Source organism: Cupressus sempervirens, chromosome 6 (assembly GCF_028749045.1).
Source record: "Cupressus sempervirens isolate cs-2001-9-10 chromosome 6, ASM2874904v1, whole genome shotgun sequence".
Classification (NCBI taxonomy): domain Eukaryota; kingdom Viridiplantae; phylum Streptophyta; class Pinopsida; order Cupressales; family Cupressaceae; genus Cupressus; species Cupressus sempervirens.
The window spans coordinates 406,037,016-406,109,104 of NC_143123.1; the positions used below are offsets into that span (position 1 = coordinate 406,037,016).

Genomic DNA, 72,089 nt, shown 5'->3' on the forward strand with positions numbered 1-72,089 from the left:
GATGTTCCAGTATACCCAAAGCTCCCAATGTAGAAACTCGGGCTCTAATACCTTATGTAACGCCCCACCAGGGAACCCAAAATAAATTAACCTAAAGTTTCACTAAGTTTGCCAAACATTTTTTTTATAAAGATAATAACATCAATAGATAATATAGTGGAAGCAATAACTCACATACATACAAACAAACCAAAAGCATATTACATCTCTTAAGGGTTCCATAACATTGAATCACATTCATAAGTTTTATTATTACCAAATCTAATACATAACAATTCCATATCATAGAATATCTACAAGTACAATTACATAAAATACCACTTGGCAAAATCAGAATGCATAATCATCCACTGTACAAGTCACAGGATATGAAAAGCCCAAAGAATATGCATCAAGAATATAATACATCATCTCATGAGATCTCTAATAATCAAATACAGTACAATAAAATATAACCATCCATCAAAACACGTGATCAAAATGAAAGGAATAACTAGACAAGGACGTCCAACATTGGTATCTAGTTGTTGGATCTTAATGGTATAAGAAACACTATCACTCAACTTTGTGGAACCTAAATGGCCCACTCCCACCATGTTGAGGAGATAGTCTCAAGTCCCAGATGAGAATTCAATCCCAAAAGTCATAACCAACATCTAGGTCAAGGAAAACCTGATAGCAATCTATCTCAAAGCTACTAAGAGACAAATGACATCTAAACCCAGAAGCAACAAAGACATGTAGCAAATCTACTATGTAAGTGGACAAGTGTCATCACATGAGTCAACGCTAAGGTTACCCTAGTAGCCTCTCTAGACTTCAACCCCCTGGTGCATTAATGTGACATCAATATCCTTTAGTACAAACAAGGCATACTAACGAAGCAAGGTTGCAACCAAACATACTCTCTACTCCCATCCTAGTCTGTACTAGCACTCAAGACATGGGCGAGGAGAACACTAACTCTTTTTAATTCATTTTAAACACATTTAATGAAATGTTATCACTTATTAAAACAACCTACAATGGGTTACCCAAGCAACCTCTTTAGGGCTCTAGCTTCCATTGCAAGCCACTTCCCAACAAACATAAAAACAACCTACCCTAAGCTCAAAAATAGAAAAAGGTCTCATAAGATCACAATAACACACTTCAGTTCTTATACAAGCAACTGGAAAGCACCAAAAGATAACTGATTGAAACTCATAGATTTCACCCATAAAATCACCAAATAAATACTAATCCATAACTCACAGATCACATCACAAAACCATGACATCACATGATATTATAAAATAATAACTCCCAGTCCTCTGGTAGACATCCAAAACTGGTCAACACACAAAGTTAACCCCAAACCCAACACAAAGTAAAATGTACATCATAACAAGTGTAGTTTCATAATTCATCTAGTTTTGAAAGAAACACAAAGGTTCAATTTTCACAATTGAGTTTCAAGTTTTCATACTTCATTTAAAAATATACACCTAAAAGTCCATTTATAGATGTTTACAAGTTTTACCCCTTACAAATAAATGATCCCTGATATTATACTTAAAATTAATAATTCAAATACGCCTTATTGAATTTAAACAAAAATCAATTTCCAAATCTTGTAATTATTTAAATTAAGTATGTTTTTAATAAATATTAAAATTAAATAACTATTATTAATCATTAAAATAATAACTATTAATTATTAATAGAATAATATTAATTTGTTAACAACAATAATTACAATTTAATAATAACGATGGCGTGGAAGCGGGAAATGGCGAGCTATGGTGAATGGGGGCAACGGTCACCTAGTTTTGGTGCAGGAATCCAATGGAGAAGGGGCAGTTTGAAGTCAGGCTTCCACCAGCATGAGGATCGAAGCTATGGACAGGATAGAGGATCTAAATGGCCTTTCAATTGATATGCTGGAAACCAAAGATCGATGCCATACGATCAAAATAATAATAGGCAGTTTCAGCCTCCTCAATGGTGTTCAAGAAGATGGAATGAGTGGAAATGAGGAAATCAACCCCAAGGAAATGAGACGATGTATAGGAAATTTGATAAGTTTGATTTCACAAGGATTGCTCATAAGTTTTATAAACCTAAAATGTAGCAAGGGTAGGGCGAGAATCTGAAGAATATCACCAGAGACCCACTTCAACCCACAAAGGCAAACATTGCCTATGAGGTAATGTCCACGGTGAGCTTTGAAAATGTAAGATGGCTTGAATCTGTTGAGATTTTAAAAGAGAAGGCTTTCTCTTTTAAGTGGCTTGGACCGTGGCCCTCTGTAAGAACTATTAGATTAGGGTGTAGATCTTTATGGGGGGTTGAATGCAGACTGAAAATCCTATCGAATGGTTTTTATATGGGTATAGCTCCAAGCAAGACAGAGAAAAGGAATATTCTAAATAATGGCCCATATTTATTAGAAGGTAAAGGTTTTTTCCTAAAAGACTGGGAACCAAACTTTGATCCTAATAATGAGAAACTACAGGTTTTCCCCTTATGGATCAATCTAAAGAATCTTCTAGTTGAATATTGGGAGGAGGAAGCTCTGACAGAGATTGGTAACACTATAGGATCCTTTGTAAAATCAGAAGAGGTTTTGAACACAATAGACTCCTCCTCACACCCAAGATTGTTAGTTAATATAAAAGAAAGGAATCCATGCCCAAACTTCATCACCATTAGCACAACACATGGAGTTTGGAAACAAACGATAGAGGTCTGGGATGGTGGGGAGGGTTCTAAACAGAATGAAATGATGAAAGACAACTTATTTACAAAAGGGAAAGGGCTAATGGATGACAAGCTTCTTGAAATATTGGAATGGCAGGAAGATCAAAAGGTAACAAAAGACAACTCTCCTCTAATCTCTATTCATATGGATCCATTGGCAAATCATGAAATGCTGCAAAATGGGTTAAAAATTCATAAGGTTTTAAATGTTGGTAGAGATGTAAGCTCTCAAAAGATTAAAGATCTTTCAACCCAAGAGGTGCTGGAAACCCCTTTAGAACAATGGGGGACAAACAAGGGTGAGTGTGCGAGAGTGGAGTCTGAGAGGTTGAGCTCTAATCCAAAAGAAAATCTATCCTCTCCAATGATTGTTTTAGATAAATACCATAGAGAGAATGCTCAACAAAAGTCTTGTGAAAGATATGAAGATGCCACCAAATGCTCTTCACTGGAGGAGCAAACACAGTTCTGAATGTCCCCAGTGGAAAAGGTGAAAGAAAATTTCAAGGATATAGAGATGTCCCCTACTAGGAACTTAAATGACTCTTTTGAAGGCACAGTGAACAACAACAGTCTGAAGGAAGATGAAGGGTCAACACAAGAATCCCTAGATTATGAAGACACTTTGAATGATCTAGGCCTATTTGAAAGTAAAGGGATCCAAGATGAGAGAACATTAGAACAGACCAACTCTCAGATGTTGAAACCAAATGTGGGAAGTAGAAAGAAAAGAGGGCCTAAACCTATCAAATTGAAGCTGGAGGCAGCAAGGAATGATGCAAATCAATCCAAAATCCTAAGATCGGGAAAAGGTTTAGCCTTTTCCTAGGCATTATGAAAACCTTATCACGGAATGTCAAGGATTGCAATGCCCCTGACAAGATTCGTTTGATCAAAAGATGCTTTGATCAATTGAAACTAGACCTGGTGCTTTTGCAAGAAACTAAGATTAAGGAGGAGGACTTTTCGACTTTCAAGAACAAATTTAGAAGATGGGAGTGCTTACTGTCGGGTGCCCATGGAGCATCTAGAGGCATGACAATCCTTTGGAAGTGGAAGATTTTAGAGATAACTAATTTCTTCTTAGATAGTAATTGGCAGTAGTTTAGAATATATGTAAAACAACTTTACTACTTCTTTTTGGTTTTCAATATCTATGGACCAAATAATAACATTTGTTCAGAAGAGACTTTTATGGCAATCATTATCTAAAAAATTGGAAGGATTAGGGAAAGAAGTTGCTATTCTTGGAGGGGATTTTAATGTTATTCTGAACCTTGGAGATAAAAAAAGGGGGAAAAGGGTGGATCTTAGAAAGCCACTAAGACTTCAGTAACTTTGTCATTGAAAATGGTTTAGTTGATGTTCAGTTTTAAAAAGGTGACTATACTTGGAAAAATAGAAGAGAGGGCTTTGTGAACATTGCAGAAAAGCTGGATAAATATCTTGTGGCTAGAAATTGGGCAGAGACAAACTGGTCATGTTCAGCCGAAATCCTCCCTTACCAAGGCTCAGATCATTTCCCCATTTGTTTACGATTTCAAGATGAAAACTCCCCAAAGAGGTGTCCCTTCAAATTTGAAGTGATGTGGATGAAATTTGAAGGTTTTGTGGACCTTATAGCTGAATGGTGGGAAAATTCTCCTTTGAGAAAAGGAAATAAAGCTTTTATTTTTTTTCAAAAAATTGCAATATCGGAAGGAGCAACTGAAAATATGGAACAGGGAACATTTCGGAAATATCTTCAGTAAGAAGGGGGAGATTGAAGAGAAACTAAAAAATCTGAGTCTTAAAGTAATTGAAAATGGAATGTTTGAGGATGATTTTAAGGAGGAGAAGTTGTTGAAAAAGGATCTAGAGGAATGTTTAAGCAAAGAGGAAATTTATTGGAAGCAAAAATCCAGAGAGGTGTGGTTACGTGAGGGGGATAGTAAGACAAAAAAATTCCATAACTCGATCAAAATTCGAAGGGCAAGCAATAAAATATTTGAGATTCAAAAGGGTGATGGTTCTACTTTACAAGATAAAGATGATATCAATGCAGGAGCAGTTAATTTCTTCTCACATAGGGGCCAGCAAAGGGATAAGATTCAAGCTGAAGTGGAGGAGGTGCTGAGTGTAATCCCAGAAACTATAACAGATGCACAAAATAAAGCTTTGATGGACCTTATTCGTGAATGTGAAGTGGAGGAAGCTTTAAATGGATTGGGGGGGGGGGGGGAGAAAGCCCTAGGCCCAGATGGCTTTCTAGCAATGGTTTTCAAAAAATTAAACTCCATTTTTCTAAAAGATATATGGGCAGTCGTGCAGGAATCAAGGCAAGGTGGTTTTATCCTAAAAGATTTCAATAATACTTTCATAACCTTAGTGCCGAAAAAGGAAAATCCAACAACCTTTGAAGACTTCAGATCAATCTCCTTGTGTAACACAGTGTATAAAATCATTTCAAAGGTAATGGCTAATAGGTTGAAAATGGTTATGGGTTCTATTATATTAGAGGAACATAGTGGTTTCCTTCCGAGAATATCCATATTTGAAGGTGTTGTGGTGGCACATGAGGCAATGCATTCAATCAGAACTTCTAAATCACAAAATATGATGGTGAAACTTGACATCAAAAGGGCCTATGATGAGGTTGATAGAAGTTTTCTTTTGAGTGTTCTTAGGCAGTTTGGTTTCGCTCAGGAATGGTTGCAATGGGTAGAGAGTTGTTTAGTCACACCCCGCTTCTCAGTGCTCGTTAATGGAAGTCCCCATGGTTTCTTCGAACAAGAAAAAGGAATAAGACAAGGAGACCCTTTATCCCCTTATTCATTATTATGGCAGAATTTCTAGGGAGACTCGTTCTAAAGCAAAAGGAACTAGGCTTTTGGAAAGGCATACAAATTACAAAAGTGGTGGAGGCTTTAACCCATCTACAATTTGTGGACGACACCTTTTTAGTTGGAGTAGCAAGTATAGAAGAGGCTAGAGTTATGAAGGAAACTCTAGAAATCTATTGCAGAATCTTAGGGCAGTTTATAAATTGGAACAATTCGAAGATTTTCTTCTTTAATACCCCTCACATTCTCCGTGTTAGGATATGTAGATTGTTGCAAATGAGAGCGGGTCTGTTGCTAAATAAATATCTAGGAATTCCTCTCTTTGAAGGTGAAAATAAATCTAAGTTTTGGGATAGCTTGATAGAGAAATGCCACAAAAAATGGAAGGATGGAAGGGGAGATGGTTATCTTCAGTTGGCAGAATTTTAATGCTTCAAACGGTCATCTCAGCAATGCCCGTTTTCTCTATGATGTGTATGGGTATCCCCAAAAAGGTTATTCGTATTGTTGAACAAAAAATGAGAAAGTTTTTTTGGAATGACACTAATGATGGAGATAAAATCCCCCTCTTGGCATGGGAAAAGATATGTAAACCAAAAGAGGAAGGAGGGGCAAGCATCCGAATCTGGGAAGTAATGAATAAAGCTCTAGGAGCTAAACTTGTTTGGTCCATATATGAGCATCCACTGCAATACTCGGTAAGGATCTTGAAAGGAAAATACCTAGACTCAGATGATACTCATAGAATTTTAACCATCCGAAATCCCCCTAAAGGGTCAGCAATTTGGAACTTTTTACTCTCATGCAGGGAGACTATAGTGAAACATATTTCATGGAGGATAGGAAATGGGTTAACTTCAAAGTTTTGGGAGGACTCATGGAATGGGTATAAAGTTTTGGATGTGGAGGAGGCAAATGCAGATTTAAAGGCTTTCTTCAAAAGGAAATGGGGCAATTAGGTAGTAGACTACATGGTAAAAAAAAATGGCCCATTGGGTATGTAATGGAGCTGGAAAGATGTGCATGAAGAGGAGTTAACAGAGGCACAGACCCTACGAATGCAAGACATTTTTTTACATAGAAAAATAGTGGTTAGATCTACACAAGACAAAATAATTTGGTGTGGATCCAAATCTGGAAACTACTCGGTTAAGCTTGGTTATGTAATGTTGGCCGAAAAAAGTGAGGATAAATTCACTTCTAAAGATTTATGTTGGAACAAAGATAATCTACCTAAAGCGGGGCTTTTTCGTGGCTAGCATATAAAGGCGGGATTTTAACAGCAGAAAGACTAAATAAATTTGGAATTAATGGTCCATCAAGATGTCCTTTGTGTGAAAAGCATGAACAAACCATTGATCATATCCTGGTTCAGTGTCACTATGCTAGAAAGTGTTGGGATTATGTGCAACTCAAGTTAGGATGGCAGGGACCAAGAGAAAATACTGTTAAAGGGGTGATGGATAGTTGGCCTACAGTGCAAAGAAAATTGACACTATCAAGTATTTGGATAGTTACTCCATCTCTTATTTTATGGGAACTCTAGAAAGAATGCAATAGGAGAATATTCAGAGGGGAGAAAGAGACATTGAGAAGATGTTTAAATAGAGTGATAAATGCAATTGAAGAAATAGTTAGCACTTTAGCTACACATAGACAAGCTATGAATATTCCCTACACAATGATAATAGAAATCTACAGGCATCTTGGCTAGGAATTAGATTTAAATCCCCATCAGGAGCTTTAGTTATCAAAAAAAAGAAATGATGAGAAGTTAGTTGAATGGAAAGTTCCAAATGAAGGATGGGTGAAGGCAAATTTTGATGGGGCAACCAATAGCAACTCGGGATTGTCAAGAATCGGGGTCATCTTTAGAGATAGCAGAGGAAGAGTCCTTTTACAGGGTGTAAAAAAATTACCCAAGGGAACCAATAATATTGCTGAATGTAAAGCAGCATTATTAGCAGTCAAAATAGCATAAAGAGAAGGAATCAAAAAACTTCATTTGGAAGGTGATTCTCTTCTGGTGGTGCAAGCAGTAACAAAACTGCAGGTAAATGCATGGCATTTGGAAATGGTGATAAACCAGATTATTGATGAAATTACCATTTTGAAGAATATAAAATTTTGCATATAAAAAGGGAAGGAAACATAGATGTAGATTTCTTATCCAAATGGGCTATTTCATTAAATGATGATAAATTGAGAATTAAGCATATAAATAGCACGAGGAATATGCATTTAAGTTGTGAAGAGGAAGTGTATTTATTTACCAATGAAAGGACCAGTGAAAGGACGAGATTAGCTACATCTATGATTGGAAATGCGGAAAAATTCATTGAAAATCCTAAAATTAATGAATGAGTAATTCAAACTCATGTTGTCAAAGGACGGTTTCATAAAGATGAAGGTAGTGGTTTTTGAGAACATTAATTATCCTTGCGCGCAAGACTAGTACTCTTTTATATATATATATATGTGTTTCTGCAGGTTTATGTTGTTAATGTTTTTGGGGGCAATTAAGGAGCGAGCAAACAAATTCAAATGGAGCCATAATTCACTTTTAGAACTTCAAAACAACAAAAAGCGTTGTTTGGAAACGTTGCAGACTACTAGATTAAGAAATTGGTTAAATGCCCAATAGAGGCAATCATCCAAGCTGTTCAAGCAACGCTGGGGTCATTATTCCAAGGAGCCAATCACAGGTGGAAGTTTCAAGTAGATATTGCAACCATGATAATGGCTTGGGGCTTGCAGAGTGGGGAACACGAACAAGTGGTTGGGTGGGTGATGAGAGAGCTCTTTGAGAAGGATTTAATCCTAAATATGGATGCCCTTTTGGAATGGGCTCACCCAGGGTGGGCATTCAATTTTAGTGAAGGATATGTAAATTGGCCAAGAGGTTTTAAGAACTAAGAAGGCTACACAAATGAGAGGTGACAGGCTTGGAAAGCTTTAAAATTAGCCATTATGGATTTTAAGGAGGAGCAGAATAGGAAGATAGTGCCAAAAGACTATCCAAAAGGAAAGCACTCAGCTAGGAGCAAGCGCAAGTTTTGAAGTGGTAAGTTTTAACCAAGCTGAATGTGTTGTGAGATGTGAAGCTCAAAAGGAGTGAAACCTTTTTTGGAGAATGCTGCAACAACCAAGAAGGGGCAGGATGAATTTTGACAGTTTTTGGAGGTTGCAGAGGCTTGTGCACACTCAATTTGCAAAAAGAGAACATGGAATGTGGCAAATGATTGGGCGACATCAAGATGGAGAAGAAGCAGCCATGCGACAAAGATGTTTTTGTATTTTTTGATGTTTTGACAGTCATATATCCACTTTTAAGTGAAAGTTTTCTTTTCATCTTGTGTTTCTATGTAAAATGTTGTAACTGGCCTATAAAGAGGTCATGGAGGTTTTAATGTTTTAAAGCCATGTTTTTGAAAAATGTTCCAAAGTAGTAGGACCTGTATATCAATGTAATCTTTTTATGATATTAATAAAACTATCTCTATTACTGACCAAAAATAAATAAATTACAATTTAATAATATAATACAAATTATTTAATATTAATTATATTTTTATAATAAAAATAACCTGTATTAAAAAATTTAATTAACAATAAAATAATTTTAAAAAATCCCAAACATAAAACATTTATGACCTATCGACCTTGCTGCAACAACTCTGACTACTTAGGTAGCCTTGGCTATTGCAGCAGCTGCGACTGTTGTCGACAGCCTTGGCTGCCTTTGCAGCCAAGCTGCGTAAGCAACATGGGGAAATGGAGATGACCTCGATCCCCAATTATATATATATATATATATATATATATATAATATAAAACAAAAATGCCTCCCCTCTGTACAAAATGAAAATCATTTTTTATTATAAAATGGTCATTGACAACAAAATTTAGTAAAATATCAAAATACAATTACCACAGTAATTTTTACTGTGGTAATTAGTATTATATATATATATATATATATATATATATATATATATATATATATATATATATATATATATATAATTTATTTAAAAAAAAAGGTTCTCGCTCATAGATCTAGTAGGAGAAATGCATACAACAATCAAATTTTTAAATTTTAATTTCTGGTATTCTTTCCCAAACCCCAACCCAAATCCATAGTTTATCCAAAACAATCTAATTACAAATAACAAGATTCTCAAACAAGGGTTTCCAATTTTAAATTTGTTCATAGACATTCTCAAGAAAGATAAATTTCAACACAAGGGTTTCAACCCAAATTAAGTTATGAAAATAGATCCATTCAAACATGGAGAAGACATAAAGATTTTAAAGAGGAAATTACTACGCAAAACTCAATAAGATCCTACGTTGATATGATACTAACCGATCAGATGTTCAGAGTTTGCAGAAAAATTCCCTTCCTTTTGAAAACCCTTTTTCTCAAAAATTGGCTCCTCCAAACTTTAATGTGGAGAAATGAGCTCTAATTTCTTAATAAATAGATTTCTCCCTTTAGGGTTTGGGTTTTTCAATCACGCAAAACCTTTTTCTTTATTAACTTATTTTATTTTAATTTTATGTGCGAACTTTTCACTTTTTTTTTTTTTGAAAAAGGGGGGTAAAAACTTTATTGAAGATCAGAGAACAACATTACAAAAATAGCAGGGGACATATGTCCCAAGTAAAAGCAAAAGACCAACAACATCAATTGTTGCCATTCTCAGCCTTATCTTCATCAAGAATATTCACTAAATCTAGGCGGATCTCCTAAGGAATCAATTCCCACTCCTCAACTCTCCACCCCTTAGCATGCTCTGAAGCCCATTTTGCCAAACAATCAGTTGCCCTATTCCATTCTCTGGGGATATGAACAAATGTCACCATTTCCATCAAAGAACTAACCCGTAAAATTTGTTGCACCACACTGGCCAATTGCCAACTCACATCAGCAACTTTCTACTCAATAAGCAAATTGATCAAAACCTGTGAATCAGATTCACAAACAACTCTCTGCCACCCCAATGCATGAGCTCTCTCAAGAGCGACCAAGATAGCCAACCCTTCCACCAGGTTGATGGTATGTATTCCTTCATATATCAAAAAGAGGAAGATCACTGAGCCCAGGGAATCCCTACCTATCCCACCAGTACCAATCGGACCCGGATTGCCCTTAGAAGAACCATCAGTATTTATCTTTAAAATGCCATAGGGAGGAAGTTGCCATTTACCATTCCTATCAATTTTTTGTTTCTCCTGACCCCTTCACTTAGCACTAGACAAGGCCAAGGAAGAGCCCATAATCCCCAATCTCTCCACCAACTCTGTGTCCCTTTTCCTCAAAGGGAGTTCCACTTCACATCTGGCTCCCACAATCTCTTGAACCATACCTAATAACCTCTGCCAAATTTGCTGCACTAGTCTTTGTTCTCCTTGAAAAATCCTTCGGTTACGTTCTAGCCAAATCTGCCACAATAGGAAAATAGGACCCACAAACCAAACTTCCTGCAAAAAAGTTGCCACAGTAGGAGGTCGGCCCATCCCCTGCCAAAACTCGATCAATGAAGAAGCATGAACACAAGGCACTATCCAGACTTCCCACCAAAAATACCAAAGTTGTAGGGCAAAGGAGCATCAGAAGAACAAATGAGAGGAATCCTCCTCACTAGCACCACACATGACACAAACAGAAGGCCCGAGAAATCCTCTCTTCCGAATATTATCCCAAGTCAAGCACTTATTCCAAGTCAGCATCCAAGCAAAACAATTACATTTTGGCCAAGAAAGCTTGTTCCATACCTTCTTCCACCACTGAATTTTAGGCCCAACCAACTTCTGAGATAATAACCTATCATAGCCTGATGTTACAGTATAGATCCCCTTGGGATTGGATGACCAGGCAAGCACATCATCTTCTATGAGAGAGCAACATCTTATACTGGAAAGGATGTTCTGTAACATAGCACATTCCTCCTGCAAACCTACAACTGGCCACTCATCTCGGGACTTCCAACTAGCCAACACCAGTTGACCATAGAGGGCAAAAGATTTAAAGTCACTCACCCATGACCAACCAGCCTCCAGGAATCTCTGATAAAGAACCACTAAGTTGGGAAACTGAGAAATAATGGGAGGAAAACCATCCCAAGAATCAGACCAAAATTGGGCCTCTGATCCCCTCTTACAAATCCAGAATAATCCATCCTTAATAAGCATAGCCCCTTTCTTAAGGGTATCCCATATCACATATCCCTTACGTACAAGGGGGTACCTAGAAATTTCAAGTTGAGGGATCCCTAGGAGATACTTCTAGGAGAGAATCTTGGACCAACTCTTATCCCACTTAGTACACCACCTCCAGTATAGTTTGCTAGCTAAGGCCTCCCCAGTCACAGCTAATTTCTTCAGACCTAATCCACCATATTGTTTCGAGCTACATGCCACTTCCCATCTTACCAAGCTCCATTTCGAAGATTCCAAGCAACCCGCCCATAAAAATTATCTCACCACAGAATCAAGATCTTTTAGGAATCCTACAGGGGCAACCTGAAGCATGCATCTATAAATGGGCAAAGCCTGCACAACTGACTTAATCAACTGGACCCGACCAACAAAGGATAGCCAATGATGAGTCCAATGATTAACTTTAGCCTGAAACTTATCTAAAATTATCTACCAAGACTTCTTGGGAGGTCTCCGCACCAAGATGGGAATACCAAGGTAAGTCAAAGGGAGGTTGTTGATCTGAAATCTTAGAGTACAAGCAATCCTTTGCTGAATGCAACCCGAAGTATTAAAAAAGAAAATGGAAGATTTTCCTTCATTAACCTACTGCCCAGAAGCAACCAAGTAAACATCCAAGACCCTTCGTAGATTAAAGGCCTCCCACACAGTAGCCATCCCCATCAAAGCAGTATCATCTACAAATTGTAGATGAGTTTGGGCAGGTAAGGTGCCACCCCATCTCCAACCTTGAATGAAACCATCCTCCACATTTTGCTTAATCCATCTCCCCAAGCCTTCTGCCAAAAGAATGAACAAATAAGGGGAAAGAGGATCTCCCTGACGAAGCCCTCTAGAAGCTCCAAAAAGTACCGAGAAGGACACTGAAGTTACACAACTCCAAACCCACTGAATCCATTGCTCTGCAAAGCCAAAAGCACTTAGAATCCGCCGAAGGAAGGACCACCTCACCCTGTCATATGCCTTAGCCATGTCAAGCTTGATAAACATCACTTTTTCATTTGAATTAGCCATAGAATGGATAACCTCAATTGTAATAACAATTCCATCCAAATTTTGCCTACCCGCAACAAACCACCTTGCTCTTCAAAGATCAATTCCACAAGCCCCTTCTTTAACTTGTCTGCAATAATTTCAGCAATAATTTTATAGATGACATTGCATAAAGAGATGGGTCAAAATTTGCTTAACTTGTCCACCCCCTTATTCTTGGGAATAAGGGCAAGAAATGTAGCATTCAGAGCCCTTAACATCTGCCTATTATGTTGAGACTCCTGAACCACTGCCAGAAGATCAAGTTTGATTATATCCCAGAATTCCTGAAAAAACTCTATTGGGAAACCATCTGGCCCTGGCGCTTTCCCTTTCTTCATATTAAACACTACCCCTTCAAGCTCTTCCAACGAGATATCTCTCATGAGCTACCGATTCAAATCTCCAGACACAAGAGATGGAATACAAGAAAGAATCTGCGCTTCCTCAGGAGACCCCCCTTGCGAATCCTCTTGAAAGAGGGATACAAAGTATTGCACTGCCTCCCTAGACATATCCAAAAAGGAAGAAAGATGATCTCCCCTATCATTCACCAATCCAGAGATAGAGTTACCATGGCGCCTAGCTTTCACCGAGTTGAAGAAGAAAGATGTGTTCTTGTCCCCCTCCTGAAGCCATTCAATACACGCCTTCTATTTCTAATACAATTCCTCTCGTAGCTCCCACTCTTCCAACAATTTGTTAGCCTTAGCCTCATCTTGAAGCAAATCAACTGTTACACCTTCCTCCGTTATCCTTCTTGTGACACCATCTAGCTCAGCCTGAGCCGATGCCTTTTCATGAAAGATATTCCCAAAATGCAAACGATTCCACTGTTTGAGCTCAAATTTAACATATTAAAGTAGCTTAGCAAAGACGTACATTGAGGTATCGTAGCCTGGTCTACCTTTCTTCCACCACTCAAAGACCAAGTCGTACAAAGATGAGTCCCGTAACCACATAATTTGGAACCTAAAAGAAGGTTTCCGAAGCATCCGAGTTGACTCTGTAACGAATTTAATAGGCCAATGGTCTAATCCTCTCCAATCCAAGATTTCAGAGTTAGAAGTCCACATTCCTCCAACCCAGTAACAAGAGACTAAAAAGTGATGTAACCTTTTTGCAACACAAAACTCTCCAACCCGACGATTGTTCTAGGTAAACTGACCATTGCTGGGTTTGACATCCACAAGATTCAGGGCATTGATATTATCTTGGAACAATAGTGCAGAAGGATCCAACCTCCTAGTTCCACCGCGCTTCTCAGCTAACTCACAAATAGCATTGAAATCTCTAGCCAAAATCCAAGGATGAAAAGGCAACATGCTACGAATCAACCTGATGTGAGACCACAAAACTTGTTTACCTTGAAGATTAGTAGGAGCATAAATATTGGAAAATAATATGATGTCCCTTGACTCTAGGCAAGTAGCAATCATAGACATAGAAGCTTTAGAGGAAAACCATCAAAGAGGCTGGATTTTTCGAGGATTCCATAAGCATGCTAGCCCCCCCGAAGCTCCTAGAGCTCTAATGCATTGACACTCCCCACTTCTCCACAACCTAGGCATCACACCTTGCATACTTTCAACAAATAACTTAGTTTCCTATAAGAATACAACATCAATTACTTGCCTTCTAATTAACTCATGAACCACTTTTTGTTTAGGGCCGTTGTTCAAACCCCGTACATTCCATGATATAACAATCATTTCAAGGGGGCTGAAAAAATAGAATCCAGAGGTTTGACTGCCCCTGACTCCACAAAATTTTCACCAGCCAATTTGATCTTTTCCATATCCTTTTTCCTGCCAGGTTTAACAAATTTCTCTGCCCCACCCTTCTTGATATCTTTCTGCAAAATGCCCAATTTGGGAGGAGGCTTAAGCTTTGCTGCCAAATTTGATCCACTATTCCGCCAATAGCCGAGGAATCGACTCCAACTGTAGAAACAATGGCTAAGGTTTCCTGTACATCAAAAATCCCCTTTTGTTGATATGCTACTAGTTGCTTACAATCCTCCCCCAAGGGTTCCATAGAGGAATCAAGAACATGATCCTCTTGGGTTAAGCCCACCAGCCCTTGATCCAAATTAACCAAAGTTGGGTTAACTTCTTGTTGGTTGAGCTCATCAAAAATCTAAAATCTATTGAAGGTATTGTCCTCCTACCTTTCTTTAAATGGCCTCTTTTGACCCCTGTTCCTATTGCGAGCCCTAAACGGAGCAAATCCATTAGAAGTACTTGCCTCATCCTGAGAAATATGCTTCCCTTTATCTGTCTCAGGAGGGTTTCTCACAAGCTGTGAAGGCTGGGATTCCCGAGGCAAATTTCTTGGGCATCGCCTCTGCAGATGACCATATTCTTGACACAATTGACAGCGAAAAGGAAGAGATTCATAGTCTAAATGTTGCACCCAAGAATAAGAACTCACACACATCTCTATTGCATCTGGTAAAGGCCTACTTAGGTCAATTTCAACACAAATGCGTGCAAAAGTCATTACCTTTTTACCCAAGGTCTGGGATGAAGTCCCGACAAGTTTTCCAAGCACTGAGGTCAAAAGGTGTAGCACATCCTCTTGATAGCACTCCACCGAAAATCTTGGCAAGCAAACCCACACTGGGACATGATTTGGAAGCTCCTCTGCGGGATTGAAACCAGCATGCCATGGCTCAATGGACAACCCAACCTTATTATGAAAATAAGGGCCTCCCTCAAATACCTAGTTGTGATCTACTGTGCAATTAAAAGTAACCATGAATAGCTATCAGCCAACAAAATTATCTCCATTTCCCCTTCTGGCTCCCAAGTCGTTCGAGCCCAAACCTCCAAAAATTGCAGAGAGACTCTCATCCCCAAAAACTTACAATATAAGGAGTGTTGTGAGTAATACTCCACATCTTCAACAATCATTTTAGTTGGAATAACCAGCTTTGGCCTCTCTTCGCACCTCTCGAGGCATCCATTAGTCTTTGTAATCCTTGAAGCATTCGATACTCCAAAATCAATAGTACCAAATTGTGAAACAAACAGATTGCTGTCAAAGGTCTTCATCCCTTGATTTGAAGCCTTAGGGCCTACAGCCGCCCGAAAAATCCAATTGAGAGCTTCTCCCAGCCGCCTCAGCCTTGGCATCCACCATTCTTACAAACAAAGAATGGGGAAAGGGCCTTCATCCACCTTAAATCCACCCACACCAGCAAATCTTCGCAAAGGAAAGTAGAGCGGAGCCTCGGCCTAGCAAATCACCACACCACAGGCCACCCTTTCTGCACACAGCACAGATTAAGCAAAAAAATGCACTCACAAAACTCCACCTGCATCAAACTAAATGCTTGACCACCGAAGAACAAACCCAATCTGCCTCCCAATAGCAAAGCCACCCACTTCGCACCCTGCAACCACCAATCGCCCACTACTACAGTGCGAGAAAAGAATAGACAGAGCTAGGGCATGGGTGCCCTAGCTCGAGAAGCATCTCAGACACCCGTTGCAAGCCATCTCCTCCATAATGTATTATATTATCAATTTGATTTATATTCAACTTTTCACATTTTAATTAAAATAAACTTTATTAAATTTATTATTTCTCTCTTTTATTAAATCACAAGACATCTTTAATAAAACATTTATTAATTTAACTAATAATAATATTTAGAGTTTATTATAAAAATGGAACTCCTAAATAAATTATTATTAAAGTAAATAATATAATTATGTCAAAATTAGAACTTTAATTAAATATTTTAAATTTAATTCTTTTATTTAATTAATTTCTCAATTAATTAAATATTGAATTTTCTTTATAAAATATTCATTAAATTAAATCATTTAATAATCTTTTATTTGATTTAATTACATCTAAAAATTACAATAGACTCATAAATCTAAATAAGAAAACCCATAATAAAGGACAAAGTACTAAGTCAAACTCAAGGATCAAAATCTTGAATTTGGTGTAGGAGGACATATGAAATAGGAAGATAGCATGCAACATTATTAATGTAGAATTATATTGTGACAAGATGTCTAGTGGCGACATGAAGACAACATGCAATATGACTTAAAAATGCAGGGGCACAAAGCAAATATCAGGTACATTTGAGTTTAAAATATGAAATCTAAAATGTTAGTGTGTGTGTGAGTTTAGAGTTTTATAATTTAAAATAAAAGTCCTTTTTTCATGTGGTGGAAATGTTTAGGTGGCATTCTTATAAGCCTACCCAACATTATCCACTTAAGACGTAGCATGCGTTTATTTTAGTTTGTTTTGGGTGTGTTAAAAGTTTCTAATTTTTGAAAATGTTTTATGGGAAAAATCAAAAGGAAGAATATGATGAATATTCCTAAAGCATCATGTATTGGCATTCAAAATGTAACTGCCACAAGAAAGCTATGATGGTTTCTTGGGAGTTACATTATAAGGTTTTTCAAAAAGAGAAAGGGTGCATCTTGTAAGAGAGATTTTTTGGAGAGAGATTTTTGGGAGAGATTTTTTTGGGAGAAAGTGAATAGAATGAAGTCCTTGAGTTTTCCTGCAATTTTCTTGAGTTTCTAGTGTTGTACGGATGTGATTGTGCAATAATCTACATAAAATTTTTTGTTTGTATTTAGACCTTCATTTTGGGAGAAATATGAAAATCAGATTTAATAATTAAACATTTTTTTAAACTTTTCATTTCCTATCAGTCGAATCTCTCTATTGTTTTGAGAGTGGCCTTTGCATTGAGGTTTTCTAAAGATCCTCCAATGGTCTTTGTCGATCATTAGAGGATTCACTTTATTTTCATGCATTTATTTGTTGTCGTATTGTTATCTCATATCATGTTACAACAAAACCCAGTTGTAGTTCAGATTTGAATGGGCAACATCATTATGTGTTGACCCTTGTTGAGATAAATTTATGAAAAACTGCATGCTTGCATGTGCAACCTGATTTTGAAAGGTATTAAAATCCCTCTGCATCATTTTTGGTATTAGAGCCCAGCAAAAGATCTGGGCTAGGAAAATGTTTTGTGATTGTGTGAATATTTTGAACATTGCATGCATGATTCTATATTGTGTGGAGAATATCAATTCATAGAGTTGAATATTATTGTCGAGTTTGGGAAAGATAATAAAAAAAATCGCATGCTTTTGTGTTGCCATATTACGGAGAGAAGGAAGGCAATTTTATCTAACAAAAATTGACATATTAATGGGAATTTGGCATGGAACACATAAACTTCCCTTTTGAATATCAAGTTGTTTATCCTCCATTTATTTTTGGGAATCATACCAAGTGCATGTCAACACTTCTCAAGTCTGAAATTTTCAATCTTAATTTCTTGATGTGTGGGTACCGTTTTGAAATGTTTTCTTCTGTGATTTGCATGAAGTTTGAATTGGGAAGTATTTGATAGATGCTCATGTTCATGAAAGATTGGTTTGGAGTAAAAGAATGGGAAGGGAAAAAAGAATAATTTATGGGTCTAAATTTGGCCCATTTTCTCTAATTTATGCGTAAAGTATTGAAAGTTCCCTCATTTGGGCATCGTCTTGGTCTATATTTAATTTGGAATTTAGAGTGAGATTTTGTTAAGCCCAACTGGAACACCATTCATTCTATGGAAAAGTCAATGCATGCAAATCATTTTCAATCTAAGCTATGGTTTTGTGAGTGCCAAGTTGGATAGGTTTTGTTGGTGTTAGAAATATTAGTTTCTTTGTAATGAAGTCATGTTGCGTGGGTCATATCTTTCCAACCAAATGTTGGATCTTGCTGAAATTTGAATATGTTGGAGGAAATCAAATTATGCAGAATGTCATCAGAGCGATCTTTGAAATATTGTTAGGTCCAAAAGTTATAAGTGACTAAATGCTAGTCTATCAAAAAGAATAACATCAACTTATTTTGACAGATTTTTAAAAGACTTTTAGAGGAAATAAATTTTGAATTCTAAAATTAGTAGCATCAAGTTGGACAATTTGTTTTAGTCATGGTTAAAGTATGGTCAACTTTCTTTAGTTGAGGGGATAAATGCTTGAAAATTTTCCTATTACTATGAATACATAATCACTACTACTTAAAGGCAATAAGTGAAAGAACAAGATTGCAGATTTTTGTGGGAAAAGATTTATCCTCTTTTAATGTCCTATGTTATGAAGCATTCTATGTTCATGTAGCAGAAAGAAGATAGAAACTTAAAGTATTTTTGTTTATGTAGCAGAAAGAAGACATAAACTTAAAGTGTTTTTTACTGCAAAAATAAAAGAAGAGTGTTTCCTTTGTGCATGGTATGCTATGTTTGGTGACAAAACAACAAGTAGATACTGTTTTGATTATTGACAGTAAATGGAAGAAAAAAATTATAGTTTTTGAGAAGCAGATTGGTTCTTTGTTCTTGAAGCATTCGATCTTCATGTACCAGAGTTTGAAGTGAAAATTGTAATAGAGTATGTTTCTGTCATATGTTCATGTAGCATATTATGTTACTATAGTAGAATACAATGTGCAGATTGTGAAGGTTTCCAGATTGATGAGTGTGAGACTTTGAAGCAACCCTTCAAGTTGAGTATATCCACGAAAGGTTTCCAGAGTGTAGCTCTATATCATTATGGAAGAAGAAGTAGAAAGACAAAACTACAACCAAAGACATTCTATATCTTGAACAAAGTGCAAGTGCAAAAACAAGGTATGCAAAGTTATAGTTGACAGTGGTTCCTTTGAAAATATAATCTCAATAGAAATGGTTGAGAAACTGAATCTTCCAAGAGTACCTCATGATTTACCTTACAAAGAATATGGGTTAGGAGATGAACAATGGATTGATGTGTTTGAAAAGTCTTATGTTTCTTTTAATATTGAACCATATTATGATACCATTGAATGTGATATTATGCCTTTAAAAGATTTTCATTTGATTTTGGGAAGAGTGTGGCAATATGACAGGTCAACCATGTATGATTATAGAGAGAACACATATAACATCAACAAGGATGGAAAGAAGGTAGTGTTGTTTCCATTGAAGGATGATGCAACATGGAAGGAATCAATAAGTTTAGGTCTTATTGATAGGATAACATTCCCAATGCATGATGAAGTGAAAGAGGAAGTGAAAGAAGTTTTGGTAGATGATAATGAAACTATAGAGAAGGCAGCCATAAACAATATAGATGTATGTGAAGTTGGGAGAGAAATCTCAACAATGATAGATGTAAGTTTTCCTTTGGAAGGGAAAGAACACAAAGTGCAAAAAGAATATAAATTGCAGCAAGAAGAAGTGCCACAAGTAAATGTTGATGAGAGGAGTAAAGAGGTAAGTCCTATGGGATTTGAGTTACATTAGAAGGTTTTTCAAAAAGAGAAAGGGTGCATCTTGTAAAAGAGTTTTTTTGGGAGAAAGTGAATAGAATGAAGTCCTTAGTTTTTTTGTAATTTTCTTGAGTTTCTAGTGTTATACGGATGTGATTGTGTAGTATTCTACATACATTTTTTTGTTTGTATTTAGACCTTCATTTTGGGAGAAATCTAAAAATAAGATTTTAATTGTTTAGCATTTTTTTTACTTTTCATTTCCTATCAGTCAGATCTCTCTATTGTTTTGAGAGTGGCCTTTGCATGAAGGTTTTGTAAAGATCCTCCAATGGTCTTTGTTGGTCATTGGAGGATCCTCTTTATTTTCATGCATTTATTTGTTGTTGCATTGTTATCTCATATCATGTTACAAGAAAACCTAGTTGTAATTCAAATTTGAATGGGCAACATCATTATGTGTTGACCCTTTGTTGAGAAAAAAATTATGAAAATTTGGATGCTTGCATGTGCAACTTAATTTCTAAAGGTATTAAAATCCCTTTGCATCAGAATTCACGTCACTTGACAAATTCGGAAGGGTGAACAACTCAGATACTTGTCCTACTTTCTAGGACAATTGACTTAAAGTTAGGATTTGGACTCAAGAATTTTCTCCCCTCTTTTACTATTGATATACTGCAATAGGGCACACTCATCTTGGAAATTCAGGGAAGTTGATACCTGGTACCTATAATCTACATAAAATTCAAATATGTACATATACATATAATCTAAATTAAACAAACAATGGCAGGGAGTGGTGCATCATGTAGATCCCAACTAGCAGGTGCCTATGACTCCCTCCCTCAACCACATTAGAAACGTCAATCATAAGATAAAACATACATGTACACCATACACATGCAAGTATGGGGTAAGTATCCATAGAAATTGCATATAAATCATCATCTAACTATCATCATGAAATAACTGAAATTACTATATACAAACATCATCATTGAAAGAATAATCATGTACACATGAAATAACCGAGTATTAAGTAGCTCATCATATAAATCAAATGAGTATGAAATAACATCCAAACAATCTGGTAATCAAGTACCACTACTCATCAAACATAACCATAAAGCTGGCCTAAAAGAATTCGACAAGATAATATGAAAAGTAAACTAGGGGTAGACACTACGGAAAGACACAAAGATTATTTGATATAAGATATAGATTACCTGATTCAAGATTTGCACACCCCAAGAGAAAGAGAAACAAAGTAGAATTAAGAAGTCTGCATTCATCAGCAACCCAACATGAAGCACAACGAATCATTTAAAACTCCTCATAAGCGCAATTCATGAAGAACATCGAATGCTGACAACTTAACATGGTCAGTTGGTAGGTGAAAGCATTCATAGAAACATTAAGTGGCATAAGACCAAATGCATTCCCTTCACAATTTTCTCAAAAGCGTGTGCTCATTTTTCAACACATAAAATGACGGGCAAAATTATGAGGATTTTGGGTAGACATTGTCGGTATCACCGACAATGTCTTACCCTTTAAAGTTGATTAGACTAAAAGCCAAAATAATTTCCATGACCAAAATTAGTGAACATAACAATGGGCAATAATTGTACGCTCATCCACAAAGATAAATAATGAAAACTACAAACTGACTAATATGTCTTTGTAAGATATTGAAATTATTAAATAACTGCACCTACATGTCAAGAATGAGGAAAAAGTAGAATTTAATTTAATAAAGTATTCATAAGCTTTATGGTATAAAAAGGCTTGGAAACCTTAGTACACTATGAGGTCCAATTAGAATCAAATAAAAAATATTGTTATTTTAAACAATAAATAAAAAGCAAAAACATATTGGTAGTCAATATCAGTATTTAACTGTGTGATATTGGAAGTCACCAATTTTTTTTATCAGGATTTAACTGTGTGATATTGGAAGTCACCAATTTTTTTTTCCAATTGGCCACAATTAATAGACAAAAGAAATCAGCGTGGATGCTATAGTTACCATGCGGCGGGAACTTATAAATATTTTCTCAATTGCATTCATCGAACTTAACATTGTCTTCCGCATTCCATGTGCATGGAAGCCCAGCATTCCTAAAGTTTCATCTAAATTTACCCTAACCCTAGAGTGTATCCAAGGTAAGCTGGCATTTCTCCATCTGTCGGTTTGCTTTGGAAGCTCTTCGATTTTCCTTTAAACGTCAATTCTTCTGTGTTTATTAGGGAGGGCTTCTCTTTCGACATTTGATTTAGGTATTTCAGGGATCTTAGCCATGTCGGACAGGTACTATTAAATTTGTATCTTATAAATGAATATTTTATCTCTGGCGATTGATGTGTAATTCATGGGTTTTGCTTTACTTTACGAAACAAACTGTTGCAATCATTTGTTTTATCACCTTTCATGGATTTATCCACTACTGTTGTCAGATTCAGAATCGTTTCCAGTAAGACCTCAAGTTTTCTGCGGGGGAACAGCTTTGCGAAAACTGGAATTTCTTCACATGCTATACAATTGTCTATACAAGCATCTCTTTTGTGTGTATTGGGTTCCTACAAATCGCGCACAATTGCATTTTAGCTAGTAAATTTGATCTCTACTAGATGTGCGCCCTGACATAATGATGGAAGTTAAGTAGTGTTAAATTTTGACTTTTCTCTGTTGTATATTTGAGATCAGGGCGACAATAAAAGTTCATGCACAGGAACTGACCTATCAGTTCCTTAAAGTTCACTTGAGATAGGTCATTTAAGAAATCTTATATCATTAAATACTTCACAAAGGTGACTCGAGAAAATGATATTATTAGAGAACTTTGGAAAAATTTGAATGCGTAAATATTGGTCTCAGATCACAATTACATGTATTGATTGGGTTTGAATAGGCAGATAGGTCAAGGCAAAAGTCTGGTTGGCACAGTGCTATTATTTCCGTTTAATATTAAACTTAATTTAGTTAATCCACGATCAGTTAGCCCATCTTATGTAAAGGGACAATGATTTTACATTATGGCATTGAAAATTCACCATCAAAGCTACAGCTATCTTGTAGATTGATAATGTAGCATCTGGGTAGATGAGATATGCAGATGTAGGAGAGATTCTAGAGCTGCATGTATGGTTTAGTTTGCTATTGTTACTAAGATGGATGCTTTCCAATATCTATTCATGCAAAGAAATAGTACCACAAGTGTACTTTGAAACGAGATTTGATCAGATTATCAGAAAGATTGGGAGAGCTGTTTCATGTTGAAGTAAACAAAAAAGAAAAAGTTAAAACAAAAAGATGTATGCTAACGTACTACATCCCTGTTGGCAATATACATATAGGAATCCTACTGCTATAGGTAGAAGCAGGTACATCATCTCTTTACCCATTATTAGATTTGAATGATTATTAAAATATGTTTTGCGGCCTAGCTACCACAATAATAATTACTGAGTCTAATGCAATACAGAGGCATTATGGATTGCTGCTTATTGATAATTAGCTCTGAAGAGCCTCAGGAATGTTATTATATTCCTTGCCGAGTTATGAATGGACTAGAGGAGCACGATCCTTGTTACAGGACAACAGAGTACAATAGCATACAAAACCTGCCTACTTTATCGAGTTTTTTAAGAATTGTATTTGATAGCGTAGCATTGCATTCCATTAAATTGATTTCTAATCTAGGGTCAATTCACAATATTAATTCTGATATGATTTATTTATTGTATTTATGTGGTATCACCTTCTTTACAATGACATTGAATATTATGACAAGTCTGTTACCCAGTTCTCTGTTGGTTCCCATTGACCCACCTTAAGAACCCTGAAAATAGTACTAGGAAGATTACTCTGTTGCTTGGTAAGACTGTAAAGTAGTGCTTTACTCTATTTTAATTTTACATCTGTAACAATCTGTGTTATCCTTGCATGATATTCATATTTCTTAAATAATTTCTTTATAAATTTTCTAATTTTACAAGTATGCACTATAATAGATTGGTGACAGAAATTTTTTTTTTAAAAGATGTTTTGTAAGTCAGTTCTTTACCCTGAAATTGCAGATGGATGTACTCTTCAATGTTAGTATGGTCTTTAAGTAGAGCCTATGTTACACATTTTTCTTTTTGCATTGCTAAAATGTTCCCTCCTTGGAAGCCACTGTTTTGTTTACCAAAACATGTTCCTAATACTCCTGCTCTCTTTTTCAGGGATACACATTTGCTATGCTTGTTTTCTTATTGCAGTTATTAATAGTTTTGGCAATGATTTTTAATTCAATATAGAGATGGCAAACATCAACACAAAGGTAAATATTCCAAGCAATATAGAATCTGACCTCAAACTGTAAGAATAGATTGCACCAGATTATAATGATTTTCAGGTTACAGTTGATATGGAATCCTTTAATGCTGGCTATTAAATAAAAGAGAGTTTCCAGAGCTTACACAGTGCATATATATTATTCCGCAGCTACAAATCTTTTATCGTTCAATGTCAAACCAGAAGTGACTACTGTTCAGATAGAAAACTATGCTGATAATATAAGACCCTTTGTAGATAATCTGCCACAGTGAAGGCCCCAATGTAACAAGAAGCTTGTATGGTAGCCACAGAGAAAGATTGTTCACATGGATGGAATATATAGTCCAGTATTAAATAAAGAGCCTGCAACTTTGAACCAAAGGAAGTCTGTTTTCAGCCACGACCAGAAGTGGAATCATGATCCTGGACCTTCTGTGGATTCTAGGAACTCTGATACTTGGAGGATTGACAGTGCTATCATAGCAGCTTCAAGTGAACAACCATGATGATGACTTAATAAAAAATTTAAATGCTAAACTTGAAGAGCTAGCCAAATTTTCTCTCAGGCCCAAATAAATATTTTGGTTGCATAAATATCAAAGCTTATTACATCTGACAAACTTCTAATTGCCCAAATTCCTAATGTCCGTATTGATGCAGATGATATTATTCTCTATTATAGAGTCAGGTCGAATAATTATTTCACAAAGCTTAAATAAGCGGCTAATATAATATTCAGAACAAATATCTTTGCTCTTCTCAGATGACTACAAACTACCTATGATTTGTAATTAACCTTGGCATTGATGTAGACTGTCACATATCCACCCCTCTAGAAGAACTAGGTTTTCGTCTAGCCCCTCTGTCAAAGCTCCTGAAGGTTTTTGTCCCCAGAAATCATCAAGCATTTATCAAATCTCAAAAAGCACGAACAATCCATCAGTAGGAGAACTTGGAGATGTTAAGTTTGTAATTACAGTTTTGTCTCCAGAAATCATCAAGCATTTATCAAATCTCAAAAAGCACGAACAATCTATCAGTAGGAGAACTTGGAGATGTTAAGTTTGTAATTACAGTCAGATTGATATGATCGTGAGTTTCATTATTGATTGTAAATCATTAGATAAATATTCTTTTATATGCATATATATATATATAAATATTATATATATAATAATAATGTATATATTATACATATGGTTTATTTATATTATTAATATAACAACTAATGATGTTTAAACTTTGGAGAAGAGACATGTCTCCTCTCATACTTATATGAGATCTGGAACATATCTATAACAACGGCAATATAATTACATTTGCAGAACCGATCCATGTTATTTAACATGGTATCAGAGCCAAGTTGCAAATGTAAAACTCAGACTAAGAAGAGCAGAAACAACGATAACTTATTAATTGAATACATTCATCTCAACATCCTATTCAGTGAATGGGACATGATATAGAAGCATTCTATCTCATTTGGATAGGAGAAAGGAGATTGAGAATATTTTTACGATTACTAAACAAAGCGATGAAAAATAAGTTAAAATTGAGGATAAAAGGAACATGCAATCAGTATGAGCTTGCATGGTGACAACTTTGTACATATAGATATCGGTGTGTTCTTATCAGTGTGAGCACCTCAGTCATAGATGTCATGTTTTTGCTGCAAGTCATTAGTGGGAGATGCAAGGATTATCAATAACTCTATATATATGGTATCAAACTATTGTCTTTAGAAAAGATGAATGATTCATAATTAACGAGACTTACAATACTGATAAGCATACCCAACGGTGTGAAAGGTTCCCATACTAACAAATTTGAGGAGGAGCAATACGGGAGTACGATGTTAGGCAGAAAGGAAGGGAAAACTACAACCACTGAAATAATCCAACCGGCATATAATATCTAATATAGTCAAGAAACCATGTCAAATGAGACAAATCAGAACTCGATATTATTTGCAGATTTAAATTTCAGTAACCTGCGGTTATTAGATAGAATTATTATTGTCACATGTCATAGATAATTGAGCTAGAGGAAGTCTAGTGTTTTTTTTTTTTTTTTTTGGGATATACAACCAATAAATGATGATTTGGATGAAAGCTAAGCAACATAGCAAGTCGTTTGGAGGAGTTATGCTTCATCCATCCCAAAATCAAATGAATAGTTTCAAGGTATAGGAGAATGATCAAACTACCATATAAGGAGGAGGCTATGAGAACATCATAGGGACTCTCCAACACTGAACATTAGAGTTGGATGCTTAATTCTGGACATCTCTTCATACTCATTATAAGGAAATTGATGTTGGAAATTGCATGTTACAATACATATATTCCATATGCATCATAATGATAACACATGAAATTAGAACACATAAAGATTGTAGACTCTCAAACTTGGCAGGAATTTGTAGTCCATATATATATGTCGAAAGAGCTGCTCGAGTCACACCTTGGAAATAGTGACATCTGTTTTGTCATATCTCAATAAAGTTGAGCACATTGCTAGAAAATAGGAAATCAAAATATTCCCAACGTCTCTTCAGGGGAGACTCTTATTAGCATTAATTGAAGAGGGATTCAGTCAGCAACATAGGGCCATGATTGTGGATTGTATTTCTATATGATCTACATAGCGAATCAAAGATAATCTACATCTTTAGCAAATATACTATTCAAACTTGAGAATCATACCAGATTTTTTATTTGACAATATAATAATTTTAAAGTTGTTTTCAATAATATCAAAATAGAAGGAAATTTATTCCAATCATCAGCTTCAAATTCTAGAGAACTAAGTGAATCATACAAGGTGAGATTATCTTTCTATTTGTGGTTGAAGTTACATGATAAATCATATACAATGAAAGGAAAATTGATAGTAACTTCACCATTTCTATGTTGTATCTATGAGCTTAGAGGTTGGAGCATTATATGCCATTTGGATACATTATATCCCTGTTGTTCATCTTTGGTTAATCCTCCACCTATATTTGGAGATTTATCATTTCACTACAAGAAGCTCTAAATTGATTTATCAATTCGAGAACTTGGAGGTTCATTAATTTGAAAGACCCATTGAATATTTGGCGAGAGTAAGAATCAACTCATTTTTAGTGAATCTAATTTTCATAAACTTAGTTCTCTCATGATATTGGTTGGAGATATTCCTCATACAATGAATATTGGCAAGAGTGATTAGAGGCAAGGCTAATCCATAAGAGAACTGCCTTGTTGTTAGTTTCCCACTTGTACTCAATGCTTTGTGTGAAAGAAATGTGGAGTTCCCTGAAGAGCAAGTGTGAGTACTTCCATACACTGAAAGATAATTTGGGAAAGGGCTGATAAAGTTAAGTTCACTCCACCTATCATCTTTCAATCAGAGCATATCAAAGAAGAAAAATAAGTTTACAATATTTGATGTGATGCAGAATTATTCAATGATATAAGAGTGGGAACTTCACATTGTAGGGGGAAATAGTAATCAATGTTTCATTCCCACTATTTTACAAAATGCTTATATAAAGGAAATTGGACTATTATATGTGGACGAGTTTGATAAAATGGAATGACATGTTTGCTTCTATTGTTAAACTAAATGAATATTTGGTTCTTCAATAGACGAAAAGAGCAAGTTGGAACTTAGAAATGAGTTGTCATTTTTTTAATACAAAATTGTTCAACGATATAAGAATGAGTGAACATTTTACATTGTGGGGGGGAATAATAGTCAATGTTCCATTCCCACTTGAACCTTATTTAGAGGGGAGATGTTCCATTCTCAAATAATCTAAAAAAAGACAATTTCTGAATCTTCATGTGCAAAGAAGTATTTTTTATCTTTTACATTTATCTACTCTTTGTAGTTTCTCTCTTATTTGTAATTCCATACATACTATAAGGGTTATTTGCCTTGATCTTTTCCTTTATGTTTGAGGAGATGGTTGGTATTTTACACATGCTACCAAATATTGTGCAGACTCAATCTAATTACAGTAGCTCCAAAGACTTTGATGATCAAGATGGATGAAGTGGGGCTCTTGAAGCAAACATCTTTTTATGATTGAAATTATGAGATCCTTCTACATTAAGAGGGAGTATGACACTTCTTCTAAGGCAATGCAGGAGCTTAGAAGATTGATACTCAGAGGTAGTCTAGAAATGCATGTGGGTGACTGTATGATGTTGATGGGCCTACTCCTACTTATATCATGAGGAAGTGATGACTTATCACCAGAAAATCAAAAAATTGATATCAGATTCAGAGTGAGTTCGACAGGCATCCTTGGGTGAAGAGAGTTTCTGAGGAAGTAACTAGAGGACTTGACTTCCAAGGATCGATGTTCAGAGGGAGAAATTTTGAGATGCAATCCTTTTTGGATGATATCTTCTCTATGTGGAGAACTAAGAGAAATTCTTTGTAATGCGCTCTCATCTATGAGAGAGAAGTCTGAGCTGAAAACCCTTGTTCCACACTCTAGTAGCAGCTATGGTGGGTCCAACCTCTGATTTGGTTCATGGCGGATATCATGTGAGTTACTACATGATCCCGTTGTGATTATGTCATGAAAGGTGACGATTTTTCATTGATGTATATATTTAGAGGGGAGCTATTGAAAGGTGACGATCTTATCTATAGCTAGACCTATTATCATAACATGCTACATTAAGTTGTTGTCCCAGAGTGCTGGACGTTATGATAACGAACATAAGGTAACTATTGAAAGGTGATGATCATATCAATAGTAGACCTATTTTCTAACACTAAAATGTGTTGGAGCAAGTGTTATCATGGTTCTTCAGGCTGAATTTTGCCAGACACCATGAAATTAAATTGTTATGGTTCTTTGGGCCGGACTTTGCCGGACATTATAACATAAATTTATCATAGACCACACTTAAGGTGGTGTTTAAACATATATTAAAGTTATAGAATTTGCTTCAATTCCCTCTTTGCTAAAGAAGAAGTGTTGAGAAATTTAACCTCATTGTGAATCGAAGCTAATTCTATATGTAATATATGTTATTATATATATGTGTGTGTTGATAGATTTATGTTGATATCCTTAAATATACCATTCTAGGAATATTAGACTGAGATGATATCTCTTCATATACTCAAGAACATAAATGTTCTATACCAATCCTTCTTAACTAAGAGGGAGTGTTAAGTTTGTAATTATAGTCAGATTGATATGATCACTAGTTTTATCATTGATGGTAAATCATCATTAGATAAATATTCTTTTATATACATATGTTCTATATTATATATATAATATATATTACATATATTATATTAAATATAATAATAATAATATATATATTATACATATAGTTTATTTATATTATTAATATACTAATTAATGATGTTTAAACCTTGGAGAAGAGACATGTCTCCTCTCATACTTATATGAGATCCGAATCTGCATAATATATCTATAACAATGACAATATAATAACATTTGTAGAACCGATGTTATTTAACAGGAGAAATATAATGATTAAAGTAACATAATAATATTTTATTAGTTTATTGTTTTAAATATATTTTTTTTTATCGGCAAAAGGCTGAAGGCATTTATATTATATTATAATGCTGTTTATTGTTATTAAATTACTCTATAATAATAAATATTTTTTTTCATTGTTATTTTTTTCTGATAGGCAATGGGCTGAAATTTATTATTATTTGTTGAAATTAATTATGGTTATGTGTTAAGCTCGAGTAGACTTGAAGCCAAGACTTCCCAGATGAAAAACTCACAAATTACTGTTGTGTTGTGGGCTCTTGCCTTGTTATTGTTATTTTAGAATTTGAATATTTTATTTGTTTTTGACAACTAAATAAAAATTAACTTAATAAATTGTCAATTTAAAAATTGGGGACATCTGTGTCCTCCTGGCCCAGACATTGCTTGTCCTCAAGCAATTCTCTGCCATACTCCTAGCATCCCAAACTAGCGATACGAAAATAGTGCTGCTCCACTCTGATGTAACCCGCAGACCTGAAACCTGCAACCCTGTTATTCGAAAACCTTCCGACCATTAACCTGATTGGTGGATTCCAGATCATCACTCTGTCCCACGATTCTGTCCCATTCATATAAAATGAGGAGATAGAAGCTATCAACAATAAATAACTCTCCAACTCCAGGTGATCTTCCAAGGATGTGCAAAATAGAAGCTATCAACAACAAATAACTCTCCCAACTCCAGATGATCTTTCAAGGATGTGCAAAGTACCCCATCATTGGTGCATGGGAAAACATCTCAACCTATCCTGGGCTGCTGTTGCCGATCTGAACATCACCCATAAATCTGAAAATCAGACATCATGATGATGTAAGAAGCGCCTCCAAGAAAATCCATGTTCCATGTAGAACAATGATTTCTCAAGAGTGTAGGTGGTAGTAACCCATGAATTAAGGTTGGAACACATCTGCCTTTGTGTTAATGTTAGTGTAGTTTCAGTCAGATATATTAGTGTAGTTTCAGTCAGATATATCTCACTATATATATAATGTTAGTGTAGTTTCAGTTGGATATATCTCACTATATATATATACAAAAATATGTGTCTGTGTTAAATAACAAACTATTATATTAAATACTAATGAATATACATATCCTTTCACAGGAAATGTCCATCAATATTTCATCTAATATGAGTGATGGCTGCCATTTGGAAAACACATACTGCAAAGGCAGTGCTACCACATTTTGCAGAAATCCTCCATTTCTGAACATGGTATCAGAGCAGCATTGCGATTGGGATCTGATTTAAGAGCGGACAAATTAACTTCATAATCAGAAAATTGAACATTCACAAGAGATCCAATACTCATCCTACCCAAAATATTGCTCACGGATTCAACATCATTCTAGCGTGTAGGATTTTGGTGACATGTCTGATCAAATCAGGCAGTTGCTATTGGAACTGAAGTGTCTAAAGTCTGAAACTTTCAAGTTTCAGATGAGTGATGTGCAGAAATAAATGAACAACACATTCAATGATGCGAGGACCAAATCCAAAGTAGGAGTTGCATGCTGGAACATTGACGATGGGATATTCATAGAGATTAGCGATAACAGTTATTACAAAACATAGAGGATATTACATGGGTCCTTCCAAAGAGGAGGATATTCGTCAAACAATGAGAAGGTACACAGCATGTGACATCGTCACTGGACAACATAATAATACTGCATGACAAACAACTGCACAAGTGGCCCTGACAATTGATGACGTCAACCGATGTATATATGGGAGAGAATAAATTTTAAGGCAGCAAATAAGAAAGGTATTGATGGGAGTTATAAGAAAAAAAGTGCATACATCATCATCGAACATGTGTGAAAGAATATAACAAGTCAGACCCATAGAACCTCGACAAAGTCAAAGGAAAGAATACATATCGTGAAAACAAATAAGAAAGGGAGATATAAATAATAAACATTACCAAATCATAGGTGGTAGAAGATAGATATTAAAAACAATGGTATATGTAATTGTGCAAACTGGTGACCCACTATGAACTAGGCTATAATTTGAAATGAAGGTATGCCACAGGTGGGAGCGGTACTCGCCAACCCAATAAGTCAAATAATGATGAGGTAAGAATTATTTGTCTATTTTATTAAATATTTTTTAAGTAAAGATGAATTAGGAAAATTGATTACTGAATATAATTGGTAGTGATAAGAAAATAATATGTTTGACATATATATCATATATATCTAGAATAGTATTCTTTACCAGTTTGTATATATATATTATAAGGAGATAAGAAGTAGTTGTTTATGATATATATATATATATATATATATATATATATATATATATATATATATATATATATATATATATATATATATATAATGGAATTTATGATTAATCTAATATACAATAATTTTCAATTACAATAGACTTGTAATAAAAGATTAAATAAATTCGATATAATGTTTGTTAATCATGAAGAGATTCATTATGAGAATATAAAAAGTAAAGATGAAGTATGGTTATATTTTGACTTCTATACATTTCTTAGTATTATGTTATGCCATGACTTAAATTAGTAACATTCTTTTTTGTATTTCTATATATTCTATAAGATTTATTTGCCTTGATCATTTCCTCCGAAAATTTAATTGTAGGAAAAGGGAGATTAGTTTCAGACTCAGAGGGAGTTTGACACCTCTTTAAAGGTAACATTGGATGAGCAGCTATGAAGATTGATATTCAAAGGGAGTCTGAAAGTCCATGTGTGTGACTATATCGTTTTAATGGGCCTACCCCTGTGCACATCATGAGGAGGTGACAACTTCCAAATGATTATCACTTGTATTTGCAGAAGTTAGTTGTTAAAAGGTGACGATCTTACAATAACTTAATTTTCTATTATGATGAATAGCTTATGATGTCTATGCAGATCATGATAGATTATACTTTGCATGGTGGATGTTCATATGGTAAGCATTATGAGAATGTGTGTGCACATGCTTTATGAACATTTCGAGTACATGGTTAATGTTATGCAAATTGATGTTCAGGAAGCCATTATACAATACTTGGTGAATATCATATGAGATGACATTTAGGAGGTCATTACTCATAGTACTTGGTGAATATCTTGCAACTCGACATTCAGGAGGCCATTGCTCAAAGAGTACATGGTGAATGTCATATCAGATGACATTCAGATGACCATTACTCCCAATATCATTACTCAGATTATTTGGTGAATCATTTGTTGATATTTTGGAGGCCAATACTCATAATATCAAAATGTTGAAAATCTAACGATCAAAGATATTCTTATATTACATTGAAGTAATATATGGTCCTATGTTTATCCTCCCTAATTAAGAGGGAGTGTTAATGTTAGTGTAGTTTTAGTCGGATAAAATTCATTATATATATTTTGATTATATATATATACACACACACAAATATAAATGTGTTTAATAACAAACTATTATATTAAATACTAATGAGTATACATGTTCTGTGAAGGGACATGTCTATCCATATTTCATCTAATATAAGAGAGATGGCTGTCATTTGGAAAGCACATACTGCAAAGGCAGTGCCACTACATTTTGCCGAAATCCTCCATTTATTAACATCATGCTCATGTGTATACCACAAATCATAACCCAGCTGGTCAAACATTTGCATCTCAAAACTGAGAATCGTCATGACATGTTCTCTGTACCTTGGTTCACAGAGCAGCTGCGTTTCCACTTCTTCAAGTGCATACCAATCAAGATCTCCATGACATGTGTCATTAGTCTTGGAATTAGGGTAGTCTTAGACTTCACCAAAGAATCACCAATGGCCCAATCCATGTACACTTCTTCATAGGCTGAGAACAGTTTGTTCTACATTGCAAGCTTCTGACAAAGATAACTCCTTAATTTCTCCACAAATGATCTCGGGCAGCCAAAATAATTATGCCTCCCTCTACATGTGTAGATAGATATAACACTAATGGTCGATCCATGAAGTGTTTACTCAACTATCTCCACTTCTTCTACGATTTGAGCCTTCAATGGATTCTCTCAAAGAGGAAACTCATGAACCTCATGATGCAAAGTAGTTATCTCAATAAAATCATCAGAATCATACCTCTTATCTAGTTGAAACGAATCAGAATGTTCCTGTAATTACTATCTTGCCTGGGCAGTCTATCATTTGGCCTTCCTATCTCTTCATAGCCATCTATCGCATGTCACTTGCTACTTCTTTACATCCCTTGAAGTATGATGTACAGCATCAGAACTTTTGTTGCTTGAATCTTCATTACATTTCTCACACAAATTTTGAGTGTCCTTAGTGGGAGATTCCTCAATACCATCATCCTTATCTGAATTGGCTGTTATCTCTTGATAATGTGAAGGTGAGGGATTGTTGTTGCCAAGCAAAAATCAGAATGTCAGTCATACCTTTCCATGATGTCCTTAGGAGCCTCAAACACTCCTTCCTTTAGTTGTTGAGAGTTCTTCATCAAGTGCTGCTCCAAGAGATGTCTCTAATTGCAGATAATAGGAGTCAAGCTTGATTTGAGCCTCCATCATCTTGGCTGTCATGTTTATAGGCGCGCCTCATGCCATTGATTTTTGTTGTCACAAAGTGTGTACCCCACCGAAAACCTTACCTCTTAGGGTTACCAATTGTCCCAACTGAAGTGCTGCTGTCAACAATCTGAAAATTAGAAACTTCTGAGTTTAGGGTTGTAAGATTTGGCGATGAAGGTAGCCAATGAAGATGTAGAGGCAATGGAAAACACAGTAACAAGAGAGGATAAGAATAAACTCATTCCTATCAAGAATGCAATAGAAGTAATACAATGGATTGATTTGGATTTGGATTGACTCAACGGGAATTAAGTTGTATTATTTGGATGATAACTAGGAGACCCCTTATTGCTTATATAGTCAAGGTGAATATAAAAGGAGTGAATGAGACAATGACAAGTGTTGTTGTCTCATTACATGATAATTAAGAGAACTCTATCACCCACCCAAGGTGGAGTCACATGTCCATTAGAGTCGGATTATCCTCCAATGTGTAATAAAGTTTGTGCAATATGTGCAACAAAGATGGAGACTGATAAAGTAGAATGTGAAAACATCATATGACCACCTAAAGTGAAAATGCTCCTATTTGGTCCCTAAGTAAGCTTAAGTAAAATGTAATTTTTATGTAGGTGTGAATTGACCAAGGTAAAATGTCTTTGTTATGTCAACACCTGCCTTAAATGCAACTTAGGGAGAATTTACAAAAGCCAATAATGCAAGATGATTTTCGGCTACTAGGCCATGTTAGGTACCCATATACAAATGCAAATGCAATCCCTCACATACAAAGAAAAGGAGAAAACCACGTGGGAGAAAACTCCCTCCAAAATAGAGATGAAAACACACAATGCCCATAATGAGGAGCAAAACCTCATATGAAGTAAAAGTTTCCCCATAGGAGAGAGGAGGAAAGACCATGAGACCCCCCTTTATGTCAAAACTGCTGCAAATGTGGGCCAAGATGATGACCAATGCTCCTCCATAAGAGGAAAATAAAGCCAATGCTGCACCAAGAATGTAAAAGTGTGACAAAACTAGGTAACAATTTTGATGAAGATTTGATGGAAAATCACTCTTGCAATATGATAAAGATAGAGCATGGAGACGCTTGAGTATCAATAATTAAAATTTTCAATTATTTTAAAAGTTTTCTTATAAATTCTTATCTGTAAAGTTATAAAAAGTCAAAGAATGTTGTGACATTAGATGCACTTATTATTTTAAATTAATTTCATAGGAATAAATTAAAAAAACAATTTACATTTTTGTAATGATCAAACGAGTCTTAAAATAAAAGTTTCATAAATTTATTTATTCATTTTTCAAAATTTTAAATATCACTATTCAGTGCTTTACACCATAAATATTTTGTACATGTTGAGCATGGTCATTCTGTATTCTACCCAAAAGTAATTTGAACAACATATGGAAGAGGTATGTCCAATGAGGGGATGCTCACGATTGCTAGATCAGTACATTCTAAGGTTTGATTGGAGGCATGCACAAAGTCTCAAAAGATACTTCCTAATCTATTGAGTACAGAAGGATCATATTAAATATGTCATCAATGACAAAGTACAAAGAAGGATGGCACCTTATATTACTGTGCATACAACATAGCTCATGCAAGAGAATACACCATGATGATGTAAATATGGAAAGTTGGAAATCGATAAGGATGCCACCAAGAATGTGTTGCAAATGATTGTTGATGATTCCTCTAGTTTAACAAATGAGCCAACAAAACACAGGAGCAATTGGCCCCCCGACTTCCAGTTGGAAGACTTGAGATGAATTACTGCAACAAGTATGGTAGGTGGACCATTTTTGCATGTGTATTTAAAATTCGTTTTTGTAAACTTATAATAAAGTTTTTAAAAACATTTTATTACTAAATTTTTTTATTAAATGAGAAAGATTTTCTTTCTTTCTTTCTTGGAATTTCCATTTCAGTGTTTACAATAACTACAATCAGGCTATCAAAGACTTAGATCACTATGCAAAAGACCAGACTAAGATCTTTGCATTACAATTGCAAAACTAAGCCAAACTTTGAAAGTACAATTTCTAATCACAGTCACTATAAACTGATAGCACCATTACAAAATACACAACGAATCATACACTTTAAAAAAATCGGTAAAGGAGTTTGTATGATTCTGAATAAGGCGTTAGGAAGTTGCAAAACTGAGATTATGTGATTTTCTAAAAAATCAAATACTGAAATCATAAACCATCTACACCAACGTGTAGAGCAGAAAACTCTACCTCGAAAAAAAAAAAAAACTTTCTTTGAAAAAGGAATTGGGATGATTGAGAAAGCACTGTTTGAAAGTTGGTTGCTTAAATATTTTTCTTGGATTGTCGCCACATCCTCAAACTTTCAATGACGATAGATTTGGCCCATGGCATTTGATTTGGATGAAACAAAAGTTGTTTTGGGGGCCAATTTGAGTACTCTTCAAGAAATCCAAATATGTAAGCATACTAATTTGAATTTCTTCTCATTGCATTAAAATATATCTCATCAAACAAGAGGAGGTGATCTCTATCCGAAAGTAGGTGTAGGTAGTCTGATTTCGTCACAACCAAAGCTTCTTTGAATAACTGCAAGCCTGCAAGAGATTGTTCTCCTTCAATGCCTTTGTGTCTCCATTGAGCCATACAACAATTATCTGCCATTATTTTATGAGTATCCTCAAGGCGAACTAGGGCTGCAGTAATCCTATTCTCATTTAGCTTCAGTTGACCTTTAAAATGGTGTGAATTTTTGGGCCTATCATTTTCAGACAACTGGTCTAACTTTTCTTCATAAAAAAGCCCCTTCCAATCAGACTTCTTCATAACATCTCCTCCACAATACCTGTGTTTGGAAGCTTGGTCACCATCGCACCCAGACAAGGGATCACCATCATAGTTGGAAGTTCTTATATCATGCTCTTTTCTAACAGCCGATTCAAAATCAGACAGTGAGCAATCTGAATTATCAACTTTCATCCCATACTTATCAAACAACTCTTCAAGTGTCCTCAATGCAAGGCTCATGAGTTAACAAAGGACTGCTGGTCAAATTCAGAAAATTAGAATCATGTTCATGCCCCTTCAAAGTGTCTTTATTGCCCCTTTATTGCCCTTTATTCCATTTTCTTTGATGGGACGTTGCTTCTTCATGAATGCTGGTCTATGAGGTGTGTCTAGCTGAAAGTCACAAACCCTCCTAGCTGCATTAGCTACCATTATACTGATCCTTACCTGCACCCCTCCTTAGGTGTTATGTTTTCTGTCTCCAACCAACTCCATGGTGAAGTTTCCATGACAAACCTAACATTGTCAAATTGTAGGACCTTTGTATCTGTCAACTTCCTAATCTCCACAATTATCTCTATAAGACAACATACCTCACATGATCTCAACACGCTTTTTTCCCAATGTAATCATGGATACACTATCCAAATCACAAATTGATTCCTTACCAATAAGATGTATAGCTGGTTCATGCAATGGAGCATTAGTTGGATTCATATCTCCACATATCTGGTCAATCAATGCTGGTTTAGAAAACTCTGTGAAAGCAGTTCTTTCAACCTTGTCCAGATCCTCATATGATTGAAGTGAACTTGTAAACATGGTTTCATTCTTATTCATTTCAATTTCTCCTTTCAACTTGGCAGTAAGACAAAACTCTGATTCATCATACATAGAACCTCTATCTTTAGAAAACTCGTCAAGCCTTTTTAAACTTTGCATCTTCACAAGCGTCAACTCCCTCTTGACTAGACATAGCTTGACCTACTTTTGATTCTGATTGAGTTCTTGATTCAGGATCAAATTACTCTTTCCTTTTTCTTACATAGTACCTATTGAAAGATTTAGTAGGTTTGACCTCCTCTTGTTCACTTGAGTATTCATCAAAGATTTTGATAACCTCCTCATGCACAAGTATAATGATCCCTGACAAACGTAGATATTCATTAATGTCAATAGATTCGTCATCTTTTGATATCGGTTATTCCTTTTGGCATTTTTAGAGGCCACAATTTCATTATTCCTTCCATTTCTGTAATCAACTTCAACATCCTATAGGCATGCAGGATGTAATGTACCGTACCTGCTATAACCCCTTTTAATCAATGCACCAATTCCTGAACTGAGGCCGTATGGTCTAAAATGTGCAGGCTGGATACTAATCACTTCAAATCTATGATTGAATTAGCAATGTGCGAAGGGGGCGAGCAAACTGGAAGCACTGAAGGTAACCTTACAGCAGGAAAACAATGTCTGTACGGTGGGTCTGGACAATGCAGTGTACGGTGACTGGGTATGATACCCGTACAATGTCCCAAAGTCCATACGGCAAGATACTTGTACAGTGATTGACCGTACGTTGAGACCAATGTCCGTACGGTGGGAACAAAGGCCGTATGGCACGAAAGTGAGGGGGGGTTTGTACGGAATGGCGGAGTATGAAGTTGTACATTGTAGTGGGTGTCCGTATGGATTTGAAAGGTGAATGCGAGTTGTTGGGGATTGCAATGGCCATACGTTAGGAGGTGAGGCACAACAGTTGAGTTCTTAACAGTGTGATTTGTGGGTAGGGGAGGGGAAGTGAGTTGTACACCATAAACATCAATCGATATTATTTAATTTATGGCAAATAATAATGTAAACAGCATGCAATGTTTGTACCAATTTGGATGAACATTCGCAGATTGATAAGTATTTGCAAATAATGAGAGCACTCCAATTGCCGGATACAAACCAGATGAACACCAACAGAATAGGGTGAGGGTTTATTCTCACCGAAACCGTGCAAGCCAGATAGGGAAGGTCTTTCACTTCCGAAATGGCGAACAATGCCGAACTCCAACAGGAATCCGCAGTATAGAGAGATCAAATTTCAAAAGCATACCTATCGACTACTACGAGCCGTGCTTAAATACCCATCAGGAAAAGCTTTTCGAGGGTGTACAAAAATTAGCTGACGGTGACACAAACTACTATGACAAAAATTAAATTTGGGTCCGAGTTAAATTAAACAATCGGCTTGTTACACAAAATAATTAAATACATTTATTTCTGTTCGGGAACATTACAGTCCTCCTGTCCCAAAATTTGCTTGTCCTCAAGCAAATGCAGTGTCGGATGCTGAAGGGTGTGTTCGCCTTCCCACGTTGCATCGTCCAGCGATAGATGTCGCCAACGTACCAGGTATTCTCTCACCGTTCGGTTATGCTAGACTTTTTCGTGTACTTCGGGAATCTCAGCAGGTTCGAAGATGAGTTTCCCCTCCTCATTGAGTGGTGGAAGATCTATAGCGACGGAGATGTTTTGCCCGATAGCCTTCTTCAGACAAGAAACGTGGAAGACATTATGAATGCGACTACCTTTGGGAAGCTCCAGTTTGTACGCTACCTCACCAATGCGACGGATCATGTGATAGGGACCATAAAACCGGGGCTTTAGTTTTTCCTTCCTTGTTCCCTTCAGTGAGGACTGTCGATAAGGCTGTAGTCGGAGATAGACCAAATCCCCCATTTCAAAACTCCTCTTTAATCGATGTCTGTCAGCATATACCTTTTGTCGGTTTTGTGCTTGCTGTAGGTTTTCTTTCAAACTCTTCAGAATGTCCTGTCCTTCCTGAAGCCAATCCTTCGCCTTTGGAGCGCGACTGTCGCTCAACACTGTATTGAGGAAGGAGAGTGGTTCATGCCCGTACAGAGCCTTGAATGGCGTTATTCCGATCGACATGTGATAAGTGGTATTGTAGCAGTATTCTCCGAGGTAGATCCATTTCACCCACGCGCGTTGTTGTGCCGAGGCGTAGTTCCGTAGATAACCTTCGAGCCATTTGCTCACAATTTCAGTTTGGCCATTTCTCTGTGGGTGGTAACTTGTGCTCAGTGATAGTTCAGTTCCTGCCATCCGAAATAGTTCTGTCTAGAAGATACTGATGAAGTGTCTATCCTGGTCGCTGATGATGTTTCAGGGTAACCTGTGTAGGCGAAAGACTTCTCTGAAAAACAGATCGACGATCTGTGCAGCCTGAAGGTCCAAGGGGATGGCGAATAAGTGAGCGTACTTTGTCAATCGGTCAACTAACATGAAGATGCAATCCCTTCCGTTCACCTTGGGAAGACCTGTTATGAAATCCATTGATATACTTTCCCACTTATGTTCGGGAATCGATAGAGGTTGTAGCAGTCTAGCAGGAAGAGTGTGTTCGGATTTGTTCTGTTGGCAAACAGTACATGCTCTGACATGTTGCAATACATCCCCTTTCAATCCCTTCCATGAGAACCTCTCCCACATACTTTTGTAAGTTTTTAGGAAGCCGGGATGACCAACCAGGGGGGAGTCGTGCACGTGTTTCAGGATCTTTTTTTTCAACTTTGATTCAAGCACTAGGTAGATCCGATCCTTATAATAAATGATATCATTCACCACCTTATATCGATCATTGTGGATGTGACCATCCATTATTTCACAGGCGAAAGTATTCTTGGAATATTCCACCAGCAATTGTGCCTTCCAGTCGGTTGAGATCTGCTCTAGTGAGCAGATGGTGGGTCTTCGGGACAAGGCATCTGCAACAACATTATTTTTCCCCTTTACATATTCAATATCAAAATCAAAAGATTGAACCTTGCTTACTCATTTTTATTGCCGTTCGTTCAGATCCTGCTACTCCAGGAAATATTTCAGACCGTTGTGATCCGTACCGACAACAAACTTGGCACCAACCAGGTACTGCCAAAACTTGGTCAATGCGTGAACAATGGCCAACATTTCCTTATCATAGATGGAATACAGGCGCTCGGCTAGTGTAAGCTTCTTGCTCTCATAGGCAATGGGGTGTCTGTCCTGCATCAAAACTGCTCCAATGCCTTCCCCTGACGCGTCACATTCCAAAATGAATGGTCGGGTGAAGTCGGGCAATGCCAACATCGAACAAGTGCTCGTGGCCTCGTTTAACCTATCAAATGTGAATTGCGCTTCTTCATTCCACTGGAAAGCCCCTTTCTTCGTCAGATCTGTTAAAGGCGTGCTGAGCTGAGAAAAACCCTTGACAAATCTCCTGTAGTAGCTGCACAATCCGAAGAACCCTCGCAGATCCGTGAGTGATTTCGGGGGAGGCCAATCGAGGATAGCCTAGATCTTCTTTTGATGCACTTGAACCCCAAATTGACTGACAACATGGCCCAAGTACAATATCTCTGTCATTCCGAACTCACATTTGGATTGTTTGGCGAACAGGGACTATTCTTCCATGATACTTAGAACCTCGTTCAAATGTTTCAGGTGCTCCTCCCACGTCCTGCTATAAATGAGAAGATCATTAAAGAACACCAACAAATACTTACACAATTGCTTGTTAAAGATGCGGTTCATGCATGACTGGAATGTAGCAAGTGCGTTGGTCAGACTGAATGACATGACCAAGAACTCATAGTGTCCGTAATGGCAATGGAAGGCCGTTTTCTCCACATCCTCTTCCCTCATTTGGATCTGATGGTATCCGGAACAGAGATCTATTTTTGAGAAATAGACTGTACCATATAGTTCATCCAATAGCTCATCTATCTCGGAATGGGGTACCTATTCTTTATTGTCCTCTTGTTCAGTGCGCGATAGTCCACACACATGCAATGTTCCGTCCTTCTTCTTGACCAACACCACTGAAGATGCGAACAGGCTAGAACTGGGACGGATCCATCCCTTATCAAGTAACTCCTGGATTGTCCGTTCGATTTCATCTTTGAACTTCGGGTGGCGGTACGGTGTGGTTATAATAGGTTTCGCTCTTGGTTCCAACTCTATTGTATGTTCAAATCCTCGATGCGGCGGTATGCCAGGAGGAATATCCATGAAAACCCTTTCATGCTTACTTAAAACATCCTAAAGCTCTTTATCCTGTGGAGGTTTTCGGTACCCCTTAATAGGTTTTGTCGAGATGAAACATTGTGTAGCCCACGCAACATCATCATGCCGTAGGATTGCCTCCATCCGATGCGCAGACACTTCCTTTGGTCCTTCATTTGCCATCCCTCGGAGGACCACCTTCTTCCCATCAGCCACGAAAGTGAAGTCCATTCGCTTGAAACTCTTGAGTGTATTCATCAAGTGTCTCCATCCACTGTATGCCGAGGATGACCTCCATGTGGGCCAGATCCACTATGAAAAAGTCCTCTGTCACTGTGTGATTTGCCATCGTGATGCTCAGCTGAGGAACTAGGTGCGTGCAGGGTAGGAAAGTCCCTCTGGCAACCTTGACCTGAAAGCCCACGTGTGCTTCCATCGGAAGATTTCTTCGCTGTACTAAAGATGAATTTATGAAATTCAATGTAGCTCCGCTATCCAACATCACTGTGATCCTTTGTCCTTGAAGGGTACCTCGCACACGGAAAATTGTGCACCTCGGATTGCCAGCCAAGGCAATGGATCCTCCACGTTTTATTAAAGTGGCAATCCTCTTCGTATGGTTGAAGTTGGCCATGTCAATGTCACCGCTAGGTTGGATGTCTTCCACTGGCGTTTCCTCTCGATCCTGCTCATCTTCTTCATCGGACATCACTTCGATATAATGAATTTTCCCTTTCTCGAGACATCGGTGGCCAGGTTCCCAAGGCCCCTTGCAATTAAAACATAACTTCTTTCTTCAGAGTTCTTGTCGGGATGCTTCATCCAGTGATGGCTTCTTGGGCGGAGGTTTGTCCCTCGGAAACGTTGGTGGTTTTAGATGTGAATGAATCCGAGAGGATGAGGATGATGCTGACGACGACGCCATGCTTCGTGCCTTACTGATTGCTTCTGTCGAGGTTGACGGGTTGAATCCTTTCACCCAACCTTTCAATGGTTCTGCCAGTCCATCCATAAAGAGAACAACCTGCCTTCGTTTAGAGATGTCTGTCACGAACACAGAAAGTCTTTGAAACTCTGCGATGAATTGATCTACTGATCTCGTTTGCCTCAGCTGTGCCAGATCTTTGAAATTGAGCTCGGGGTCTTTTCCATCAAATCATTCAATTAGTCTCTCCGTGAACTCAGCATAAGTCTTTATTTGATCATGCCCAAGAGTGATAGTGCTGTGGTGCCACCATTCGTGTGCAACGCCCTCCAAGTGTAACGCGGCAAATTTAATCGCTTCTTCTTCGGGCATAGGATTTAGCTGGAAGTAGGTGTTGGCTTTCATTACCCATGCCTGCGCTGAAATGGAGCTTGAATCGTCAAATGGAGACAGGTTCAGCTTACTCAATTTTCCCCTTAGGTCATCGTAAAAACATCCTCCTGTGCATCTCATTCTTAGATCTGCGTAATCCTTGTAGGAGATGTCTTCTTCAAGATTTGCATTCCGCCAATCCTCCCGTATTTCCTCGAAGGTTGGAAGTCTCTCTTCGTGATGTGTCTCAGTCTGTGGTGGGAAAGTTGGCATGGATGGTCGAGAGTGTGCAGTGTGAGGGTGTGATCTGCCTGCCACTGAATCTGCGCTATGTCCATTCGGTTCTCCAGAAATTTTGTTTTCCGCCAACTTTTTGAGAGTTTCTTCCATAAGCCGTTGAGTATCAGTGATCTGTGCCTAGTTCCGCGCAAGATCCCTCAGAAGTTCAATGAGTTCGGCACCTGTCGGTTCCCGTTCCCGTTCCTGTTCTTCAGCCATTCGATCAACAGAATGTGTCCTTCTCTTCCGGCTATAAACTCGCATTCACCGATCACAGGCTGGCAGGATCGATTGCTCTGATACCACTGTAATGTACCGTACCTGCTATAACCCCTTTTAATCAATGCACCAATTCCTGAACTGAGGCCGTACGGTTTAAAATGTGCAGGCTAGATACTAATCACTTCAAATCTATGATTGACTTAGCAATGTGCGAAGGGGGCAAGCAAATTGGAAGCACTGAAGGGAACCTGACAGCAGGAAAACAATGTCCGTACGGTGGGTTTGGACAATGCAGGGTACGGTGACTGGGTATGATACCCGTATAGTGTCCCAAAGTCCGTATGGCAAGATACTTGTACGGTGACTGACCGTACGTTGAGACCAATGTCCGTATGGTGGGAACAAAGGCCGTATGACACGAAAGTGAGGGTGGGGTCTGTACGGAATGGTGGAGTATGAAGTCGTACGTTGTAGTGGGTGTTTGTACGGATTTGAAAGGTGAATGCGAGTTGTTGGGGATTGCAATGGCTGTACGTCAAGAGGTGAGGCACAACAATTGAGTTCTTAACAGTGTGATTTGTAGGTAGGGGAGGGGAAGTGAGCCGTACACCATAAACATCAATCGATATTATTTAATTAATGGCAAATAATAATGTAAACACCACGCAATGCTCGTACCAATTTGGATGAACATTCGCAGATTGATAAGTATTTGCAAATAATGAGAGCACTCCAATTGCCGAATACAAACCAGACGAACACCAACGGAATAGGGTGAGGGTTGATTCTCACCGAAGCCGTGCAAGCCAGATAGGGAAGGTCTTTCACTTCCGAAATGGCGAACAATGCCGAACTCCAACAGGTATCCGCAGTATAGAGAGATCAAATTTCAAAAGCATACCTATCGACTACTACGAGCCGTGCTTAAATACCCATCGGGAAAAGCTTTCCGAGGGTGTACAAAAATTAGCCGACGACGACAAACTACTATGACAAAAATTAAATTTGGGTCCGAGTTAAATTAAACAATCGGCCCGTTACACAAAAATAATTAAATACATTTATTTCTGTTCGGGAACATTACACAGGAATTTGGCCTTCTTAGAAACCACAGTGTTCTTTACCAATATAAGTACCCAATGCTGCTGCTATTTTGTTTCAGGGATACATGTTTGCTATGTTTGTTTGCTTAAAGCAGTTATAAATAGTTTTGGCAATAATTTTTTTTACTTCATTAAAGAATAGAGATGGCAAGCATTAATGCAAGGGTAAATACTCAAAGCAATATAGAATCTGACCTCAAAACTGTAGGAATAGATTGCACCAGATTATGATGAATCTCAGGATACAATCTATATGGAATCCTTTAATGTTGACAACTAAATAACAGAGAGTTTCCAGAGCTTGCACAGAGAGTACATATATTGTTCCGCAGTAAAAATTGGCTCCAACCTTCCTCCTTGTGCACATAAGATATATCTTTCAACATCAAAACATAAATGATGACTGTTCAGTCTTTGACAGCACTTTCCAATGAATCACGCCCGCCAAGTAGAGAAATGCTGAACATAGAAAACTTTGCTGATAATTGTAGATCCATCTGTAGATGATCCACCACATTTATAGCTCCAATGTAAAGAACTTTGTATGGTAGCCACAGAGAAAGACTGTTTGCATGAATCAAATACAGATATTGTTGCTGATAATTATCAAATGATATTATTTTTGTTTTAAAGAGTCGGGTCAAATAATAATTATGCCAAACTTAAAAAGTGGCCAATATAATATTTAGAGCAAATATCTTTGCTTCTCTGATACAAATTATCTCTGATTTGTAATTAACCTTATTGTGCAAATTTGTCTCTTGCAGTGACTTTACAAATTTGGCACAGATATAGATTCTGTCACAAATCCACCCCTCTGGAAGAACTAGACATTCGTCCCACCCTTATACCAAAACCTCCAGAGGAACTCCTACCCAGATATCATCAAGAATTTATCTAATCTCAAAAGCATAAACAATCCATCACCAGGAATCTCCCTTGTAAAGGTCTCATGGGAGCATCTATAAGAGGCCAACTTCGAGAAATATAATTAATAAATAATCTTATTTTATTGTTTTATTGTCTACAAGTTGATTTTTTGTCATTCATGCCTCAATCAAATTTCTGTAAATAGCTGAGATCTTTGCTATAATCATTCTTCAATCTCGCTGGTTACCAGATAAGTGTTATTTTTTGGGTCAACTGCTCCCCAGAGGTGTTATTCATCCATCTATTGAAGAGTGGTACTATTGATGTTTGGGTTTATTATGTATGTAATGGATGGATGCATCCATGTGTGTGTAGCTTGATTGATAGGTCAAGGAAGAGGCATTTGATCAATAGATTAATTTTCCCTCATTTTAGGGGAACAGGCTATATGCATCCGTATATGTTAATGCGTAGGTATGTTATGTATTTACGTACATATGCATATCTATAAATGCAAATGCCACAGGTTTTTGTGTCTATTTACATATATTGAGATTCCAAAAATTATAAAAAATAAAATGAATTCTGTGGTTATTTTTAATGCAAACATATGCTACCAAACCCGCCTTTTTTACTTCAAAATCTTTATGCACTCTATTAGTCTGGTGTGGTCAACAATTGTGTGGATGAGAATTGGTTTGAATTATGGTGTCTGAAAGCTTATGAAACAGTAGAGAGAAAGGCAGAGAGAACTAGAAGTTAAGTAGTCCACTCAGCTATTTATTTTGGACATTGCATATCCTTTAGATTCATGTCTGAACCCTCAGAGTTGTGTATGGAAGTTGAACCATTTTATGCATGCCTTCTCATCTCCCAGTGGTTGAATGTTGTGTTGTCGAAATGTTTAATAGTTGTATGATGTGCTGGCATATGACTTGACATAGTTTGAACCAGAAGTGGGGGGCACCTTGATCGCTGCAGCCTTACGATTGCTACAATGGCTAGGCTACCTGGATTGCCACAATGGCTACACTGTTTAGTGAGCTCAATCTGACAGCTAGAATGATAAAATATATGCGAATGGGACTTCGTGGTTTGGCCTGGAGGTGTGCTGGATTTTTTGGAGGCAATGGTGGAATCTGTGGAGCATTTGGATGTAGCATGGTTACCACCGAAGTGTTTGATCCCAGGTATAGCTCTGCGACACCATTGGAGTGCATGCAGAACTTTTTGGAGATTGATGGAGTGTCCTCTATGTTCCTGCAAGAATTTGTGAGGTGCTTGGGAGCACTGCAAACCTGAACAGCATCTTTATGGCCATGATAATAGCCCAGGTGTTCTATTGGCAGATTCTTGTAGGGTATTAATCCTTGTAAAGCAATAATCCTGTTTAAGTCGAGTCTAGGAAACAGGTACAAAGCTCTGGCTTCTAGCTGTTGGCAGGTGAACTGCTTGGCTTGTTGAGGAAGCTGACTAAGTTGACTACTCTGTATACAGGCTGAGAGCAGTTCTTGGTGTAGATGGTGTCCAGATTTGGTCTGTCTTTAATGAAGCAGGTGTTGTGTTAGCTGGAGATATGGAGGTTGCTTGTGTGGTGACTGGAACACTGGGATCTGTGTCAATAATTCCTTCTCAGGACATGACTACTTAATTCTCTGTTTTGGGCCAGTCTAATCAAAGTCTGTTTAGAATGGTGCTCACTGCTAGACTGTTTGATGCTTCTTTCAAAGTGTTTGCTTGGGTCAGTGTGTCAACTGTATTGTTTCATGACCTCAGTGTGATAGATGGAATGATGCGGTAAGAATCCTTGTAAATGGTTCTTTGTGTTTTGGCGTGGAGGTTAAGTCGTTCCTGCAGAGGCCGTGGTCTCCACAGAGTGTTTGGATACTGTATGGTCATCACACAAGTGTTTGCTCCATTCAGAGCCTGTGCAGCTCTTGCTGGAGATTGGAGGATATCTGGTATCTGTTTGGATGTAATTGGACTCGAGAAGTGTCCCTACACTCACTACAGGTCTCACTATTGGTAGAAGGTCCTCCTGGATCATTAATGTACTTGCTTGTTTATATTTTTGAGTGAGTGACAAATTGTAAGCGAAGCCATTTCATCTTTGTTTCCACGTACTTTGCGGCAGATGTTGCCAAGATGTCAGGAGATACCCTGTCTAATTGCTGTGTCTCTTGCATGCAGTCACTAGTAATTGAAATGTGGACCCTACCTAAGGGCACATGTTTTTTTGATAAAACTTTATTCTATAGTATGTTGCATTGTTCAACTTTGTTTTTACACTGCCCAGTTATGATTTATAAGTCAGGGTCTAACTCAATTGTTATTTGCTTCAAAATTAGAATTTACTGCACTAAAAAACTGCATGTGTATTCTCATAAATCTTGGAAGCTATGGTGTTAATTAAAAGCCACCTTGGGCTGATATCAATGTGAATGCCTTATGCACAGACGACCTGTGTTACAACTGCAAATGAGAAAAATTGATAAGTTGTTTAATAGGTTGATAACAAACCGAGACAAAGGAAGGAGAAATGACAAAAGGAAACTTGTTGAATGGAATGCTGGAGTTAGTCAAAGAGTAGTCCGATTTGGAGTGCTTCAACTTATATAATTGCTCCAACTCTTTCAATTCTCAACCAAAAAATTGTGACTGATCCTGTGGAATTTTTCCTCATGTTTCCTGTCAAGCAAATGCCTATGTTTAAACAGGATCTGCTAAGAAGACTCTAGCTAAGTTGTTCAGAGAAATGCATGCTGTCTTTTTGTCTTCTGTGAATGCATCATTTGTTTGTTTAGTTAGTTGAAGACTTTGCATTTCTTTTCCTTTGTAGTGATGTTGCTGAGAAACCTGCTCCAGCACTGGGGGAGCCCATGGACATCATGACAGCATTGCAGTTTGTCTTGAAGAAATCACTAGCTCATGATGGGCTTGCACGGGGCCTCCATGAGGGTGCTAAGGCAATTGAGAAGCATGCAGCACAGCTGTGTCTGCTGGCAGAAGACTGCAACCAGCCAGATTTTACCAAGTTGGTTCAAGCTTTATGTGCTGATCACAATGTGAGCCTGATCTCTGTGCCTAGTGCAAAGAAACTTGGTGAATGGGCGGGGGTAAGTAGTAGACAGCTTGTATTGATTAAATAAGTGAAGCCATTTCTGGAGATATTGTATTAGAAATATAAATAATTAGATCTCATTGTGATTAATGTAATTTCTTGCTGATTATCTCTACTTAACATTTTGTTTGTGTATTTGCCGAATGTGGTGGTTTAAATATTATTTTCGCTGCAGCTTTGTAAGATTGATTCAGAGGGAAAAGCAAGGAAGGTTGTTGGCTGTTCATGTGTGGTTGTAAAGGTACAAAGTACATGCTAGTTATGTTATAGTTTTCTAATGTTAAAGAATTGTAGATTTAGCACTCAGAATCTTGGTTTTATTGGTTTTCCAAATTTTGCGTGTACATGGACAGGATTATGGTGAAGAATCAGAGGGCTTGAATGTAATTCAGGAATATGTTAAAAGTCATTAAGCTTGTTCCAGTTTTGCTTTTAAGGACTATTTTAAAGCCATTATGTGCTTGTCATGTAATACTGGCTTCAGCTTTGGATAGGCAGAGGCGGATTGACTCCTAGGTGTCTGGGTCCCAATTATGCTATTCTATTTTATACTTCTTGGAACAAACTTTAGATGACATCAATGTTCCAAGCTATAAAATTGATTTTTTTCAAACATTCTGTTTTTGTTATGAGTTGCTGTGATTTGGTCTCAAAGTTATACTGTTATACCATATGCACGTGTAAGGATTTGCAGATTCAAAAGCTGAAGCTTTAAGAGAACGAACTTTCTCCTGGGTAGTAAACAATGTTTTTCATTTACATAGTGCTTAAAAATTGTCCTAATTTTTTTATTTTGCTTTTTCTGGATAAAAATAAACTATGTAACCAGTGCTAACATAAGTTTGGAAATGATGTAGTCACTGCAGTTCTTTTGCATTTGGTTTCTTTGTTGCAAGTTATGGCTGCGATATGATGTTGTATCTCTATATTTACTCTTCATTTTCATTTTCTAGTGACATGATGCAGTGCACACAGTGTGGGGGACTTATTTTTGAATTTGGGTTTGTTCTTGCGGTGTCTAGTATCTTGGTTGCATTCAGTTCATTTCTTGTACCTGAGGTGTCTGGTGTCTTGGTTGCATTGAGATATGTCGAAATAAATGCATATTTAAACGTTTAAATAAGAATTCCAACTTGTTACACCATTTCACTAGCTGCTATTTGCATGGTAGTCTAATATTTAATTTGCAACTCATTCATATAAAACAAGCCAAAAATCATTGGAGCATACTGAAATTACTGAAAATAAGAACTTCATCTGCATTTATAGGTTATGTTAGGGAATCTTGACCATGATCTCCCTTTGCCGTTAATCTGTCCTAGCAAGGGGATTTACTCTTGGAGAATGTGTTCTCTATTGAGTTGGTTATCTCCTCATAGGCGCCCTTGAACACCACTACAAAACATTTGGATATCACATAGACAAACAGGGTAGTTATTTGCACATCCTGACTTCAAACCTGTGCAACCAGTTTATAACGATCAGATATCACATTAGTGAACCAAATATCACATTAGTGAACCGGTTAGTTAGCTGCATATTCTGTCAATTCAAATCCGCACAACATAGATTGAATACATGTGGAATATCAGATCTGTGGCACCTGGGATTGAAATTTGGAAGCAATCTAGTTAATATTTTGTGCTATCTAAACACATAAGAAGTGATTTTGAATTATAGTTATAAGGTGATGCTAAAAGTAAAGATACTCTATCAGCTAGTCATTCAATTAAACGCTTTCACTTTATAATTTATAGATTTTATAATTGAGACATACTTGGGTAGTTCATAATTAAGTCAATTGTTATGGTCATTAAACTTATTTTTAACAAAATAATCCATTGATTTCTTCAGAATTTGCTAATATAAAGTCACCAACAAAGTAGAAATAACTTCTAGCTAGACAGTGCAAAGAACAAATTAGTTTCTAAGCTCTTTTGAAATAAATCTATATCTTGCCATCATATTTTAGCCTCTAAGGTGACAACGTGATTAATATAGGTGGCTTTGTACACTAATCAATTTGCGTGTATTTGCATTACGTTTGGAGTGGCCCAACTTAAAAAATGTACCATGTGTGAAGGGGTTCTCGATCAGGCTTGGACCTTGTTATGGCATTAATACGGGGTTTCGATGGTGTTTCTAAGCGTATTGTAGCAGGGGAACCATGTGAATCATACTAATCTTATTGGTGATTTTTGATTCTCTTGAAATGTTCATATTGTGAGTTGAACTCTCAATTATAAGGGTCCATTGTTTGAGACTCTAACTCATTAGTTAGTATTCATTTTTTCCCCTTTATTGCTAATCATTTATGATCAAAGGAGTTCATACATCACAGTTTATCAGTAAAAAATTTATCAGTCAACTGTTTCTGACAGACATTAAAATAATAACCAGCCAGCTACCTCAGGTATAAGAGTTACAAAAACCAAAAAATACACTGTACTACTGCCTCATACTGTAGATTATTTAAATATCAAATCTAAATTTTCTTCATTGTACTAGGGAGGGCTATCCTAGTCTGATTTGGATTCAGCGATATCTGGAGAAACATTTTTGAGTCTCATGATCTCAAAAACTGTGCTGCACTGGTTAGATCTCTATGAGGTCGCCTCATGGTACTGCCTCCATTGATCACTGTTTCAATTGTTGTATGAAATCAGCTCATGCGACTTCATGCTCTTCTTTGGCCTTAATTGTGGTATACACATACACAATGTCCTTCTCAATAGTGGTTTTGCCTTAGCGAAGAACCTGTAGGAGTTTACTCTCCATTTTTATGATAGTGGTGACCTGCAATGCAACATCAATAAAATATGAGTCTCTAAGGTACCTATCCTTTCCAACAAACACTTCATTGTTCCTAATCTTCCAAATAATCGACAACAAAACAGATGAAAAGATAGGTTGGAAAGAATTACAATGTTAGCTGCCATTGATTTGTCCAGAAATTATGTTTAATAGAGTAAAATCCTTCAGAATGGTAAGTCCAAACATCTTCCAAATCTCAGAGGCAAATGAGCAATCAAAGAATACATGAAATACAGGTTGAAGATCTTACAAACAAAGCAACTATATGGATCTCCACCTGGTTTCTTGAATGGTAATTTGTGTAGAAAGAGTTTCCACAAGCAGGAAATCTTGGGTTCAATAGTCTATTCAAAAGGTGATTGTGGTATTGGCTCCAAAGAGAAGGTTGAATATCCATAAGCCATTTAGAGTTTAGATGGCAGTGATATCTAGGCTTGAAGGTGAGGAGGCTATTGATATGTGTATTTGACAAGGTGGCGAGGGGAGTTGTTTGGCCAAGAGAGTTGAAAAGAGCAAGCATTAGGAAAATATTACACAAGTGGAGAGTTAAAACTTGGAAAGGGAGGTAGGTGGGATTGAAAAAGTTCTCCAATGAGACTTAGTGATAGCAACCATTGAGTAGCCATTAAGATTATCCCCCAAATTCTCTTGCTGGGATGAGGAAGGGACCTCCTCCCCTTCACGACCAACACAGCCAACGGGGAACCAAAGATGTAAAGGGGGTGGGGAGAGAATCAATAGTCCCAACTCCCTTGTATCATTAGTTGGGGGTTGGGTGATAGACAGAGCTTTGGAAGAACCAGAATGGAGGGAGGAACATAGTAGGTTTCCAGTGAGTTTTGGGAGCAACTTGGGGCCTTTTTGGCTTTCTTTTTAATCCTGTCCAAAGCAAATTTGCTTGGCATTTTGAGTTTGGTGCCCAGGCTTCACTACCTTGTTGGAAGGGTTGAAATCTATTTCATGTGTTGGGGAGGTTCTCTAAATCCTTGGGTACTTCATTGCTACTTTGGGGAAGGGAGGGGGCTTAATCAAAATGGGCCTTAAACTTAACTAGGAAAGCACTGATGATTTTTATTCTTTCAACCATTGGGTATGAGAAGGATCCTATGAAATGGAGGGATCCTGCAAGGGTGGGGTTTGAGCAAAAGGTTTGGGATCATGTGAGTTATCATCCTACTTATTGATGGTAGAAACATGCTTGGTACTCTTGTTAAGTGGGGTAGGGCGGGCACGCTTCTTTAGTAGGAGGCAATTTTACCTTTTGTGTCCCTCAAATGTGCACAAAAAAATAGTTCACACCACCAAGAAATGAAATGGGGTAGCATGTAGGATATACATCAAGGTCAAAGTGTAATTTCTCTAGGATGTTGACACATGGCTTGATGGAAATAAGAACCCTATCATCAATGTTTTGTATCAAAACATTAGGTTGGTCCATTCTCATAACTTTATCGTTACAGGAATGAAGGGAGGTTACAAATAACCAACCATCTTGGATTGGAAAGCTCAAGGACTTCGTTATGTGAGGCTTTGACCGACCAAGGAATCACATAGAATTCATATGGGGTCTACTCTCCAAAATTGCCTATCTACAATGGACTTTTGAGATTTGCGGTCACATAAAAATAATAAAAACAATTCCCTTTGAAGCATTCTGTAGAATGAAAAGTGGAAACTCGTTTTTTGCCCCCATATTTTTTGAAACTAATCATTTAAACAATTTCTATAAGGAATTTTAGAGACATCTAGTACAACAAAAAATATTGCACAATTTCCAAGTAAAGCTTTTTCTTGTTTAATCACAACCACTACTTGGGGATTAGGTTTAATGATAAGCTTGAGGAGGGTCGAATTCTTAGCTCCATTTCTTTGATTTGCAATGATTGGACATATACTACTTGTTTAAAGAACATGGCTCTTTCTAGAAAGGGTCATTCATTTTGGATGGCCCATGTTAATGTTTTGTAGCCTCTTAAATAACATATACATACACATACACATACACATACACATACACATACACACATAAATTACAAACAATGTTAGTACATTTACATCCTCCAGAAAAATAACCTGCTTGAATGAGTTGGGTTTGTGTTGTTGCGTTTGCTTGCCTCCATTGGTAGTGGCTCCTGCATCTTCAGAGTGAACTGTACTTAGGGTTTGGACAACAGGATCAATGCCCTTGGAAACAAAAGAGGCGATATGTCTTCACTCTCCTTTTTTTGAAGGTTCAACAATAGGTTTAGTGACAATTAATTCCCCCCGCCTTGTCAGGGGAGGCAAAAGGCATAAATGAGAAGAAGGCCCAATAGGTCTTGTGAGTAGTACAGATAAGACCTAACAAAATTATTTGATTGAGCTTGATGAGGTTTAGCAAGGGATTGTTTTGTTGAGTTAATATTCATTTTTGAAAGAGATCATGTCAATAGTGTTAGCATATGATATGCTAATCTATGGTAGTTAGAGAATGCCACTCACTTTATAATTATATTTACGAAGAGTCATTTTAGTGGTTATTTAACAATAAAATTAGTAGAAGAATTCATGCAATTTAACTATTGGTATCTATTACTTTGGAATGTTGTACTTCTACTAAAATTTGATAAAGGAGGTTCAAGCTACAACTAAAAAGCATCAAGGATTATTAACCATATGAAATGTATGTTTCTTATCCTTGCATGGATTTTCTTTGATAGAGGTAGTTTTTCTCACTTGTTGCCCTTTTTTAAAGTCCTAAAAGGAATTGATCTAAGTTTCTCTTGGAATAGATCAAAGGGATTTGTTGAAGTTGATATTCATTTTGGAAGTTTCGTCTTGTTATTTTGGTGAAACTAGGACGAGCTTGCACATATAGATGCCCATTATCATACTCATGACATAGTCTTGTGCCTCAAGCTCTGGGGAAGAACTTGTTAAGTAAAAATATAGTTTTGTGTTCATAAGATTAAATTACAAATGAAATTTTGTCTAGCTTCTAATTTTTTGATTGTCTTGAGCACCATGCCTAGATTCTAACTTGTAGAGATAAAGGGAGGTGCCACATACAACATTTTATCCTTTGAACATAATTGAGCAAATACAAAATTGTCAATTGCATTCGAGTGTCTATGTAAAGCCCACAAATTTTCAGCCCAAAATGCACACATTTTTTTGTTTTTGTTTCTAAATTAAATCATCTACAGATTTTACTTCCATAAATCCGCAACATGTGTATAGCTTTTGGAAACAATTTACATGTGCTTAAATAACAACTAGCATTCATACAATGATCATTACTTTCTATGAATATCAGATTCAAATACAAGGAAGCATTTTCAACAATTTTTCTCACTCTTCCATTACACTTGATAACTCAATTATGTTTAAAAGGAAAATCCTTATCAAGGGTACAAAAATACAACTCTTACAATTCAATCCCTATTGCATAAACACTTTATACAGAACTTTCATAATGAAACTAGCTAAAACACTAATAGTTTTGCTCTTTTCCACCCAACCTTAATGGCATCATGAGATCCCAAGGATCCTAGCCATACCCCTGAGCAAGAGAACTCTTTGCAACTAAAGATCTTGGATGCTATTCTTAAGAGTTCTTATGGAAATTACATAATTCCATATTTACAATTACATAATGTCTTAAGAATAGCATCCAAGATCTATGGGAATTACATAATTCCATATTTACAATTTGTAATCCGCTTATGAGAAATCTTTTGAGTGATCCCATTCACAGACAAATCACATTGTTGCAAGGTATTTAGTCCCAAGTCACGCACATAAGTTTCACCCTAGTTCATGGGAGTTTTCCTGCACAGTTTAATTCGTTCATAAGTAGGCAACAAAATCGTACACCTTTACAATATAAATATATCACATTTTCAACATAATTTTATTTCATACTTCAACCAAATCAATCAATTCATCATTTTCCATTTCTTTGAAAATACAAACATACATAATTCACATGTTCACATAATATGGACTTAATTTACCATTTTAAAGTCACTTTGTATAAAACATATTTAATGAAACATAATATATATTGGGTTTAATTGACCATAATGAAATTATTTAAGGTATCTAATTATCATCTTGAGATAAAATGTAATAGGATAAAGTGCTTATCTATAAAATCAGTTGCCTTAGCTAATCAATATATATGCATGATAAAATAGGAAATCCCTCATATTAATCATCCTATATACCAATTGCATATGCAACACCAACTACTCTTCCCTAAGGAGAGGTATGTGCATAAACTTCTATTACATTTGTTAGTTTCTAAATGACAATTTATATTCATATCCACTTGTAAACATTGGTCATTTAAGTCATTAATCAAAATGCAACTTTTAAAGTGTTAAATCATCATGAATAAAGAGATCATAACAAGGCAAGATGCATTACTACCTAAAATTTTACTCAATTTAACTAACCTAAATGCATCATCATTATTCATTGACAAGTAACTTTTAATATATTGTGGGATCAAAAGTCCCACTGTATGCAATAATTTAATGTCATCCTAAGCAATATCAAATCCCCATGAGAATAAATCATCATGGTGTAACCAATATTGATCCTATCACATGAATGTATTGTATGCTATGACATATTCTTACTAGAATTTGTGTTTTTATCTTCATCACATTGTATGTTGACATTTAAGGTTTATTACATGCACTATTCATAAGTTTAATATCTCCAATATGTAGTACATTCTATGAATGATTATTGTTTTGTAACGAGTGCCCCATACACATTTCCACAAGACATAATTAACTCAGTTTGAATGGTTACCAAGGTCTTATGAAGACAAGTCAAATATATTAAATAATAGTGCATGGAATGAAATTCAGATTTTGATAAATCACAAGGGAAATTTCCGTAATTATGCTATTATCAAGAAGTCAAAGGACCAATCTTTGAATAAAAATACCTAACGACATCATATTTTATAATGCTAATATTCCAGTTACAATATAATCAAAAAAAAAAAGAGTCTTAATAATCAAATGGAAATGTATTATGGTTGGATTAATTCTTCCTAAAAAGCATGTTCTTAGCAATCCCTATATTAGGCAGGACCTTATAGTCTACTAGTTTCTTGAAGGGGTGACTATGAAATAAGAAGTTCCAATGTGATGCAATTTCACAACACTTAACTATTAGAGTGGTCTATTAATTTCCTAAAGGGGTGGTTATTAAAATACAAGGTAATTAGAAGATTGCCTATTTCTTGAATGGGCGGTTAGGAAATTGACAATTTCTTGAACTGGTGACCTTATGAAATCATTGGTCCATTGGAAGAACAATATTGTCTTGATTATAAGAGCACACCTGCGAAATGAATGATTGAAAGTTTCTCCATCTAATTCTTTTCCTTCAAGCCTTCATAAGTAAAATAAATTTTCTTCTAGCATTTATCTAAGGGAAGAAGAAAGTTACTCTAATTGAAGAGGAGACCTTTGAGGACTAGACGATCTTTAAATTCTAAAGCATAAAGGAAAGGGTACAATATAAGGACAAAGTTCCCTATAGAAGATGCTAGAGAACATGAGATAGATAGGAAAGTAATAATTTCTAGCAAGGAAATCTTTGAAGTGGTTTGTTTACCACTTCCTACTAGTTTGCTTCATGTTTCCAAGATAATTTTATCCCTATGATGTGATGTTTCTCTTTTTCTTTCTTGTTAATCATACTTCCACTTTGATTGTATAGTTTAACCCAAAACTATTCCATTGTTACTTGAATGAAAGTTCAAGTAGCATATCATAGAATTTTCACCACTAATTTATTTGATTGTGCACTTTATCCCAAAAGTATTCCATTGCCACTTGAATGAAAAATTTAACTAACATAGCATAAGTGAATTGTTTGTTACCATTAATTTAAACATGATCTTGGAGTTAATATGGAAGAAATTTCCTCTTAGAATTGGAGCCCCTTGTGAGCCTAAAACATTGAAAAAAACTTCTTAACTTAAACATATTGTGAAACAAATTCTTTGGTTAGATAAGATAAGATAAGATAAATTTATTAATGTCCAACAAGAGACCAACGAGGGTCTAAGGGATTGAAAACAATACAAAGGGAAAATACCAACAGGGGGAGCACCAAACTGTGTCCTTAGAAAGAATGTGAAAACAAAACAACAAAAGAACCAAGAAAAAGGAATAACAATAGCTAAGAACTCCTCACAGGTGAGAAGTAGTTTAGAATGGAAAGGTGGACATTAGGGCAATCAGGTACTTTGGAAGGTTGCCTCTGAGGTCTACTAGAGGGATGTTGCCGAGTGTAATCTCTGCGGGGTCTCACAGACCTAATGTGAATCGAGATAGTGCAAAGAGGCCACTTTGATCCTCGGGCAGGAACTGTAGGACTAAAGAAAGAGGTGACGAGTTGTGTAGGAGTCAATGTTAAGCAGAGCTTGAGCTGTATAATGTGCTTGCGAAGCCACATGGTAGAGTGCAAGACAATGCTGGTCAATATATCTAAAGAATGAGGGAAGAGACCAACACTCTTTGAACAAATAGTAGAATCTCCCTCAGATCTCATAGTAAATGGGACAATGAAAAATAAAGTGAGACTCGGTCTCAACCTCCCCGAGGTGACAAAGCCGATAGATCTTGTCCTCCCTATTGATCTAGTGATCAGTCTGAATATGTAGCTAGTGAGATCCCACCCTAAAAGATACCAAGGAGATGCAAAGAGTTTGAGCCCAATGACAAGTGAGGTACCAGGGACGTAAGATGATCCCGTCTTGGATATCAAGAAAATGCTCAGCATAGTAGGCCATGCGTGTACAGAACCTACCTAGGGGATTCCTCCAGGTCGTGATAACATATTGTTTGTAGATGTCAAGTCTAACATACTCATTCAACTCCCACTGAGGTGGAAAAAGATGGGCTAGAGCGTTTAGAGAAAATTGGAAGGGGGGAAGACAATCCAAACTAATACCAATTGAGCCCAAGAGAGCAAAAACCTAAGTGTACCAACAACGAGACCTGTGACCAGATTTTGAACCTACAACCTCCATAGAGGAATAGTAAGCCAAGTAGGAATATTTGTGAGGATCATCAAAGGAATCAGTGAAGCTCTAGAGTTGGTGCAAAAGCCAAACTAAATCAAAGATGGTCCCCAATCTGAAAGTGTGAGCACCAAACTCAACCAGAATGATGTTGTGTGGTGTGGACCAGTGACATTTGATAATGCACTAAAGGAAAAGTGTTTGGACTCTCTCAATAGAGGACCATTCAGACTCCAAGAGGGAGGCCCCCCAAACAGTAGAGCCATAGAGGACAGTCGGCTTGACTAGGGAGTCAAGAAGAGACATCTTAGTCATGGTGTCAAAAGCACAGTCGCTCAAGAATAATGAGGGAGCTGAACCCCTTGTTGACTCTGGGTTGCATTGCTGGTCTTAAGCTGAATCGAGGTCCATAAAGCCATTGGGAGAAGATGCTAGGAGAATCACATCATCAACAAATAGGAGAATATAGATCAATACCTAATGTAAATAACAACCATCGCTAGGGAGTGAGCAATCATAGAGAAATGCCTCAAGCTTGTCAATGCAGATGCCAAAGAGAGTGGGGGAGAGAGGACAACCCTTTTTCACCATGATAGTGCTTTGGATAGGATCAAAGAAGCCTTGTGGAGACCTGAATCTGCCCACAACGTGCTCGTATAACCTCATAATACCTGTAAGAAGAATCTTTGAGATCCTGATGTCCTTAAGATGCTAGAAGAGAGCTATTTGAGTAATAGAGTCGAAGGTTTTGCGAAAGTCAACAAAACAACAATAAACTTTCATCGAGCGGTGGCGAGCCTCCTCAATGATGGCCCGTAAAGTCAAAATGTGATTAGCGATCTAAAAATTTGTACGAAACCTAGCCTAACCTCTAGCTCGACAATGTCACTAATCAAGCTCACTAGATAGGATATAGTTTAACACAGTTGCATATAGTAAAAGATGTATAAAATCAACAATTTTTTTTGAAAAAGAGATTTTTATTTTATTTTAGTGAACTTGGTCATACTCTAAGTCATGGTTTATGAGATAAGATAAGATAAATTTATTAATGTCCAACAAGAGACCAACGAGGGTCTAAGGGGCTAGAAACTGTACACAGGGGTAGACGCCAGCAGAGGAAGCACCAAATGGTGTCCACAGAAAGAACATGAAAGAAAACCAACAAAATAACCAACAAAAGGGAGTAACAACAACTAAGAACTCCTCACAGGTGAGAAGTAGTCCAGAATGAAAAGGTGGACATTAGGGAAATCAAGTACTTTGGAAGGTCTCCTTTGAGATATACTAGAGGGACGTTGCCAAGTATAATCTCTGTGGGGTCTCACAGATCTAATGTAAACCGAGATAGTGCAAAGAGGTCACTTCAATCCTTGGGTAGGAAATGTAGGACTAAAGAAAGAGGTGATAAGCTACATAGGGGTTGAGGTTGAGCAAAGCTGGAGTTGTATAGTGTGCTCACGAAGCTGCATGATCTCCTGAAGATAGAGTGCAAGACAATGCTGGTCAATATATCTGAAGAATGAGGAAAGAGATCGACACTCTCTAAATAAATAGTAGAATCTCTCTTAGACCTCATAGTAAATGGGACAACAAAAAATAAAGTGAGATTTAGTCTCGACCTCCCCGATGTGACAAAGCTGACAGATCCTGTCCTCCCTACTAATCTAGTGATTAGTCTGAATATGTAGCCAGTGAGAACCCACCCTAAAAGATCCCAAGGAGATGCAAAGAGCACGAGTCTAATGAAAGGTGAGGTACCATGGACGTAAGATGATCCTGTCTTGGATCTCAAGAAAGTGCTCAACATAAAAAGCCATGCACGGACAGAGACCACCTGGGGGATTCCTCCAGGTCACGATATCATACTGTCTGTAGATGTCAAGTCTAACATGTTCATTCAACTCTTGTTGAGGTGGAAGAAGATGAGCTAGAGCATCCAGAGAAAACTGGCAGGGGGAAGACGATCCAAACTAATACCAACCGAGCCCAAGAAAGTAGAGACGTGGATGTACCAACAATGCAATTTGTGACCAGAGTCAGAACTTGCCACCTCCATAGAGGAGCAATAAGCCAAGTAGGAATATCTGTGATGATCATTTGAGGAATCATCCAAGCTCCAAATCCGGTGAAGTAGCCAAATTAAATCAAAGATGGTCCCCAATTTGAAAGGGTGAGCAACAAACTCAACCAGAACGATGCTGTGTGGTGTGAACTGGTGACATCTGATAATGCACCAAAGGAAAAGAGTTTGGAATCTCTCAATAGAGGCCTAGTCAGACTCTAAGAGAGAGGGGTCCCAAATAGTAGAACCATAGAAGATAGTTGGCTTGACCAAGAAGTCAAGAAGAGACATCTTAGTCGCGGTGTCCAAGAAGTGGTGTTGAAAGCACTGTCGCTTAAGAAGAGAAAGGGAGCTGAGCCCCTTGTTGACTCTGGGTTGCCTGGTTGGTCTCAGGTTGAATCAAAGTCCAAAAAACTTAACCCACAATTAAGTATATGAAGATGTAATCTCGATCTTAGTACCCTGGAAGTAAAAATGGAGATGGGATGTCCTTAAACAATTGAAGACCATAACTTGAGTCTTGCCCAAATTTACAACTAGTTCACGTGAGTCACAGAAAGAGGCCAAGAGCATCAAGGAGCTGCTAAAGAACCTCATGAGAAGATGCTAGGAGAATCACATCAACAAATAGGAGAATAGAGATCAATACTTGATGTAAATAAAAACCATCACTAGGGAGCGAACAATCATGGAGAAAAGCCTCAAGCTCATCAATGTAGATGCCAAAGAGAGTGGGAGAGAGAGGACAACCCTGTCTCACCTTGATAGTGCTCTAGATAGGATAAGAGAAGCCCCGTGGAGTCTTGAATTTTCCCACAACACGCTCGTATAACCTCATAATAGTTGTAAGAAGAATCTCTGAGATCCTAATGTCTCTAAGATGCTGAAAGAGAGCCACCCAAGGAACAGAGTTGAAAGCTTTGCAGAAGTCAACAATAAACTTTCATCGAGCGATAGAAAGCCTCCTCAATGATGGCTTGTAAAGTCAAAATGTGATCAGTGGTTTAAAATTTTGAATGAAACCTAGCTTGACCTCTAGCCCGACAATGTCACTGATCAAGTTCACTACATAGGATACCGTTCAACATAGTCGCATAGAGTTTGGTGAAGGTATGCCCAACCATGATGGTCTTGTAGTTTTTGGGGTCAGAGGTTGGCCCAGATTTATGGATCAGACAGATAATATGTCATGAGTAAGAGTCGGGGAAACCGACACAAACCGCTCAATTAAAGAGCACTGTAAGAAAGGGACCAAGGACAAAGATACCCAACTTGAAGAATTTAGTTTGAAATCCTTCATCATCTGGAGTTCTGCTACTGTTCATAACTCTAGTTGCCTCACTAATGTGGGAGAAGGAGAAGAGGTGACAATGGGTGAGGGGGAGGATGTTATGAAGAGGGGGTTGGCTAGAAATATCATAGAGTGTGGAGGTGTGGGAGGCAAGGGAGTGAAAGTCCAGAGTAGAGGGAGGGGGGGCGTGGCAAGGAAACATGGTGTGCCAAAAGAGCTTTAGGGACTGGAAGAACATGGCACAAAGAGACTTACACTGCATTAAAGTAAACTTCCATTTCTTATGGTGAAGAAAGTGGCGATAGTCGAGCCTCAACTAAGAGGAAGAGGAGGAAGAAGTAGTGGGTGGAGCAAAGAAAAGCATGCGATGAAAGTATTTGCAGTCCTCATCGAACCACTGATTCGTGGGGCAAGACTTGCGAGTGGGATGAGGGGTGAGTGAGGAGGTGTAGTGGGGAATGGAGAGAAGGGAAGACTCCCACAAGGAAGATGCAAGTAAGTGGAACATGGAGATGATGCCCCCAAAGTTGGGGAAGGGGTCCTGGGGGAGAAGTCGTCTGAGGTGATGGATGAAGAGCTCCATGTCACCATCAAAGAAGTGAAAAGAAGTGAAAACATGGGGGGAGGGAAGGGGGGGGAAAGAATAAGTAGATAAGCAAGGAGAAGGTGTTAGGGGTCCTTGAAGAGTAATACTAAGGAGGGCATGGTCAGCTAAAGGAAGGCAAGAGATGGTAAAGATGCAAATGAGAGGGATAAAGGAGGCAGGAGATAGAACATAGTCAACAACACTAGCACCACCACCATGTGGCCAACAAGCGAAGAGTTTAGATCCAGGAAAACAAGAGAGTCCATTCAAGATCACTCAATTAGAAGACTCACAAAGTTGTAACAAATTATGACCATACCTAGTGAAGGGCCCCTGACAATCCTTGGAGAGCCGAAGTAGACCCACAAAACTAGGATCATAAGTAGTCGTACATATGGGATCAAACCTGCGATCATGTAGAGGAGGCTGTAGGTCTCTGGTCTGTGTGTTAAAGTCTCCCAAAACAATGATGTCCCCCATGACAGAGAATCTAGTAATGTGCTCAATAAGGTCCTCATAGGGGTCCCCACCCTTAGTGCTGTGAATTGCATAGAATGAAGATGCTGGCGGGAAGTAACAAACAACGATATAGGTATCCTTATAGAGCAAGGTTCCTCAATCAATGTGAATCCACATGAATCTGACATAGTTGTCAGAGTGAATCAAGGAAATTTGACTGAAAATGTGGTCTCGAATAAGACAGGTGACCCCACTAGAACCTCTAACCCCTCTAAAACACCTAACTTCATCTTTAAAAGAGGAAAGCCACTGATAGCCAGAAATACTGGGAAGAGGATGCATGGGGCTCTCATGTGTCTTTGTAATGAAAAGAAGGTTGATAGAACCAATATAATTATTAAGCTAGGAATAGACCAGAGGATACCATACCATTCTAGCAGTTGAGACAAAAAAAAGCCTGTGCTCAACTGCTGTTGACCTAGTCATTTGGCCTTAGAGGCCGCCCTCAAAACCTAACCTATAGGAAAGGTGTCACAGATTACTACTTTAAGATTTCTAATGACTGCATATTTACCCTCTTGTCTTGCTGCCACAACAAGGGCACAAGATTGCTTGAGTATGATCGGGTGAGGTCCTCATCTAGGTAGATCTTAGGGGAAAGAGAGAATAAATTTTCCTTTTTCATAAGAGCCTGCAACCTGTTAGAGAGGGAGAGGAACCAGATGAAGAGAGTACCTTTAGGACCTAACCAACACTTGCCAAGAGTGATGTCTGAAATATCCAGCTGATCCTTGAGGAAAGAGTATCCAGTATCAAGGGATCATCAATGGAGGAGAGACCACAAACTTGTAAGTTTAGTTCATGGGTCTGCCTAACCTGCTCATCGTCCATCTTCCCTTGAACTAACTTCTAAATGCCCAAAAGAGGAACCTCATTTGCATAACTGCATAAAGAAGCCCAAGACTTCACCTTTAATTCAGTCTCTGTTAATAGTGAAGAATGTATATTGAAAATCTTCAATTATTTCTCCTTTATAGTGTCTAACTCCCTCAGTTGCATGTTAGCAGATTCCAGATTAGCTTTGAGGCCTATATTTTCAGCAATTAGAGATTGCACAGTATTTCGTAAAGTGTAGTTCTCAAATTCTAGCAAAGCCAATCATACTGCAATTTTAACACAAAGTGAAGTTGACTAAGCAACAACACTTTGTAGGACAACATTAGCAGACTCTACTGTAGCTAAGTGATCAACAAGATGCTGGAGTGTAATTGAATCAGATAAGGGTGCCATAGCTTATAAAAGAAGGTGCCCCTAGAAGCTCAAAGGCTTACCACAAACTGAACATTTTGTCAAATAGTTCACAGTTATGTGATGCACAATCCGTCAAACAGTTGGAACCTGTTTGAAGATGTTGGCACTGAACATATTGAACCTGGACATCCAATATATTGTATCTGAAATGACCACTATTGTTGTCTTGGGCCTAAATTGGTGCTTTGGCAAAGATTTGTAACACAATCATGCTAATAGGCAATTCTTGCTCCGTATTCCAGTGAATAACCTAGCACAAAACCCTGAAATCAAATGATTTTGGCCTGAACACCTGTGATTATTCATGCTTGAACACCAGATTCATCGACTAACACTGTGCTTTCTATAATTGCGGAGATGCTTGATGGGTTTCAGAGCGGGATTAAGGTTGGAGAAACATATTGCAGCTTCGTCTCACAGCCCTTGGTATTCCAGCTTAGAAAGAGGGTTTCATGCTTTGCTCTGCCCTTGTTCCACATGATTCGCTCTTGTTCCGCACCGATTCAATGAGAGAACAGAGAAGAAACTAGAAGTAAAAGAAAAGGGAATTGGTATATTTTAGTTTCAAAATATTGAGCATTGGTCCGAAATTGAGCTCTGCTAGGGTTTTCTTGCTACATGCAAACTTTCAATTTTTTTTGCATACGACCCTTTTCTTGCACTCCCCTTTTGTCAGCACTTGTCATACCGCATTTACTGCTAGAGATTTAGGTTAGGATATAATGGCTCTGGCTAGCGGTGAACCAGATGTTTTTGGTGTTCACATTGTTGCTTCGGACTGCCATGGCACCGCCACCGAACAAACGTCGACACAAGTTTGTCCCAAAGGTTTTCCATAAGGTAATCCTAATATTATCCTTCCTTTGCAAGAATTTGATGCTGCATGTGACTAGTTAGAGCAACATACCTTGATAGGGTATTTTGTTGGTAGGACTCCTCCTGAAGCTATGCTCAGAGAATGGGTCAAAAAATGTTGGACTCCTCATGGAGTCCGCCTTGATGCTGTGCAAAACTTTACCAAAGGTTTATTTTTATTTCACTTTGCTAACCCGTCGCAAGCAGTCGCGATCTTTAACAATGGCCCTTGGTCTGTGCGTTCCTCTCTACTTGTTTTTTAGAAATGGTCCTAAGAATTCACTATCTTGGATGATAAAAAGCTTAGGGTTCCTTTATGGGTCGAATTCCCAAGTCTACCCTTGCCCTACTAGCCTTTCATTGAGTCTATTGCCCAAGCCCTTGGCAAAGTTGTTGCCAAGGAGCTTGAGAAAATTTTTAATGCTCGCCCTCAGTGGCGTGTTTGTGTTGAAGTTGATCTTTCCAAAGATCTCAAGGATTATGTGGAAATCCATATTGGAACTCAAACCTTCTCACAGAAGGTGCTTTACTTGAACCTACCTAACACCTGTTATAGGTGCCAGTCTATGGAACACAAGATCAAGGATTGCCCTTTGGCTACGCCTAGGGTCAAACCCCAACCTAAAGCGACGCCTGTCAAACAGGCCGAAGGAAAAAAAGAAGAATGGGTTACTGTTGGGCGCAAGGGCAAGCCTGCCTTGAATCCCTCGACCCCTAAGCCATCCTATGCGGTAGTTACCGTGATTCCTCCTACTTCCACAAAAGTGTTAACACCTGCTAGCGTGGAGACGCCAGCGGCTTCCATTGCACTTGTTCTGGGGGTTTCGTAGGTTTCAAATCCTGCTAGTTCGCAGGGGATCAAGGTGGCCACCAGGGCCTCACCCTTGGCTGGGGCTTGTACTCCTCTTGTAGTTTCTTCCATAGTACCACCAACAACAAGGCATTCTCGTAGTCCTCCTAGACGTGTGGAGATATCAGGGGTAAAACAACATGCTATAAGTCCAGATGATTTCTCGTCTAACTTCCACCCAATTTCTACCTTTTTGCAGAATAGCTACTCCTCTCTGGAGGATGAGGATGATATGGGAGAGTTCTCATGAACTTCCTCTCATGGAATGTTCGAGGTATTACAGACCTCCCCAGAAAGTTCTATGTCCGGGATACCCATCATAGACTTGGGAATTTAGATTTTCTTTGCCTGTAAGAAGTTAAGATTTCTGGTTTCATGCTTTCTGCTGCATGCCGCATCATTTGGTAGGATAGCTTTATGTTTTCTTCTCAGCATGAAGCTGGCCGAGGTGGTGTAGTTACTCTCTTGTCACCTTGCCTTCATTCTACTATTATCTCACACGGTTCTGACCCCACACACCGTATTATTTGGCTTTTTCTTTCCATTAACAATTGTTCTTTTGGAGTCATTAATGTTTATGCCTCCAATGATGCTGTGGAAAGGGCACAAATGCGGGTTTGGCTTGCTGAAAACTTACCGCCAGCTACTTGGGTCCTATGTGGGGACTTCAATATGGTTGAAGTGGCCTTTGAAAAAGATGGCATTCTACCTTTCCGTTGGACAACTGGGGAAAGAGAAGCCTATTTTTACATGCAAAATAAATTGGGCCTTTTTGATCCCAATACAAACCGCTGCCATGGTCATGGGGCCTGGCACACTTGGTCCAATTTTTGAGCTGGTCCTGACCGCATTTTGAAACGTCTTGATCGTGCTATGATCTCGGCACAATATTTTTTCTCCTTATCTGAAGATCGTGATTTACCTGTCATTCCCCTGAGAGATGTGATGTTGTTAGACCACTATCCCATTTATTTTGGCATTTCTTGGAAAATAGCTGTCCCCAAGGTGGCCAAGTCTCAATTCTTCCTCAACACGTCTGTGCTGTTGCATGCTTCCACCATCTCCCACATACAACGTGTCTAGAATTTGGAGCCACGTCCACATTCCCATCGAGGTTGGATTCAATGGTGGAATGATGCCATTACCAGAACTGCTCATTTTTTGCTCATCTATGGGCGTAAGCTAGCAATCTTCAGAATACGGTCTTATGAAGCCAACATCCTTGCCCTCAAAAAAGCCTTTGAAGCTCTCACCTTCAACCCCTTTGATGTGGATTTACAAATTCAACTTGCTAAGCTTCGCCATGATAAGAAAATTGCTGATAACTATGCTGCCTGAGGAGCCCAAATCAAAGCCCGTCTCCACTGGTTGGAGGTTGACAACAAAGCCTTGAAGGAGTTCTTCCAGGCTCTCCGAGCCTGTCATACCAATGTTGGGATTAAAAAGATAAAACAGGGAACTGATGTTCTTTCCAGTTTGCCTAACATCTTGCAAGCATTTTTTCTTCACTATGAGAACGTCTTTGCTTCGCAGGGCAATTCGGTTGCTCAGGAGGAGGCTCTCAGAAAGTGTATTGCTATTACTCCAAATCGCCTCGCGGTTGAGCAACGTGCTTTTTGTGAGCAACTTCTTTCCCTTCGAGACCTTAAAGAGGCAGTTGACTCCATGGCAGATGACAAATCCCCTAGGTGTGATGGATTTCCCTGTGAATTTTACAAACATCTTTGGGAGCAAATTGGTCCTGATCTGCACAAAGTCTATCTTGAAGCATATCATTCTAAAAGCTTAGGAGCGATCATAAATAAAGGAAATATTAAATTCATACCTAAAGTTGGTGATCTTGAGGACATATGCAATTGGATTCCCATCACCCTCCTGAATGTGTCTTATAAGATCATTGCCAAGGTGCTCTCTCTCAAAATCTGCCATATGCTACCTTTAATTGTGCAGCCTGAACAAACTGGCTTCATCAAATCCAGATATATTCTTGACAACATCATTACTATCTGGGAAGGTATGGAATGGGCCCGTAAGTCCAAGCAGCAAGCTATCTTTTTAAAGATAGATTTTGCTAAAGCCTATGATTGCATTGAATGGCCTTTCATTTTGGCTATGCTTCAGGCTCTGGGTTTTGGTCCCAATTTCCTTCAGTCCGTGGAGATGCTCTTTGGTGACGGTAATGCTTGCATCACCATCAATAATTCGCAATATGAAGCTTTTAGACTTTTTCGCTCCATTAGGCAAGGTTGTCCGCTAGCTCCAGCGCTTTATGTCCTTGCTGCTGAAGGTTTTGGTTATTTACTTGCTCAACGACATTTCCTTGCCTGATTCTTCCTCCCAGTTAGTCAATGGTCATTTTGCTGATGATTCTTTTCTTACTCTTCTTGAAGATGAAGAAAACATAAAAAATGCTTTAAATTGTCTAGACACTTTTTGTCAAGCCTCTGGCTTTGCCATTCAATGGCATAAAATGCTCTATTACCGCTAGTCTTTCTTCCCAGCTCCATCTTAGCTTAGCCAGTTTCAATGGAAATGGGTTACTTATGGAGAAATCTTCTGCTTTCTTGGCATTCCCTTTGCTTTCCAGGCTTCCCTTGTGGAACTTTGGAATGCTGTGCTTGCAAAGATTAGCAAAAATCTTGATTATTGGATCACTAAGCCGCTTTCTCTTCCTGGTAAATTCCAGATTTGTTCTAAGATTTTGGCTGCCACCCATGTGTACTATTCTTCCTGTTGGGCTCCCTCCAAAGCTTCCTATCTCAAACTAGAACGTTTTCTCAGAGATTTTCTTTGGGCCTCTAGTTTTGACCATCATGGTTTTCACAGAGTTGCTTGGGATTTCTGTTGTCTCCCAAGGGAATCTGGGGGTCTCGGTCTTCTTTCCACTTGAAAGCAGGGCCTTGCCCTCTATGCTAAATGGATTATCAAAGCTATTTCTAGAGATGAAACCTAGAAGATACTAGTAAGGCATTGCATTTCTTCTAGCTTCCCTGTTAACAGACCGGTGTGGAAGGGGATTGATTTTTAGACCCTTCTCACTATGCATGAACCAGTGGTCATATAGGGCTCTTTTGTTATAAAGAGCATCTGGAAAGCCTGGGAAGCTGTTAAACCTTGGCTTTGTTGGGTTGGTGATGAGTTTCGCAATGGGCTATCCTTAAATCAACAGAACATTTGGTGGTCTCCCCTTTTGCCATCCAAGGTACTTCTCTTGCCAAGACTCAAGGTGCCAGTGCTCTGCGTTTCTTTAAATGTGGCATCTACAATACCAAGGATATTTTTTCAAGAGTCACCATGAATTTCAGGTCATGGGAGGATATGCAGGTTCAGTACCACCTTGTTAGTTTCAATCGCCAGACTTATGACCTTCTGTTGTCTTCCATCCCTGTGCACTTAGTTCATAAAGTGGGGATTCAGTCTGTTCGTCCTTGGTGGCATGATTGGAAGTGGTATCCTGCTACTCCATTTACCATTTATAAGCCCAATATGGGGTACAGATGGCTTTTGCCCCACCTTCCAATGGTGGACACACTTAATCAATGGTGGCATGTGCAATCTTCGCTTTCTCAATGGAGAAAATGTTTTGACACCATTTGGAGTGCCATTACAGAACCTAAGATTGCCCACTTTGCTTGGTGCCTTGCCTTCTAATGTCTTCCCCTGGGGCCTCAGCTCAAGCACATTGGGGTTCCTGATCCCAGATGCCCCTTCTGTGGTCAACCTGAGTCCTTTTTGCATATTTTTTGGTTTTGCAAGCGTGCTCAGAATTATTGGCCCTAGATTCATGATTTTTTCAAGCCTTTTAGGCCCAAACTTTTTTCATGGCACATGATCCTGCTGGGTGATTCTCCCAGAATTCCTCGAAAGTTCTCCCAGATTTGGCATACCTTCCGGATGGAAATTTTGTTTTCTCTGTGGAAAGATAGGAATGCAATTTTATTCACTCACAATTTTTTGGGTGTTAACATTGCAATGTACACTAAGGCATGCATTTGTAACAATGTCATTATGCAGATACAGGTGCAAGCTAATAAAGTTGCCCTGGAAGTTGCACACTTATAGGAATTGTTAAATCATTGGGGCAATGCTCCATGCACCATTGCCAAAGTGCCTCCAGATGCCTCGGCCGATGCCTCTTCATCTTGCGGTCGCCGTTCTCGATGCCAGTCCTCTGGTTGCCATTCACACACGCTGCACTCCCAGGGTCCTCGCCACCGCTCTCCTAGCGGTGGACATGGCGGTTGGAGGCACCGCTTCGCTTCCCCACCGTGTGGTGGTTCTAGCTGGTCCTCGGCTCCTCCCCCTGGGTGGGCTTCTAGCCAGTTCCTAGCTCCTCCCCCTAGATGGGCGCACTCTGGCAAGTTTCCTCGGCTGGCCTTGGCAATTTCTCCTCTGCGGCTAGACAAGAAGGATGCAGAGACTACAACTACCCCAAATCCGGCTGATGCTGCTGATGGCTAGACTATTCCCAGTCCACCCCACAATCCCACTGATACGTGGGGATTTCCTGATGAAGATGATCCTCCCTTTGCTCGTACTGCCTTGGTAGCATGAGGTTGTTAAAAGTTTTTTTGATGAATAGTGAATAGTTTCTGGCTGAGGCCATGTTGTTTTTTCTGGCTTCGACCGTCTGAACTCATTCATGGGGTGATCTTGTATCCCCTGGCCCCTTTTTTGTGAATTGTAATCTTAGTAAATTTTATTAATTGAAAGGACTATTCATCAAAAAAATTAAAAAAAATAATATTGAGCATTGGAAAGTTTAATGTGTACAACATGGTGAATTGATAACATCTTTGTATGGCTATGCTTGCACCTTCAAACAACACATTAAAATGGTTATAATTTATGAAATATAAAAAATTGAGGAATTTGAAAAACCAAGATTGTGCATGTTGATGAGTTTATGCAAATCAAAGTGCTTTCAAATTCATAGAGGAATGCTCTGCATACAAATTCTCAATTCAAGAGGAAAATTTTATTTTTAAAATATTGAGCATTGGAACATTTAATGTGTAAACCATGGTGAGATGGAAACATCTCTGCATCTTTAAACAACACATTAAAGTGGTTATAACCTATAAAATATAAAAGATGAGTTTTTTGAAAAACTCAAATTATGTGTGGGAATGAGTTTATGCAAATCTAAGTCCTGATTCATAGGGTAATGTTCACCACAAAAAAAAAATCAATTTTAAAGAAAAATTGCTTCATTATCTATGTTCAAACCTTTCATTTCTTGCTAAACAAACCTACAAGGGAATTCATCAAATCTAAAAATTAGAAAAATAAAAAAAATGGTAACAAACAACAACTTCACGTCTTAGAGATTGTCATCATTCACCCCATCTATTAAACCACTAGTTTTACTACTAACTAAAATTTTCATCTTCACTCTCTTAGCTCACTTTATGCTTGCAACCTTCATTGAGTTAATTCCACAACCATATATTTTAACCTTGTTCATAAGCATATTCTTACATCATCATTCACAATTCTAAAACTACACTCATTCACACCCTCTTGGTATATAATATT

At 37.7% G+C, this 72,089-nt stretch overlaps 1 protein-coding gene and 1 long non-coding RNA gene across 3 annotated transcripts; both read left to right on the forward strand.

The window, feature by feature from the left end:
• Positions 1–22,198: 22,198 nt before the first annotated feature.
• On the forward strand, positions 22,199–49,902 carry LOC149552779 (small ribosomal subunit protein eS12-like). The gene is made up of 5 exons (XM_089788321.1): positions 22,199–22,286; positions 22,371–22,431; positions 49,006–49,282; positions 49,463–49,528; positions 49,641–49,902. The coding sequence occupies exons 2-5, from the start codon at positions 22,421–22,423 to the stop codon at positions 49,698–49,700; spliced, it is 414 nt and encodes a 137-aa protein (XP_089644447.1). The 5' UTR covers positions 22,199–22,286; positions 22,371–22,420; the 3' UTR covers positions 49,701–49,902.
• LOC149552780 (uncharacterized) lies at positions 22,438–25,061 on the forward strand. 2 transcript variants are annotated; one of them, XR_016352970.1, is made up of 3 exons: positions 22,439–23,504; positions 23,606–24,445; positions 24,610–25,061. It is a non-coding gene; the product is annotated as an uncharacterized LOC149552780 (long non-coding RNA). The 2 variants fall into 2 exon arrangements; XR_016352969.1 differs by having other exon boundaries at positions 22,438–23,504; positions 23,606–25,061.
• Positions 49,903–72,089: the final 22,187 nt, after the last annotated feature.

Excerpts from the sequence above, each read along its gene's own strand:
- LOC149552779 (XM_089788321.1), top strand. Across the intron at positions 49,283-49,462 it reads AACTTGGTGAATGGGCGGGG|CTTTGTAAGATTGATTCAGA; the intron begins GTAAGTAGTAGA and ends TTTTCGCTGCAG. Across the intron at positions 49,529-49,640 it reads GTTCATGTGTGGTTGTAAAG|GATTATGGTGAAGAATCAGA; the intron begins GTACAAAGTACA and ends GTACATGGACAG.